The sequence below is a fragment of the Triturus cristatus genome, chromosome 4_2, assembly GCF_964204655.1.
Source record: "Triturus cristatus chromosome 4_2, aTriCri1.1, whole genome shotgun sequence".
NCBI classification, from domain to species: Eukaryota; Metazoa; Chordata; class Amphibia; order Caudata; family Salamandridae; genus Triturus; species Triturus cristatus.
The window spans coordinates 344,389,551-344,461,639 of NC_140586.1; positions in this window are offsets into that span (position 1 = coordinate 344,389,551).

Consider the following 72,089-nt stretch of genomic DNA (forward strand, 5'->3'; position numbering starts at 1 on the left):
TTGTCTAATACAGGCTGGGTGTTGTTTATTAACAATCATGAAGTTATCTGTTTCCAAGAAACATGAATGACTGACCAATATTTTATTGAGGGCTTTTTTTCTTTCCACCAACAGGCTATATGCTCTTCCTCATGCAGGGTGAAAGAAGGCCTGGCCACTGTCATTTCTATGAAATTGCTATCCGATCATGCAGAGAAAATTTGAAGATCACCGTATTTTTTAGTTGTACTGTTATCTCTTGCGGGTCCTTATGATATTTTACTTATAAATTTCAACCCTAACTTTTTTAATCAGAGGTCTTTCGAAGCTATTGAACGATTTGATATTTTAACTTTTGCTCGAGTTCCAAATGCAATATTTATTTAATTTAGGCTAGTAATTTTAATATCTCATCCGGTGATTATAGTGGCTTATCTCTATGTGACTTTGTAGACTAAAGTCTAGATGACGCACTCACTCTATGGGGAGACATTGAACAGCCTAATATCGAAATATCATTTAACATTTACCGGTGATGTAGGACATGTGGGGATTCCACCTATTCCAACTTTATCAGTAATGGTACAGGAAGTATTACCAACTTTATTTTAGTCTCCCCTAAACTCCATGTTCTGCTCACTGACTTGCTGGTCATCAGCAACTGCATTAGTGACCATAATCCTTTTGTCATCTCCTTGAATATAAACTTGAATAATAAATGTCTTCTACAAAAGACTGGGCCACTGAGATCCACAGCAAACAAGTGTGCAAGGATAAAATGGGACAATGTTAACCCGAAGAGTTTTTTATATGAATAATTTACAAAAAATTATGCAGCTTTTCTGTTCTATTTCGATTTTGAGACTCACACTGATTCCATCTTGGAAGGTTATGTCTCCATTTGTTCCTCAATTCCCTCCATGTTGAATTGCCAAATCAACGCAAATCAAACATTGATGGGTCAACTCAGTCTGCTTTGCAGCACATAGGCTCCTTAAAGCGGCCTTACAACCATGCCCCAGATATGCATTAGAAGTTGAATTGAAATAAGGGAAGAATATAACAATGAGATAACGAATGCGGACGTCGGATGGTCTTTTGGAGGCAGGGAAAGCCATCGGCACCTCGAAGTTCTGGGAAGTAGTAAAGAGTGCTTATTTCAGTAAATTTGGTGCTCTCCTGCTCTCTCCTTCTTACGCGACACAGCGCAGCATTTGTGGCTGCTGCACGGCTGGAGAATTTGTTAAATCTGGTCTCTAGTGTTTTCCATGTTTGCCCTCCTTTTCAGGTACTCCCAGCTATAACCCTGTCATCTCCTAGAAAATGGTATCTTGTGGCAGGTCAAGTGTCAGTGGAGGCTACGGGACAGCACTTTGGGACTGCAGGGCTATGTATCTAGGAGAACAATGTTGCCTGGAAGGCTGGGACGGCTTTTCATAAACGACAGCCCTAGACTCATAGGAGAGAAGCAGATTTGCATTTTGCACAACATTTTTTTAAAAGAAGGGACCGTTAGAAATCTTTAATCCCTCCACTTTGCACTCACACTTGCTTGAATCTCTTACAGAACTTGCAACCATTCGAGGAGGCCAAAATGTTCCTGCTTTTGCGTATGTTTGTTAAAACTTGGCCAAAGTTGTGCTTTGTGAAGCTGGAGAAGTTAAAAAATCATGGAGTTACGAGGTCCTGGACATTAGAACTGGAGTCGTAGCTAAGGGTGTGCGAAATTCGCATAATTTCTTTTTACATAATTACATAACATTTTGGAAAAATTAATTAAACCTACAAAAAATGGAGGGGGAGATTTACGAAAAAGTCACGCAATGCAGCACAGCCACCCAAGATGCTGCGCGACAGGGAGGGAGCAGGAGAGCGCCATATCTTCAAAGATATGGCTATCTCCACCCCGTTCCCTTGCGCCGACACTGATTACAGCTGCAGTGCGCCATACACACAGCTTCGCACCCCAGAGATAGGGTGTGTGCATGAGTCTAGCATAGGTTTTATACAGGAAGGATACCCTTCCTTTACAAAATACTATGCTAGACACAAGGGAAAGCTTTACTCATTTTGTGTGCGTGATGCACAGTGCCAGCACGGGAAACATCGTTTACAACGCGGGGATTACATCGCGATGCCATTACATCGCGGCTTTTACAACGCAAGTCGTTACAACGACTTGCACTAGATGGCGCTCTAGGACAAGAAATCGTATAATTTACTATCCAACACCTTCCCTACTGTACGTAGACTGGAGTTGGAATAGTAAATTATACTACTCCTAAGTCCAGCGCCCTCCAACGCAAGTCGTTGTAACGACTTGCGTTGTAAAAACCGCGATGTAATGTACAGCGATGTAAATGTATGCGTTGTAACATCATACATCCGTGCAGCACGCATGGAAAGTCAGAAAAGGAAAGAGACATGAAAGCATTCCTCCTTCCTTGCACCTAGTTGAAAAGGGCGCAGTTTTCTCACGCTAAAACCGAAACTACTGTTTTTAGTAAATTGGGTTTAGCGTGCGAAACCTTGGGTGGTTGCATGGGAACGCTCATGCACCACCCTCGGTACGCCCCCATGGCACAAAGTACCGCAAAGCAGCGCAATGCGCTGCTTCGCATTACTTTTAAGTTACGTCCAGCACTAAACAAGTTTAGCACTGGAAAGTAAATAACAAAAAAATGATTTTGAGTCGTTTTGCGTCACAACACGGCACAAAAGCTTAGGAAATCTCCCCCGGAGTTCCATCATTTAGTGCCATATTTTACTAAGAAATGCACCCATGTAAGAACGCATTTTGTGCAAACAAATTGTGCAAAAAAAACGCAAGTGCCGCAAACAACATCCACTCGTGTTGTGGTACTTGATGGTGTTCCTGTGCTCCACCAATTGTCTTTACCCCAAAACAACTGTAATTAAGTCAAGAGGCATCAAGGCACACATACTGGAATGTAATGTAAGAGCATAACACGAAATTCTGGAAATTTTGTGAGATTATCCCTTTGTAACCAACATTCAGCCCAGCCCTAATCATAACTTGCACTATGCCATGCGGTAAACTGGGTAAATGATTACACCGCGATGTACAACTTGTCTTCTGGAACGTGGCCCTCACAGGCACAGCAAATAAGGCTCTTCTGTATGTCACAGGTCTCATTCCTATGGTTCCCCAGGGTTTGTTTGAAACTTGGCTTTTGCTGCTCAGACTTTTTGGTAGTGCCAGATTACCAAATAGGCAATTTAGGCACCGACCTTTGGGCCCCAATCCTTTTAGGGGCCCCATGACAACATATAAAAATAATATTTATTTGATCTTGAAAGAAAATTAAAATCAAGCTTTCTTAAAAATGGTTTCTAAAAGATAGAAAAAAATTAATCAACTCAAAGAAACGAAAACTGTACATTACTCTATAGCAAAAAACTGTATTAATGTAACGCACTCATTAACAACTTAGAGTACATAAACCAGAGACATCAGATTCATATAGCAGTAAGGGGCATATTTACAAGCTCCTATCGCCACTACAGCGTAACTCTCAGTGACGTTGTGGCGATAGGGGCTTCACCTTATTTACAAGGCAGCGTTAGGCCACTTAATGTGGCTTAACGCTGCTTTGTAAATAAGGCATCCTTTCACGCTGTACTTAGCGTGAAAGGGGAGGGCAATGGGTGTTGCTGTGGGCGTTACACCACAACACCCATTGATTTTGACTCAGCCCCCCATTTACAAGGGCAGAGTAAATAGGAGGCAGCGCCAAAATCAAGATCAGAGAAAACCTGGTCTTACCCTTGCGCAACAAGGAGAAATGCATTATTTCACCTCGTTTTTGCTGTTTGCAGCACACTTAGAAACAGCATAACGCCATTGATTGTTTATGTGCAGGAAGGTGTCCCTTCCTGCACATAAACAATCTTTTAAAATAATAATATTGTGGAACTTTTCTATGTGTGCAGCTCTGGTCGTAAGCCACATCCTGGGTAGAGTGAGGCTGGCAGAAGCTACATAAAAGCTCGGCTCGTTATGGGCTCGAGGTTCCAACCAAACGTCGAACTGAGCCAGAGCCAGGCTTCAGGCTCGAGTCTGGCTCGAGCTTTCCTTGGCTCGCCACCTCTGTCTGTTACCCTCACTTGCACAACATCTGGTAAGGAAGCTCGGTGAGTTAGGGAGTGAAAATACCCATTGGAGGAAGCACCATTATCGAAAACGAATTATATTGTTATTATTAATATTATTGTTAGCCTCGGCTCCACTGCTGTAGGTAATTAAATCGGCAGCTGCACATTTACATTCAAATTCTTTTGAATGCACCATACTGTACACTGTGTCAGTAAATGCTCAAGCGCGGGGGGTGGGGGGGGTGTCAGCAAGGGAAGGGGGCGAGAGGACAGAACGCACTAATGCCAGCAGCAGTAGAGAAGTCACTAAGACGAATGTGTACAGATGACCTTTTGTATCTTGAAATGTTAAGGTCATTAGTCAGTCAATAGTGAGACAGGAGTGCAGCTCATTTGCATCAGTGCTTCCGTTGCTCTGATACTCATCACCTCCCCTGGCGAGTGACTCAGCGAAGCCCAAGAAGGGATGAGCCGGGGTCATCACATGTCAGAGCGTTTACTGTCCTGCCTTTCCCCACCAGAGTTACCGGAGGCTTCTGTAACTCTGGGGACTGCACAAATACTCCTGGGTACTGGAATTTGGGAAATAACATGTTTCTGAACCAACTCAGGCCCGGACAGCCCTTTGATCCCACCGGGCATTTCCCCGGGGGGCTGAAGTCCTTGGAGGCCGGTTTTGAAGGACCAAGGCCTGGTGCCTGTGTAATTTCCCCAGCTCTGAAGGTTAACTGCAGCAGGCACTTCGAGGCTTCAAGAAGGAGAGAAAGAGGGGTAGAGAGGAAGGGAAGGAGATGGCAGAGAGAAAGCGACTAGCGAGCTAGAAGAGAGAGGAGAGAAAGAGAATGGATGGATGGAAAGGGAGAGATAGTGTGAGAAGATGAAGGGAGTGGCTGGACTGAGCTTTTTGCCAGAGGCTGTTTTTGGTGTCCCAGTCCAACCCTGCACCAACTCCTGATGGCGTTTATCCCTGAGGTTCGCCAAGTGAAATGCCCCTTAAATAAGGAGCTACTGTGGATCTCAGAATGCCCCATGGATCCAGAAACATGTGTAGCCGGACCCATCGGGATTGCAGGGCTGCAAGAGGCCGTGATGCCATTATATGAAGGGGAGGGTTTTCAGTGTTTCCTTTAAGCCCCTTTTTGACGTTCACATGCCAATTAGAAAGACACAAAAATACCAAAAATATGAACCAAGACATCAAGGAATTTCTCAACTAGAATTGTATTAAAAAACAAGTTCCATTTATCATTGGGGCACTGGGCATGTTCAAGATGTCTTGTTGCTGATTTTTTTCCCTTGGTGAGACCCCCCTTCAATGACCCTCCCTCAATTCCCTCAGCGTAGGTTGTGACTCCTACACATCTCATTAGCTACTCTGTCTCTTCTGCCAGGAGTGAGCATGTGAGCCAGGGTGATATTGACTGGAACTTCACTTAACTATCCACTTCAACTGCAAACAAGCAAACAACTGATTAGAGTAATACTAATCTATGAACTGAAAGCTTAAATGCAAAAGCACAACAAGCATTGGCATAGCCAATAGGTCTCGCCTTTGGGACCTTATAAGTATTTAGTTATGCAGCACAATATCCTTACTGCAACAACATTAACTGTTGCATGGCTAAACAATTATAAGTTCCAAAAGGCGAGACCTATTGGCTATGCCAATGCTTGTTGCCATTTTATAACAGGAGTAATCTTTTTCCACGTGAACCTAAAATCGAGATATATTTCACATTGATTGAGTAAGTTGTTTAAAATAGCAACTCATTGTAATTTAAAGGCGTCCTGCACATTATTTAAACTTCACATTGAAGGCATTAACAATTGTTGTGCCTGTGATGCTGTGATTTGATACTACACGAACTCCCTGGTATGAATCGAAATTCCAGTTAAAGATGGCTACAAAAGTCTTTATGAACTGGTTACAGAGGCAGACCTAGAACGCTAACTTACAAATTTCGAATAGAAAATAGCGAACGACAAGCTCTCGGAAAATCAGCTCTAGAAAGAAGGTTGATCAATTTTGAAAGTAACATTTATAAACAAAAAGAGTTCTTTTTTAAGCTGGTACCTATTGCAGAAGAGTCCGCAAAACATACTGTTCTATCTTTTAGTTATTTTATTTTTGTGACTTTATATAGCGTAGATTGCCCCAAAGGCACTAGAGCAATTCACAAGACAGAGCAGAAAGTACATAGTTGCCATGCTTTCACATTCCATATGTGTGCACTGCATTTCCATGGTTTCAGTGTTTAGGTAAAAGTGACATTCTACTACCAAATTTGACACTTTTAGGGGGGGGGAGAAGAAGGAGAAGAAGGAGAGAGAGAGAGGGAGATGGAGATAGAGAGAGAGAGAATTTCTGTGTGCGCAATCCGCTCATTTTCAAAGGTTGGTGACATATTTTAAAGCTGCCTTCCAAGTGTCCCTGATTTAAATCTTACCCCCCTTATATTTTTATTTAAATCACAGTCTCACTATCTAAGAAGAAAGTCTGTAAGTAGTGCTATTTTAACACATTTAAAAAAAAAAATGCAAAATATTGCTTAACAAAATTTGTGCTGCTCCAAAAATCCAGAATGCAAAGTCCATTTATCATAATATTTTAATCCACTCACAAGTTTATGAAGCAAGCTGTTAAATTACCTGTTACTGTCAAAACTGTACTGCACATAAGAACAAAACCACTTCACTTTGAAAAGCTGATACTTGTTTAAATTTAAATTAGCAGCTTGCAATCCCGATACTTTTACTCTAGGCAATAATGGAATCAGCGTGTAACACTGATTACCAAACATTAATCACACAGAGGTAATTTGTAAGTTTTCTAAAACGTAGAAAGGATTACTTCTTAAGTGTATTCATTCCATACTTATAGAGGGGTGGGTGCAGAGAACACTGGCACAATAGCAGAATTGCAGGGCCGACATCTAACAATTATGATTAAATTATTTTGAATTATTATTCTCATATTTAAGGTAACTACTTGCAAATTGGCACTCACTACACTCTTAGTCACAAAAAAAAAAGGTACATTGTATCCATATTTTTAGAACCGGAAAACAATGAAAGACTTGCATTACTGTCGAATTACCTCTAAAATATTAGCAACCACTAATCAAATGAAGGTCTGAGCAGTAACTTAGAGGCATTGCCACTTGAGTACAGTAAGTCCCCAGACATAAAATAGAGGACACAGAAGGCTGCCACAAGAGCCAGTAAAACTGCAAGGGTTACATCTAAGGGCTATGGTGGTTTTATTTTGAATGCATACAAGTACTAGGTACTACTAAGGTTAGTGGAAATACACGGACTGACTTAGGTTAGGAGTGGAACTAATGAGATTGGGCAGAGCATACCAACCTTTTCCAAATGAGCCAACTCGACTTATAATCCCAATTAAATCTAGAATTGTAAGAGCATTTCCCCAATTTGGCCACCTGTACGGGGGTAATCGACCTTCTCAGTGGGACAGGGAAAAAATGATCATAGCTGGAAAAAAATACAAGGAGTGGACCAAAAGTGGACGCGAATGTTGCGCGCTTGCACCCGATGAGAAAAGTGAAAGTAGGCTGCATGCGTGAAAGTGAAAGTGATCGCTGCTGTACATATTGCAAAGCTGCCGGCTGCGCGCGTGCACGCTCGCGTGAAAGCAAGCTTGTCGCCAGCCAGCAGCACTTTGAAAACTCACCTACTTGGGGGCCGATTCCGATCCTGTACTTTTTTTTTCCCGTATGACTCGTATCCGTATTTTTTTCCGTACGAATCGTACAAGTCACGTCCGACCCGTGAAGTACGATCCATACGGGAAAAAGTACATACGGATCTGCCCGATCCGTACGAATCGTAGCTGGAAAATTTGTACGAGACGGACCTGGACACTTCTCCGTACAAATCGTAGAAATGAAGTCCGACCGTACTAGTACGATCCGGACCGGCTTTACAAATTACGATTCGTACGGAAAACGTCCCGTACACGGGGAATGACTTTGCCCGCTATGAAGCGAAGTTTGTACGCACCGTACCCCCAGCGTGAATGTATGGTGTGTACCCCCAGTACGTAGGTACGCACCGTACCCCCAGCGCATAGGTATGGACCATACCCCCAGCGTGTAGGTACGCACCGTACCCCCAGTGTGAATATGCGGTGCGTACTCACAGCGTTTAGGTACGCACCGTACCCACAGCGCGTAGGTACGCACCGTACCCCCAGCACGTAGGTTTGCACCGTACTCCCAGCGCGTAGGTACGCACCCTACCCCAGTGCATAGGTACGCACCGTACCCCCAGTGCGAATGTACGGTGCGTACCCCCAGCGTGTATGTACAGTGCGTACCCCCAGCGCGTATGTACGCACCGTACGCCCATTGCGAATGTACGGTGCGTACCCCCAACATCACGTATGTACGGCAGATGTTGCGGGTACGCACCGTACATACACGATGGCGGTCTACACACCCTCACCGTACATAAGCAATGGGGTGTACGCACCGTACATAGCAATGTCCGTGTATGCACCTTACATCCACTACACATGGGGGTGTGTGGCAGTACGACTCGTACCCCTGTACCGTACTGAACCACGGACACTGTAAAACAGAACAAGGAGGGCCTATTCGACTCGCACAACACCACAAAACATGTCTACACTGCACAAAAAATGGAAAGGACTGACCTGGACACATCCAAACAGGCAAACAGAGGGGCAAACTCACAACCACCCCTTATAACACACCCATCAAAAATTCAAACTGAGCCCCACCCACAAATGGACCAATAAAAAGGGACCACACACACAAACCATGAGCCTTTGCAACAGACTCACTACTGCTACAGAGCACACACAAACTACTGCACCAATCCACCTTAACATATACACCTTCACACACACCCCTTCACACATACCCCCTCTCCACATTCAGACACACACCGTCACATTCAGACTCACATACCCACAACCATCCACACACTCACCCCACACCATGCCCACTGACAAGAATCCAAAGTTCACAAGGGAGGAACTGGAGATCCTTGTCAATTAAGTCATCAGAGTCGAGCCACAGCTGTTTGGAACATTGGTCAGACAGACCAGCATAGCTGAAAAATCACGCCTGTGGCAAAGGATCGTCGATAGGGTGAATGCTGTTGCACCCATCAGAAGGACCAGGACCGAATGCCAAGCCAGGTGGTACGATCTGCGGAGGGCGGTCATGAGAAAAATGAATGAAGAACACGCCCAGAGCAACATCACTGGAGGTGGTGCGCCCCGCAGACCAGTACATTACCATCCCTGGGAGGAGAAGGTGATGGCCATGCTTCCGCCGGTGGGAGTACATGGACTCCAAGGGCTTCCAGAGCCTGGTGAGTACACAAACAACTTACGTAACATGGGGGTAATGGCATCAACACCCCAACTACACCAAATGCACGCAACTACCCCCAAGCCTTCACCCGCCAGAACCACAGTCAAAAACAACGTGAATGCCAATAACGTGTATGCCCCATTGAGAAAGCAAGGCCATGCTATGTCCCATGCTACACGAAGCACCAACCCAAGAATGGATGTCCGGTATGCTGGGAGGGTGGGTGCCCCAAAACGCATATTTTAATTCCAAATCAGACACAATTGCCCTCATCCCATATGGCCCAGCTACATACCCATGCACCATGCGCAATGCACAGGGATTGGAAAAGTACTGACAAGATAGCTCACACTTGGCCCTGGTGTAGGCAGCACAAGGCCCTCCTGTGACCAGTGCAAACACAAACACCAACACAACAAGGTCAGATATCTAGGACAGGAACTCGCACTCACTGTCATGGCAGCATGCGCCATGGGGGGACAGCCACATCACCTGGGAGCCCCAGTGCCAAATCACACTACACCCACCAGCAGGCCCTGCCACACACACCCCTTACACAAGCAGACACCACCAGGACAGCCAATGGATTTACCCACTGTCACAATGGACATGTAACACAACAAGACCAATACATAGCCGAAGAAGCACCCAAGCCACAAATCGACATGTCAAAGACTCAGGAGAACATATCAAGCTGTCCCCCGCAACATACCCAAACACAAGTGAACATTGAGGAGAATGCTAGGCACATACAACTACCTGGAGGAACAGTTCCAACTTGAATGTGTATGAAACATGCATGTTGCATCAAACAGCATTAACATTGTCTGTCTCTCACACACAGGGCAACGTGATGAACATCCCCCCAACAATGGGGTGAAGAATCACAGTCACAGGCTCGGGAGGAACCGGATCCCACCAGCAGCGACGCATCTCAACACTCCGCGGATGACCCCGACCGACCTGGACCCTCTGGTGTCCAAGCCCCTGCAGAACCTGGTTCAGGAACATCTGTGCCAACCACCACCCCCATTCCTGCCACATCCCGGGAGACACCCAGGAGCCCTGCCCGCAGTGAACAACAGAGCCAGTCTGACCAGGAGGGACAAGGTGCGGCGGGCACCCAGGAGGAGGCAGACAACACCGCCACTGCCATCCCTCAGGTGTCCCGTCGACCCGATGTGCCCACAATGGCAGGCCAGGCTCGTGTGGGCAGGGGTGGTAGGAGTGGAGGCAGGCGGAGGCGAGAACCTGACCAGCCAGCTGAAGTGACCGGTATGTCACACATCCACACCATCATGGAGGCATACCAGCGTGACACCAGGGAGATCAGCCAAGTAGTGGTGACCCTCACAGAGATAAAAAACCAGCAGGCCGAGCAACATGCCAGTCAACAAGAACAGCAAGGACGGATGGAGGCAAGGCTGGCTGAGCACCTGGCGGTGCAAAGGGACATAAGCCATTCACTCCGTCGGATCGCCGACAACATGGGCAACCCTCCCTGTGCCACCAGGCGCAGACCAGCACCAGCCACAGGGAGCGAGGAGGAGGAGGATTCGTCCGACGGAGCATCCCAAGCATCGTCAAGGCCTGCATCTGAGGGTCCCCCCCGGAAGGTTGGTCGTCCACGGAAAAGACCGTGAGAGGCAGCGGGCCATCCACATCTCCCAGGTCACCTGGCCTGGCACCTGGCCTTCATGTGCGACAGCATCACCTCATTGACTGACATCATCTGCCACCTGGACTTGCTGGTCACAGTCTGACCAATGATGCCAAACACTGTGGGCTGGACTCTGATGACTCCAAATGCCAAGGATCCCATCTCCCCCTGTGAACTTTGGATTCTATGGTCCCTGCATTTCCCCTTTTTCTGTGCACAAATTACACCCCAGAGCTAGAAAATAAAAAAATAATAATTAAAATTTCATGTTGCAGTCATTTAGCATGAGTCCATAACATACGTGTGGGGATATGTCGAAGTATGCCTGAGTGTGGAACTAACTCCACCCATCCATACACTTGAATCTGAGTCCAGTCGAGGACACACATGGCTCACAATGTATCACAAAATACAGACATGGAGCACAATACTCACCCGTGAGGGCCTCAAGCTGCTGAGGGGGGGCTTGCTATATTGCTCAGACAGACCAATTTGGAAGAGTTACATGAAGGTGTAGAGGTCATGGGTCATGTTGATGTGCCCGGGGAGGGAGTACCAGGTCTGTTTTGCGAGGTGGGAGAACTATCTCCTGCATGCAGATTTTATGTGGATGTGATGAATGGTGGCCAGGGCAAGGTGGGCTGCATGGAGTTGGGCCAACGGGGTGTTGGATGACACACGTCCAAGGTCGGTTTGGGTCTGGGGTTGTGGACTGCCTCCTGAGTGTGGTTGAGGAGTCTGAAGGTGATCCTACAGCACACAGTGAGCCATTGTACCTCTCTCAGGTGGACGGTGATGTGGCTGGGGCGGGGGATGTTGCAGATGAGGTGTGCGGATGCACCCTGGATGTGGATAAGTTCTCCTGCATTTTTGTTGTTGTCCTCCGTGGAGGCCGGTGCTGTAGTTGAGCTGGCTGGTGTCCTGGACCAGGGGGACTGTCTGTCTTACCTTGGAGTGGATCTATCTGGGGGTCATTAGCAGCATGTGGAGGGTGTTGCAGCATGAGGTACAGATGTTGGTGAGTTGCATGTTAATTGTGAGCGATGGGTCCATGATGAACACCAGCTTGCGTGCGTGGCCACTGGGTGCTGGGGCGGTGCACAGACCAGTGGGACGCAGGGAGTTGACCCAGCCGTAAGGGGACAATCCTCAGATGATGACCTCTGTCCTGTCCAAATCCAGCCTCAGATGGCTGATGTTCAGCCATTCATCAACGGATCTCATGCCTTCTTGAAGTTTGGATCTGGCAATGGCTGGCTCTTTGGTGAGTTTGAGGAGCAGCTGGGTGTCAATGGCATACCAGATGATGATGAGGTTGTGTGCGCATGTGATGGTGGAGAGGGGGGTCATGGAGACATTGAAGATCGTCACGCTGAGAGAAGAGCCATGTGGCATGGGCCAGATGACCCCAGTGTACCACATGTTGCAGGGTGGAGGCAGACTCCCTGGGCCTTGCTGATGAGCTACTTTCTGATTTAATCCTGGGCCCTCCTCTGGATACCAGTGTTGGAGATGTGTGAGCTGACAGGGATGTATGACGTTACAACGCACACTTTTACAACGCATGCACTTACAACGCATTTTTTACAACGCATAATCCATTACAACGCATGACATTACAACGCATGACACTACAACGCATTTTTAAAAAATACCTTTACAACGCATTTCCATTACAACGCATACTACCTTTACAACGCATACCATTACAACGCATAATATTAAATTACATTTAAGGTAAGTATTAGATAGTGTAGGGGTAAAAGTTACTTTTCTAACTCCAGGGGGTGCAACAGTAGGGTAAGTGTTGGATAGTATAGGGGTAAAAATTACTATTCTAACTCCAGGGGGTGCAACAGTGGGGTAAGTGTTGGATAGTATAGGGGTAAAAATTACTATTCTAACTCCAGGGGGTGCAACAGTAGGGTAAGTGTTGGATAGTATAGGGGTAAAAATTACTATTCTAACTCCAGGGGGTGCAACAGTAGGGTAAGTGTTGGATAGTATAGGGGTAAAAATTACTATTCTAACTCCAGGGGGTGCAACAGTAGGGTAAGTGTTGGATAGTATAGGGGTAAAAATTACTATTCTAACTCCAGGGGGTGCAACAGTAGGGTAAGTGTTGGATAGTATAGGGGTAAAAATTACTATTCTAACTCCAGGGGGTGCAACAGTAAGGTAAGTGTTGGATAGTATAGGGGTAAAAATTACTATTCTAACTCCAGGGGGTGCATCAGTAGGGTAAGTGTTGGATAGTATAGGGGTAAAAATTACTATTCTAACTCCAGGGGGTGCAACAGTAAGGTAAGTGTTGGATAGTATAGGGGTAAAAATTACTATTCTAACTCCAGGGGGTGCATCAGTAGGGTAAGTGTTGGATAGTATAGGGGTAAAAATTACTATTCTAACTCCAGGGGGTGCAACAGTAGGGTAAGTGTTGGATAGTGTAGTGTAATATTATGCGTTGTAATGGTATGCGTTGTAATGGTAGTATGCGTTGTAATGGAATGCGTTGTAAAGGTAGTTTTTAAAAATGCGTTGTAGTGTCATGCGTTGTAATGTCATGCGTTGTAATGGATTATGCGTTGTAAAAAATGCGTTGTAAAGGTAGTGCGTTGTAAAAGTTGCGTTGTAAAGGTTGTTCCCCGCTGACAGTGTGGTAGCACATGATGTAGAATGCCGTTGAGAGGTCAAGGGTGGTGGCCTCACCATTGGTGAGCAGGGCAAAGTAGTCGTTGGTGGTGGCAATGATGACGGTTGTAGTGGTGTGATTACTGTTGAAAACGGTCTGGTGCCGGTTGGCTGCAGCTGGTTGCATGGAGGAAATTGGTCAGTTGCTTGTTGAGTGTCTTCCTGAGGACATTTGCTGGGTAGGGAAGCAGGGTGATGTACCAGGAGATCCTGCGGTACTGCCGTCCGTTGTTTAAGAAGGGCCTGGGGCTCTGCATGCCTCCTGCAGCCATGGAATGTGGCTAACTCAAAGGAGACATTCATGATGCGCTGGACGTGGGCTTCAAGGATGGGGAATGATGTGGTTGAGATGTTGTGTGGGAAGGGGCCTGATGGAGAGCCAGAGTGGATGGTGCACATGATCCCGGTTGTGTACTTGCTGCTGACGGGAGTCCAGGACCTGAGGGTTTTTTTTCCAGCGGATAATAGTGCTGTCTGCCTCTGTGTGCCAAGGCTGTTGTGTATGGCCATGAGCTGGCAGTGGTACAAAGTTGCAAGGGATGAGATCTGCCTTGCAAGGGTGGGGTGTCTTGGATGGAGATCGGCTGTCAGTTCACTCACAATGCTGATGAGCTCCTTGATGTCGTGTGTTTGGGTGTCTCGGGACTATCTGAAGGATCTCCACTTGTCCTTGCTGATGATATGGTGATGGCTGTGTGTGGTGTGTTCCAGGGCTGTAAGGAAAATGATGTCTCTTTGTGTTGCAAGGTTTGCACAAGAGTCCGGCTAGGTCTGTAGGAGTCCAGTAGGTCTGCCTTGTCCCAGGTGCCTTAACTGTTGTTGTGCTTCACAGGAAAGTCCGTCAATGTACCAAGATTGTTGGATCAGTTGCTGATCTAGTGCGTGAGTCTGCAGGGTGTGGCGGTGGTGTTGTTTTGAGTGTCCCACACAGCTTGTCTGTGGCGACTTACATCAAGCATCTTTGGGGGATCTGTAGCGCGGTGTGTGGCACTGTGTTGCTTGTTGGAGACGTGGATTCAAATGTTGATGGACCAATGATGGATGGTGGTGTGTTTCCCCTCCAGCAAGAAGTTACAGGCCCCCAGCCACATGTAGCCTGTGGAGGTGAGGGCTTGCGTGCAGATGTACGTGTTGATGGCTTAGCAGAATTGTGGATGTAGGCCTGCAGATCTGGAGATGAGTGTTACTCCGAGGGTTGCCAGGGAGTTGCTGTGAACCTGGATTTGTGACTCTGAGGGTGTCTTTGTTAAGAAATAGCAATTCAGCCGCTGGGATTGGTGTTGGCGTCCCTGCGGGTGATCTTAGATCCGTCTGAGATGGCAATGAAGACGTCATGTGCTGAGGATGCTTTTGTCCAGGTTACTGTCATGAAGGTGATGTGTGGGGCTGTAGTGTTGAGGAGGTAACAGAGTCCAATGGCGTGCTGGTGGATGGAGCGGGTGTGGAGAGGGAGGCCCATTACCTGGTTGTTCTGACAGGGTCGGGTAGGCTGGGCAGCGCTGTGTAGGCAGTTGGAGTAGCACACTCAGCATGCGAAGGTGTTGTGTGTGTGCTTAGGGGTTGCCTGATGGCAGGCGGATGATTGTCACGAGGACATTGCTTGGAGAGTGGCTGCAGCATGAGCCTGTTGTGTGACGTGGGTCATGCAAAGACTAGAGGGTCGTGCACTGTGCATGTTGCAGACGCAGACGGTCCTGCCTTTGGCACAGCGCTGGGGCCACAGTGCCACAGAAAAGCTGCTGGCTGCATTTCGAATGGGTGGAGGGGGAAGGGCTGAGCATTTTTGAGGCATGGGGTTTGCACAATCAGGGCACTCGGAGTGGCAGGCCGCAGGTGAAGCAACAGCAGGCGGAAGGGGTTAGATATTATGCAAAAATCAACACACAATCAATCAATCAATCATGAAATTTGTATTGCGCACTACTCACCCGGAAGGGTCTCAAGGCGAGGGAGGGGGTCAGCTACTGCTCGAACAGCCAGGTCTTGAGCTGTCTCCTGAAGGCGAGGTGGTCCGGGGTCAGTCGCAGGTGGACGGGCAGGGAGTTCCATGTCTTAGCCGCCAGGTAGGAGAAGGATCTTCCTCCGGCGGTGGTTCTCTGGATGCGAGGGACGACGGCGAGGGCGAGGTTTGCGGACCGTAGCTGGCGGGTGGGCGTGTAGAAGGTCAGGCGGTCGTTGAGGTATCTTGGGCCAAGGTCGTGGAGGGATTTGTGTGCGTGGGTGAGGAGTCTGAACGTGATCCTCTTGTTGACGGGGAGCCAGTGCAGGTCTCTCAGATGGCTCGAGATGTGGCTGCGTCGGGGGACGTCCAGGATGAGTCGGGCGGAGGCGTTCTGGATACGTTGAAGTCTTTTCTGAAGCTTGGCTGTTGTACCGGCGTAGAGGGTGTTTCCGTAGTCTAGTCTGCTGGTGACGAGGGCCTGGGTGACCGTCTTCCTGGTCTCGGTCGGGATCCAGCGGAAGATCTTACAGAGCATGCGAAGGTTGTGGAAGCAGGCTGAGGATACGGCGTTGACTTGTCTGGTCATAGATAGGGAGGAGTCCAGGATGACGCCCAAGTTGCGTGCGTGGTCCGTAGGCTTGGGTGCGGTGCCTAGGGCCGGGGGCCACCAGGAGTCGTCCCATGCAGAGGGCGACGGTCCCAGGATGAGGACTTCTGTCTTGTCCGTGTTCAATTTCAGGCGGCTGATGTCCATCCATTTGGCGACGTCTTTCATCCCTTCGTGTAGGCTGGTTTTGGCGGTGTCGGGGTCTCTGGTGAGGGAGAGAATCAGCTGGGTGTCATCGGCGTAGGAGATGATGTTGAGGTTGTATTGGCGTGCGATGGCAGCGAGGGGTTTCATGTAGATATTGAAGAGAGTGGGGCTGAGCGATGATCCTTGCGGGACGCCGCAGATGACTCCGGTGGCCTCAGAGAGGAACGGAGGGAGGCGTACTCTCTGTGTTCTGCCGGAGAGGTATGAGATGATCCATTCCAGGGCCGTCCCTTGGATGCCGGTGTCGTTGAGGCGTTGACAAAGACAAGGAGGTCTGCAAGGCACAGTGCAACAGGTGTATGTCAAGGAAGGAGTGTCAGGTCACTCATGGGTCACTCCCAGAAAGTGTATGATCAATCAACATAAATTACAGCCACTGTATCAGTCAGCAAAATGCGGAGATGCGCAAAGGAGACACCCTCAGCAGGCATTCACGTCCCGTTGTGGGGAGCAACCTGCACAAATACATACACAACCAGGTACTTCATGCACAATAGAGATCATTAGCCATAAAGCACTGCATGCATGTTGCCAAAGTACACATACACTCATATGCACAATCTTTGTAAATTATGCCATAGATGACGCATGCAAATTGGTAAGAGATCTGCAGTGACCGAGATGAGGCACTTTGGATTGTGCTGAACACCTTTATTCCACATACACACACAAAGGGATATGCATCCATATTAACAGACTCACAGGTCAGTTGACAGAACATGTGGGACATACGCTGGACACCCCCTTCACAACACGGATGATGTCAATCCCAATGAGCTGCCACACAAGGTAAGGGGATGAGCAAAACACATCCTGCTGCACACGGAGAGGCTGCAATTCCCCATAGAGCATGTTGTTGTTATGTCCCCCACTATGTCCACCCGTAGCATCTGGAATGTTTCAGAGGCAAGGTTTACACACATTGATGCCTTCATCATACGCCATATTCCACTACAGATGACTGTCAAGAAGGCTGACTATCATGTCATGGGAGTGATGCTACATGTTATATGCACCATGGTGAGAAGACATGTATGAATGGTACCACAACATGCACAGAAGCTGTCACCACACATTCCCAACCTGTACCACCACCAAAAAGCCTTGCTGCAATCCTTACCCAAACTGACATTTCCACATGTCCGTGCATGGAACGCTGATTCAGCACACGTTGCAATCCTCACGAGGAATAGCAGGAGGACAACGATGACACGAGCAGACAACAGGTGCAAAATAACTGGGAATGCCAGACACACGAGAAGTCACCTAAAACAATTCTCAACGCACACATGGAAGTGTACAAAACATGAACAATGTTGGACACATGTAAATTGCAAATCAAGTCTCTCCGCAAAACTGTGTTGCATGACATCATCACTCGAGTGACACATCAGAACACACATCCAAGTCACTTTGCATTCAGTCAGCTGGACACACACATTGCAACACATGACAATCAATGCTACAAGCTTGCACACTCATACCCGGTGACTCACCATTATGAGAAGAAGTTGCGTATGAGCTGACTCCGGATATCATCCCCCTCCTCCTCCCCATCACTAGCCTCGTGACCAAGCCCTTGATCCTCCACGGGTGGATGCTCCTGCTCATCTGGATCCAGGATGAGTGGCACTGCCTTCTCAACTGCCATGTTGTGCAGCATGCAGCACACAGTGAAGATTTTGCAGACCTTCTCCGGGGCATAAGGGAGGGACCCGCCTGTCTTGTCCAGGCACCGGAATCGGCTCTTGAGGAGTCCAAACATCCTCTCAATCACTCGCCTGGTCTGCCCGTGTGCATCATTGTACCGGTGATCTGCAGTTGTTCTTGGGTTGCGGAGAGGTGTCATCAGCCATGGCATGTTGGGATAGCCAGAGTCCCCTACATGGAAACATCATGTAAATAAGTGAGTCAGGAGATGCCGTAAGAGACAAAGATACCGCAACACATAGGACAAAAAGACTATACCCACCAACAAGACATGCTCGTTCGTTGTGCAGCCGCTGCATCATTTGTGGCACCCTGCTACGCCTCATGATGTAGGCATCGTGTGCTGATCCTGGAAAACGTGCACAGACATGGGAAATCAGCATGTTAGCAAGACACACCACAAGGGCATTTATCGAGTGGTAATGTTTGCGGTTGTGATAGGCTTGTTCCTGTGCCTGTGGTGGTACAAAAGCCACATGTGTACCATCAATGGACCCAATTACATGGGGCATCCCACCCAGGGCATAGAAATCCTCCTTGACATCCCTCAACCCCTCTGGAGTCGGAAATTTGATGAATTCATCAAGGTGCTCCAATATGGCTGCTAAAACATCACGCAGGACACGGCTGAACATAGTCTGGGACATCCCACCCACATCAGCTATGGTCAATTGAAACGTACCTGTGGCAAAAAAATGTAAGGCTGAAATCACCTTCATCTTGGGGGGTCAGCGCAGTAGGATACCTGTGTTGCGGTTGGAGGTGTGGTGCCAGCTTGTTTGCCAGGTCCTCAATCAACTGTTGAGTGAATCTGTAACGGCGGATGCAGGCACGTTCCCTCATGGCAGCCAAGTCTGGCATTAGTCTTGGGACAGGTGGTGCCCTGCAAAACATAGTTTTGAAGAATGAAGATTGAGAGTCGCCAACATCAATGTCAATGAACACAGCACATGCTACACTGCTAATACACATCAGGTAACTATGGAGTCGGGTGTGTGCAATACATCCAGGACACAGATGCCAGCTTGCTGGCACTCCTACAAAAAGCCTGATACACCTGTTGATTGTCAAGTCTACATGACATGCCCTAAAATGATTTGGGGGCCAGTCTGAGTGAAGAGCCACGGATATCACCGGAGTGACACACAACCACATAGCTGCATTTGAAGGATGTCATCTCATCCAGACAGCTGACTGCAAGGCACACGCACAGGTCACATGGAATGTCAAATGTACATATCAAACACAGTGCGATGAAGGGGTACACATGACAAACCAAAGACACAGCCATTGAGACAATAAACACATGTATGACAGAAAATATATGATGTCCGATGCACACAAACCCTACAGCCTTCGGAATCCACATGTGGCATGGTGTGCGTAGATGTGTTACATGCCCATCTCCACACAGACCCCTGTTGGATGCACCAACAGCAGATGCTGTTGACAGGACACTGACATCAAGCTCATGGGAACACATGACACACACCTGACATAGTACCAAAGGGGCACGCTGATCGTGACAGGTCAGTTGATAAAGTGACCCTGTCCCTGGCATCAGGAGACATGTGCGGGTGTTGATGACTGTGCCACCCATTGCTGCTATGCATGACACAGTTGGACTACAGACACACATGTGGCAAGTGTCAAGGTGATGTGTGCCACATCGTGCCCTATCACACATGACATGTGTCTACTGGTCAGAACACATCAATTGTGCAACTAGATGAGATGACCTGTGCAATATCACAGGCTAACACACCTAGGGCCTGCACATGACAGTATGTAATGATAAGTACTTGATGGACATCCATGCGCGACTCGTAGCCCTCCATTACTGGCATGTGTATGGCTGTATTACCATTGTAAGCTTGTGAAATGCGTACCCGTGCGTGTACCCACTGGTAGTACACGTACGTGTACTACCTTAGTACACGTACGTGTACAAGTATGTGTACGCACTAGTTGTACAAGTACGTGTACGCACTAGTTGTACACGTACATGTACTACCTTAGTAAACGTATGTGTACAAGTACGTGTATGCACTAGTTGTACACGTACGTGTTTTAAGGTAGTACATGTACGTGTACAACTAGTGCGTACACGTACTTGTACACGTACATGTACTAAGGTAGTACACGTACGTGTACTACCTTAGTACACGTACGTGTACAACTAGTGCGTACACATACTTGTACATGTACGTGTACAACTAGTGCGTACACGTACTTGTGTACACATACTTGTACACGTACGTGTACTACCTTAGTACACGTATGTGTACAACTAGTGCATACACGTACTTGTACACGTACGTGTACTACCTTAGTACATATACGTGTACAACTAGTCCGTACACGTACTTGTACACATACATGTACAACTAGTGCGTACACATAGGTAGTACACGTACGTGTACTACCTTAGTACACGTACGTGTACAACCAGTGCATACACGTACTTGTACATGTACGTGTACTACCTTAGTACACGTACGTGTACAAGTACGTGTATGCACTAGTTGTACACATACGTGTACAAGTACGTGTAGGCACTAGTTGTACACGTACATGTACTAAGGTAGTACACGTACGTGTACAACCAGTGCGTACACATACTTGTACACGTACGTGTACTACCTTAGTACACATACGTGTACAAGTACGTGTACACACTAGTTGTATACGTACGTGTACAAGTACTTGTAGGCACTAGTTGTACACGTACGTGTACTAAGGTAGGACACGTACGTGTACAACTAGTGCGTACATGTACTTGTACACGTACGTGTACTGTACAACTAGTGCGTACACATACTTGTACAAGTACGTGTACTGAGGTAGTACACGTACGTGTACAACTAGTGCGTACATGTACTTATGTACGTACTTGTACAAGGTAGTACACGTACGTGTACTACCTTAGTACACGTACGTGTACAACCAGTGCGTACACATACTTGTACACGTACTTGTACACGTATGTGAACTACCTTAGTACACATACGTGTACAAGTACGTGTACGCACTAGTTGTACAAGTACATGTACAAGTACGTGTAGGCACTAGTTGTACACGTACATGTACTAAGGTAGTACACGTACGTGTACAAGTATGTGTACAACGTGTAGGCACTAGTTGTACACGTACGTGTACTAAGGTAGTACACGTACGTGTACAAGTACGTGTACGCACTAGTTTTACACGTACGTGTTCTAAGGTAGTACACGTACGTGTACAACTAGTGCGTACACGTGCGTGTCAAACGCACTGTGCAACTGGTGCCGTAGGGGTACGTGTGAAACGCACCGTACCTGTGTGTGGAATTCAAAATTACATAGGGGACACATAAGGGACAAGTATTATGCCCTAAATGCATGCTGGTTGTCATGGATACCAAGTTTTCAGTTCAGATTTTTCCATCAGGTGTCCTGGAAAAGTCAGTTGGCCACAAAATACAATGTTGCAAAGTGGTTGTTGACTTGACATGATGCTCAAAATTTGAACAATGCAAATGCTGTCACTGGTGTATGTTTAAAGGGATTGGAGTAAACGTAGGATGCGAATGATTCTGACCAATCACTATGTTCTCCTCAAAATGAATGCCCCTCAGCAAGACAGATATAAGGCAGCCAAAACCCATGAGAGGGCACTTGCCTGCACAACTTTCCTGTCGACAAAATTGCTGCTGTCTCTGCTTCCCTGGAACATGTCTCGTGCTGTGGAGAGGGCCCAGCCATTCACCCAGGAGGAGAATGATGCCATGCTGGACGCCATCCTCCCAAAGTACACCAGCCTGTATGGGAGATCATGGGAGCAAGTGAGTGCTGAGTCCACTACCTTTGCCTATGCACCTGTTGTGTGACTGTCAATATTGTGTCCAGGCGGGACTGACATGCAATGTTGTTTAGAGTGTGTCCCGGGTGGGGGGTCATGCTTATGGCTCTCATGCAGAGCATCATGTAGTTCCTGTGTGCACTCCTCACTTGCATAGTCCTTACAGTGACTTTCAATGCATAGTGCATGACACATTCAGCCTGGCAAATCCTTGGGGGCTTTTTTTCCTGTTGTCCTGAGGTGATTCAGTGTTCTCCCCGTTGTGACAGGTGACTGTACCCACAGATGTGTATGAGTTGAGTGGACCTGTGGTGAGAGTGTCCAAACGATGTGTACGACCTCATGGACATTGATGTATGTGAATGTTCCTTGTCATGTGGCTGAGTGTCCATGTGAATTGTTGCACCACAGCTGCATGTTTGAGGCTACAGATCTACCCAACTGATGTGACAAGTGAGCCGTGCTTCGTGTCTGACTAGCTAGCACCACACCTGTGACTCCCCACTGGCAAATGGCACATGTGCTGAGTGAGGGTTTTATCCGCTGTTGTCAATGACAGGCCAGTGATCTGTGGCTGGGTGTGTCTGTCTAGTCTGCTGAGGGTGCGTCAGTGGAGTGGGACATGTGACTGCATGGCACGTGCTGGCCATCAGCCTGCTGTTGCATGTGCTGCACAGTGTGTGGCATGTTCATTGAGTGTGTTGCACCCCTCATGCCACTTGTAGACTTTCAATGCCATGTACTGCATTGGCGCTTGCACGCAGGCCAATTTAATGTTGTGAATGAGGCTATTCATGTCAGCATCCTATGCCTTGTTCAGCATTTCAAAGATGTTCTAATGTGTGTCTCTGGGACATGGAGCAGGTGTATTGATGTTGTGTCAATTTGTCATCCTGACGGGGCGTGGCCGAGCCGAGCTGCAAGATGGCCGCCGTGTAACGGGGCTCTGCCGGCCGGACAACTAATCCGTAAGCCCATCTGTTCTCTGCCTTGATATTGGCGCAGGGAAGATACGGCGGGAGGTGCCCAGACGAAGAGGAGTCTGGCGGTGCTGCTGTGGTCGAAATCGGCAGCGGGGATCTGGAGCTACGCACACGAGCTGATCCGGCGGCTGGGAGGCGCCGCGCTGAGCGGCGTCCTCTGCTACGCGAGGCCCTGGTCGCGGGCCGTGGCCCGTCGGACGCGAGGAGGCTGTCGAGGACGCTGGTGGAGCGTGAGGCGCCCCGCGGTTGGCGCCCAGGTGGCGGTGGCGGGCCCCTGCTGTACGGCTGACGGTCTTCGCTGTGGGGCTGGTGCGTGCCGTCTGCGGAGCTGATGTGCGGGCTGCTTGGGCCCTGCCGGCGTCGCCGGGCTCCGCGCTGCTGCCGGGCGCCGTTGCTACTGCTGACGTGAGACGGCGAGGGAAAGGGGCTGCGGCGCCTTGTGAGTGCGGCCCGATCCCTACCTGCAACGAAAGACATCCGGCTATCTGGCCTTTGGAATCCATGCCCTAAACTCCGCAGGTCTGCCAGCTAGGGAGTTGATGAGGTGGTGGTGAGGAGGACACGAGCGGCCGGCCGGGTTGCCCTCCGGGCTGCTGCCCGAACGCTGAGAAACCGCCGTTGGTACCTGATTGACACAGGCCCGCGACCTGAGTGCGCCGAGAGCTGGCTGGACCTTGCCTGTTTGGCGGTGCTCTACGCGGGGCATGGGCGGAGAGTGGGGCCGCCTGGTGTTGTGACCATCTGGCCTGCGTGATCCCTGCGCTTGGTGAGGCCTGTGACCAGCGGTGGGCCTGCTGCCTCCCTCAATCGGTGCCGGTGTGTGGTGGCCCCTCAGAGACGCCATGGGGAAGTCGGACACCAAGCAGCGGAAGCTCCACTTTGAGAAGCAGGCTTCACGCGGCACCGAGGCGGTGCCCACGTCGCAGACTGTGGTCCCCGAAACGCAGTTGGACTCAACGCCGGAGGATGATGTTAAGAGCATGTTCCGCGACCTTAAGGGCTGCCTCAAGGAAATCGACGGCAAACTCGACTCCATGGCCCAGCGGCTTAATGGCATATCACATAAGGTCGACCAGCACGAGGAGCGTCTCGCTGCGGTGGAGGCGAGGATAGCCGACTGCGAAGAGGGCCACGGGGACACACAGGAGAAATTACTTCGCATGGACAGGGTCCTGGAGGTGATACGAGGGCGCAATGAAGATTTGGAAGCCTGCTCCCGCAGAAACAACGTACGAATTATTGGCATTGCGGAATCCACAAACATTGGCAACATGGAACAATTCGTTGAGGGGATGTTCCGAGACCTGTTTGGGGAGGATCTGTCGGCCATGTTCTTGATCGAGCGTGCACACCGCACGCTGGGACCGCGACCTGTGCCGGGATCTCCACCACGTCCGATCCTGGCCCGAGTTCTAAATTACCGAGACAGGGATACTATCCTACGGTTGGCACGTGAAAAAGGTGAGCTCACTTTCCAAAATATGGCCATCTCCTTGTTTCCAGATTTTACGCAGGCTGTGCAGGCTGCGAGGCGAGAATTCGTGCCGGCGAAAAAAATCTTCCAGAAGGTGGGGACTAAGTATGCCATGCTGTACCCGACCAAGTTGCGGATACACCATAAAGGGAAGCCAATGGTCTTCACAGCGGCGGCGGATGCGCTCAAATTTGCGAGACAGGCGGAACGGTCGCAGCGAGAGCGGCAAGATAAGCAAGATTCTCCACCGATTGGCCAGTTAAGTGACACTGAATAACGCAGCACAGTAACACATTGTGACGCCGGACACCGTTACTGTCGGCTGCACGACCTGTAACCACCTACGGGGGTCCCGAGGGCCTGTGGGAACGGTAGCCCTATCCCGGAGCTGTGGGAATGGTCAGCTTTAGCACGGTTAACTTTGCTGATACCCTGTGGAACACTGTAAGGGGAGAAATGCAGGGCCTCCCTAACTGTAAGTTGATGTACTGCGTGAGTAGAAGGCAGAACAGTTCGGCCACCCTGTCGATTTTAGACGGGGGAGTTAGCTGGTGACCCCACGCCCCTGTGGGATGATTCCCGAGATACAATTGCAGGACAGTTACTGTTGGGTGGGGTGGCGGGGGGGGAAGGTATCTCAACCTGATTGGGGGTTGGAGTGGGTGTAGGGGGGTTGTGGTTATTGTTGGTTGGTTTTATTACACTGCTTTTTTTTACTACACCACTAAATGATGATGCGGCCTTGCCACGGGCCGAATTTTTATGGTTGTGGAACCGGGGGAATGTGAAGCGGGGGATCCCCCTGGGGGCCCTGGAACGGGGGCCATTGGGGACTTCGCCATTACATAGGACACACGCATATAAGCCTCCCTAACCGCGCTGCGCTGCCTTACATGGAATATCCGTGGTCCTAACGATCACCGCAAGATACGCCTGACCCATGCGTATTTGACAAGACACCAAATCGACATATGTTTCCTACAGGAAACGCATTTGACTCGCAACGCCGGGGACAAACTTAGATGTGCTCGATGGGGCGAGATACACTCCTCCGGCTGCTCCAATTACTCTCGGGGAGTGGCTATTCTTCTCCGTAAAGGCCTTCCCTGGCAGACATTTAAGGTACACGTGGATTCTGAGGGGCACTACATAATACTGCTAGGGCAGCTATTTCACATGCTGATCACATTAGTTAATACCTATGGCCCCAACTCGGATGACCCTGGGTTTTTTCGTCACGTCTGGCACCTGGCACAATCACTGGGCGGAGGGGCATGCATGTGGGAAGGAGATTTCAATGCCGTGCTGTCACCGGAGCTAGATAGGGAAGGGGCGGCTCGCGCGCATCACCCGCAAGCTGCAGATCTTATACGCGGCCTAATGGCTGATTATAATCTACAGGACTCGTGGCGCGTATTACATCCCGCGGTTAGGGAAGGCACCTGCTTCACCCCGCACAGAGGAGCCTGGTCCCGCTTGGACTTCTGGCTCTTGACCCCACAGGTCCATGCCTGGGTGTCTGCAGTCACCCACAAGGCGCGCACCCTCTCAGACCACTCGCCTGTTGAACTGACTCTGACTGTCCCCCAGCCATACATTACACCCTTCACGTGGCGATTGCCTGCGCAGGCCCTATCAGATCAGGTGTTTCGTGAGGATATCCATCAGCACATACTCGACTACTTTGAGCACAATGCGGGTTCCGTGTTACCGTTGGGCACCTTATGGGACGCGTTTAAGGTGGTGATCAGGGTCCACTGCATTGCGGGACAGGCCAAAGTCCTAAAGACTATCAGGGGTGCGCTAGGTAAATTGGAGGATCGCCTGCATTCTCTGGAGGTGAAGTACTGTTCTGACCCCTCGACTGCCACGTTGGCGGAAACTCGCACCACGCTAACTGAATATCAGACAGAAGCTGATAGGGAGCTTAAGTTCCTGACTAAGCATGCTGTGGCCCGCAGATATGGGGAGGGGGATCGCCCTGGCAGAACGCTCACCCTCCTGCTGCGTTCACAACGACCCTCTCCCTTCGTCTCCTCAGTGATGACAGAGGGAGGTGATGCCGTGTATACACCTCCGGAAATACTGGATACCTTTCGGACCTTTTACAGGGACTTGTACAAGGCTCGGGCAGCCCACCCACAGGAGGAGCTGTCTGACTATTTTGACACGATACAACTTATATGGTTCAATGCGCACCAAAAAGGTTACTTCGATCGGCCATTTGCGGTAGAAGATGTGCGGGAGGCAATAGGATCATTGGCAGCCGGCAAGGCACCGGGACCAGATGGCCTCCCGGCACAGTTTTACAAGGAATATGCAGATCTCCTGGCCCCCCGGCTGTTGGCAGTGTATGCAGAGGCGGTCGAGACGGGTATACTCCCAGAATCCATGAGAGAGGCTGTCATCTTTACCCTCCTAAAACCGGACAAGGATGTCCAGCAATGCGACTCCTACAGGCCATTATCTTTAATTAATACTGACGCAAAGATCTTTGCAAAAATGCTCGCGACTCGGCTACAGCCGGTGTTGCCCCTCATTATCCGCCCGGATCAGTCGGGCTTTGTGCCGGGCCGCTTGACATCCCACAACCTCCGCACCCTCTTCGGGGTGCTGCACTATTTGGCCCCACATGTTAAGGCTGCGGCAGTACTATTAGACGCCACCAAGGCGTTCGACTCCCTGGAGTGGGGGTTCCTGTTTCCTCTGCTGCAGCGCATGGGAGTGAGTGAGGCCTTTATCAGATACATTAGACTGCTCTATACCGGCATCACTGCTAGGGTGAGGGTGAACGGGCTCGTCTCTGCACCATTTGCCGTTCGTAGGGGTACGAGACAGGGCTGCCCCCTATCGCCCCTGCTCTTTGCCATCGCCACAGAGCCTTTGGCTGCCCGCATCAGACAGCATCATGCGGCCAGGGGCGTTGGCTTCTCGTCGAGGGCGCTGACCATATCGCTGTACGCGGATGATATTACGCTATATGTGTCTGATCCTCAGGTAAACCTCTCCCCTCTGACGAGAGAACTGATGGAGTATGGTCGGCTGTCGGGAGTGAATATCAATTGGGAGAAATCGGTCATTTTACCCCTGACGTCCGGGACTCCCCGCTTTACCCCGGACTGCCCGCTGAAATGGGCAACTGGGCCGGTGCGGTACCTGGGGATTTGGATAAGCACGGATATGCCGCAGATATGGATGGAAAATTACGGGAGGGTGATGGGTTGGGTGGACGAGAGGGTCGGCCGCTGGAAGCATCTGCCCCTTTCGCTGGCTGGAAGAATCGCTGTGGCTAAAATGGTGATCCTGCCTAAACTCCTATATTTATTCGTGAATATTCCACTGCCCCTAACTGCACATTTTTTGAGACAGTTACGCTCACGTATGGTGGAGCTGGCCTGGGGAGGTAAACAGCCGAGGGTGGCATGGGAGACCCTCACTCTTCCACAGCGCCAGGGAGGCCTGGCCGCACCAGACTTCTCCTTATATGCCTACTGTGCACAGGCACAGTTCCTGCACTACTGGGCGCACCCCGCACCGTTCCAACCGCACGTGGCAATAGAGACTGATAGAGCGGCCCCGCTGCCGCTAACTGTGGCACTCTATGCGCCACACATCCGGAGATGCACGGAAATCGACCCGGTGCACGCACTCAGGTGGGCTTGGGATGGGCTGAGACGGAGGGCCGGGTTGGACCTTCTTTACACCCGATCCGTGCCTCTGCGCGGGAACCCGATGTGGCCACAGCTGCGAAATATGCAGACCGGGGAGCGTGCCGCGGTGCTGGGCCTTCACACTGGGAGCGATTTGTTTCCGGGGGACACCTTCCTCACGCTTGAGCAGATGTGTGGTGCGGAAGCTCCGACACTACTGGACACGCTTCTTTATTATCAGCTCCGCCACTCGTGCCGGAAGCTGTTCCCCACGTTCCCGGCGCCGCCGCCGGACCTGCTTGCCCTGGAAAATGTGTTGTCCGTGGAGTCAGGGCGCAAGCTTGTATCCCGATTGTATGTGCGAATGCAAGCTAATCACCCCGTGGTTCTTCCGGCGGCGCGGGGCCTATGGGCGGCGGAATTGGGAGCAGAAATTTCTGATGTGCACTGGGACTTGTGTTGTAAGCTTCTTGAGATACTGTCCCCCAACTACAGGCTACGCCTGATCTACTTCAAATACATACACATGACGTATCGCACCCCTAGCCGATTACACCGCATGGGCTTACGAGACACAGATGAGTGCTGGCGCTGTTACACTCGTGGAGCCACCTTTCTGCATATGGTGTGGGACTGTCCCACATTGGCGACCTTCTGGACAAGGGTAGTGACGATAGTATGCGAAATCACGGGCCTACAGATACCATGCACACCACAGGTTACGCTGCTGGGAATTTTACATATGGTTGAGCCCAAACACCGTAAGCTGCCAGCGATGCTATTGTTACTGGCCAAACGACAAGTTGCTATGCATTGGGGAGTTGGTACGTCGCCTAGCGTTAGGGAATGGGTCAGAAGCGCTGTCTACTGTCGGACGCAGCTCGCCTTGTACTGGGAGCTTATGCCGATGCGATCGAGGCCTAAGGATATATGGGGGCCCTTCACGCACTGGTTGGAGAGCGCTCTGCTGCAGGCGCTGTAGCTCGCTGCTATCTCCTAGGGCGGAAGGGAGATGGTGAGCATTGCATTTGCCCGTGGGGAATATTGGCAGAAGCTGGGTTGGGTGGGTGCGTACTGGAGGAGGAGGAAGATGGACAGCTGGGTGAAGAGCAGACTGTCGTATAACACTAGTGGGTGTCCTTGCAACCTCGTATTTGGTGCTATGTTGGTGGGGAGACGCATCGTCATCGCTGAAAATATGTACACAGCAGTGAGTTGTATTGTTTTAAGTTTGTTATTGAAAAATGCAAATAAAAAGAATTTAAAAAAAAAAAAAAAAAAATGTGTCATCCTGACAGGTAACTGCCTACGAGAAGGGGGAGATCTGGACCAGCGTCGTCAGGGCCGTGAGGACTGCAGGGGGCGTGATCGCCAGCTGGACCAGGTCCGCAAGAGGTGGCAGGACATCCGGTGCTGGACCCGGCGGCTCGCCCTGGTCCAGCTCAAGCTCTCTCCTCGCCCCCACGGCGGCCGCCGACACCTCACCACCCAGATGAAACGTGTCCTGGCGGTGGTCTTCCCTGACCTCGATAGACAGTTACAGGAGAGACTGCAGCAAGGAGGGGGTAGGTACATGGCTTTTTGTCGTGTTATGTGTTGCCAGCTTTAGGAGGTGCTATTTTGCATGAATACACTCACGGAGTTCATATGTGCAGTGCATTTTCTGTTCCCAAATGTCACCTGGGGCTCTTTTTCATCCCTTCCTCTCCTTGACATGTGTCCCCTGGTGTGTGTACTCACATTTGCACATGGTCATCCAGGGTGCCAGTACATCTAAGTGCACATTGCTTTTTGCATCATGTGGGAGGGTGGTCTGTGACTTGTGTTGATACCTTGCCTGTGCCATGACCTGTTCACTATGTTGGGGGTCCATAGTTGTTGTCACTGATGCTGATTCTCAACATAGGAGTGTGAGCTTTCAACTGGACACCCTTGCAGCATGCATGACCAATGTTGTGGCCACAGACATGATGTGCATGAGTGTGAGATATGCATAGTGCCATGACGGTCGAACATGGTACAGTCAGCTCATTCCAGGACCATGGAGCAGTGAGCCCGTGCCCACTACAGTCCCCTGAGACCCCCTGGCCTCCTAATCATGTGTGTCATCCAACACTGTGCACATTCTCTGCGTGTTCTGCATAGGTCTGCCTCTGTGGGATTGTTCCCTGGCCTAGTTTGTATTTTACTAATGTGTGCTACATGTGTCCACTGGACAGGGATACACCATTTTGCTTGTGCATACTCACACTGGGCAGTGCCTGTGTGGCTATTCACAACAATCTGTTGATGGTTGTTTGTCACAAATATGTGTTGCCAGCCCCACAAGGTGATGTGGTGTAAATGAAGCAATTGTTCAGGCACAGTTGTTGTAACCCTGAATAAGAGGTGTAACTTCTTGACCTGTATCAATCACATTGACTCAGGTATTGGGGGGGTGCAGGAGAGGCATACATGTGCAACCCTGATTTTTCAATGCCAGGTCTGACTTGTGTGTGAGAATAGCCTGGACTAAAGTACACTGTGCTGTGCCCCTGTGATGCTGGCCAGTGCTTAATGTAGGTGCTTTGAAGCCTGTGTCATTTTTTTACCAAAAAGAATCCTGCTCATTCATTTTTTGCACGTGTGTGGTTCTGATGCAACGCGGTTTTGACTTTGTGTGCTGACATCTGTGTGTACATTCTGGCTTGCCATGAGGGTGTCCCCACAGTACAGATGGTCTTTTTTACCACCCAATTGCAGGCCCATTAGCTTATGCATTGTCCTGGGTGTGGACATGTGTGCCACTCCAGATGACAGGCAGTAGGTCATATGTGTAGCCAACTGTGTAATCAGGTGACGGATGGCCTGGTGACAACTGACATGATTCAAGTTGTTACTCTTCATAAATTGTACCTTGGCACTCACAGCACTTGTCAACAGTTGTTCATGTTTAACATGTGGAAATTTGATGATTTGTGTTAAGAACACTGATGTGCCTGCATGCAATATGTTGCACAAGGTAGTGCACACAAAAGTACATTAACACTGTCATTGAATAAGCTGGCACCTTTTCAAAGAAGCCACTGTTCTAAATAAATGGTGTTGCAGATTCTCCATATACATGTTCCCACAGTGGTCTTGATTTTGTGTGACTGCTTAGTTGTCGGTGATACAAACTAACGAGTGTCAAGACATCAAGACCTCCGTGGGCCCATGTATATGTACTTTCTGCAACACCATCTATTTCTAACAGTGGCTCTTCAGAAAAGGTGCCAGCTTCTTCAATGACAGTGTCAATGTACTTTTGTGTGCACTGCCTTGTGCGACATATTGCATGCAGGCATATGAGTGTTTTTTTCACGGAATGGACAATTGGCACATTCCAAACATGTAGATTGGGTAAAGTATTGTGAGTCCCAAGGTACCAACATTTGTTCGTTTGGTGTTCCAAAGGACTTACAGGTCTCTGAGTGTGGTGACACCTTGAGTATTGAGGTGTGTTAGTTTACCTTGAGTGCACCACTACTGTTTCTTTCAGGGTAAACAAGAGGTGTCATGACTTCATTGTATTGCTGTGCTCACCAGTTCACAGACACTAGCTTCTCAGTGTATTTCTCATTCAAGTTGTGGCCTTTTGTGTATTTATTTTCCTGGTGTCCAAGTGGTAAGGTGGGTCTACCAACTGGGCAGTACAGGGCTTACATATGTGCGGAGTAATCTAGATGTTACTCATGATGCATTGCCTGATATGCACTGTGACCAATTGTTCTTGTGCTCATGTGTCAGATGTATACAGGTGACTGATGCTTTTTTGTTTCTTCTCCTTGCCCACATCATCATCATCCACTAGCGAGGGAGACACCTGCATGGACCTTGAGAGGGACCCAGCGACAGTGCCACCAGTGCTGTGGAGTCAGCAGGAGCCAGTGGCACGGAGGGCGAGGGGAGTCAGTCAGAGGACCTGTCCGGAGGCGAGAGCATGTACAACACCGACGGGTCCCAGGCTGACATCCTTGAGGAGGCGGAGGATGCAACAACATCTGGCAGCATCCCACCATCTGTACCCGCCTCCTCCATTGCCATCTCCGCCCTCCCAGTAGCTCCCGTCACTTCTGTCCATGCAGGGTCCCACCGTGTCTCCTTCGGACCAGGCACCGCAGCCCCTGCCCCTGTCACCCCTGCTGCCAACAGTGAAGAGTCTGTGGACACACTGCGGCAGTTGCAGGTTGGTCAGGCATCGATGCTGCATGTCCTCCATGAACACACTAGACTGCTCACACAGTTGGTGTCGTTCGTGGAGGGCATGTCATCAACGATGACTGATCAACGCAGGTCTCTGCGGTCCATGGACACTTCACTGACGGAAGCAATGTCTCTCCTGCGGCGCTCCGTCCCCCCCTACCCCGGACCCATCCACACTGCCCTCTCCCATGCCTGACCAAAGCACACACAGACAGTCACAGGCACCCACCCCAACAGACACATCCAGCACTCCCCCAAGTAAGGCACAGCGCACACCTCCTGGCACGCACACTCAGGGGGATGTAGTCACACCCACAGGGTCTGGGCGCAAACGGCAGACACGCAGCCACAGTCAGAGTCCGCAGTCCTCACGACCCACTTCCTCCAAATCCACTTCCCTTAGCTCCCCTGCCAAACTGTCAACCAAAGAGACCTACATGGCTAGTATGTCCCTCAGCCCCACTGTGACTCCACCCCGCAAGCGGTTGAGGAAGTCTCCGGCCAGGGGAGTTGAGTCCCCCCCATGTCCACCACCTCCCCCAAGAGCGCTGCACCCCATCCCTCGGACACCCCCCCCCCTCCGTTGGCCCTGGTGTTTCTTCCGGTGCAGGGGTTCCTCTGGACGCCCTGGCAGCAGTGTGAAGCGAGCTGCTCACCACCACCTTTTGCGCTGCCCCACCCCCTGTGGTGGATACGTCCAGCCCTGCACCCACCACACCTACCCAACCCACTCCTGTCCCTGCGGTGCCTGGTACTCCCACTGATGATGCCCCCCCCGTCGACAAACCTTGAGGTGACTTTGTGCAGGCAAGGTAGGGGTGGACACAGTCGCATACGTCCACCCTTGGACTCGAACTATGGACTGGCCATTGGCCTTTGTAAATAGTGTCTTCTTAAAAAAAAAACTTTTGTGTGCTGAATAAAGCCTTTTCATTTAGTTTCCACACTATTGCATTTCAGGTACTTGATGTTGGTGATGAGGCCCATGAAGTTGGTGTTCTGGTAATGTGTTAGGGTTCTGAGAAATGTTTTAGTATGATGGTCATGAGGTGGACCATGGAATCTGTGTGACATCACAATGTCTGTGAAAATATTAATTGGTAGTGTGTGTTCCTTTGGATTGTGAGACATTGTCCCAAGGAGTATTCCTTCCTCTGTGGCACCTGACATGTTCCCTGCAAACAGTTGCACAATTGTTGTGCTGACCTGTGTCAACATATCCTTTGTTGGTGACGGATCCCTTCAACAATGGCCATGCATGCTCACCGATGTCTCCTGTTGAATCGTCTGTGCCATCCTTGCCAGTCACTGTACTTGTGTTTTGTGTATGTAGGAATGGCATCAGGGACCAATTGCCCCTTTTCAGCACTATGCATGTGTGTAATCACGGCCTAACACACAAATGGCACATGTAATGCAGGGTATTTGGGCACCTGACTCACAATTGTGGGCATTGTATCTAGTTGCAGTGAACCCTATTCCTTACATGAGAGACAACATCTGGGTGGCTGGACCAGCACCTGGACATTCCTATCACTCCTGTGATGTGTGTGACAGTGTGTGTTCCCTTTGGCTAACTTATTTTAGTATGCATTTCCATGACTATACAGTCTGTTGGCATGAAATCAGGGTGTGTATTGTGGGGCATCTGCATGTGTTGTATGTCCTCACACCCACATGTGTTGTGTCATGCAGTGTGTGAATGACATCCATCCTCCTGGGAGTGGGGCAATGTTGGGAGTCCTCTGCACCCACCCCCATATCTCTGTCCACTGCTGGGAGTACTCTGCACCCACCCCTCATATCTCTGTCCACTGCTGGTAGTGATATGCACCCACCCCTCATATGTCTGTCCACTGCTGGTAGTGATATGCACCCACCCCCCATATCTCTGTCCACTGCTGGGAGTCCTTTGCACCCACCCCTCATATGTCTGTCCACTGCTGGTAGTGATCTGCACCCACCCCACATATGTCTGTCCACTGCTGGGAGTCCTCTGCACCCACCCCTCATATTTCTGGACACTGCTGGTGGTGATATGCACCCACCCCTCATATGTCTGTCCACTGCTGGTAGTGATATGCACCCACCCCTCATATGTCTGTCCACTGCTTGGAGTCCTCTGCACCCACCCCTCATATCTCTGTCCACTGCGGGTAGTGATCTGCACCCACCCCTCATATGTCTGTCCACTGCTGGGAGTCCTCTGCACCCACCCCTCCTATGTCTGGGCACTACTGGGAGTCCTCTGCACCCACGCCCACATCTCTGTCCACTGCTGGTAGTGATCTGCACCCACCCCTCATATGCCTGGACACTGCTGGGAGTCCTATGCACCCACCCCTCATATGTCTGTCCACTGCTGGGAGTCCTCTGCACCCACCCCTCATATGTCTGTCCACTGCTGGGAGTCCTCTGCACCCACCCCTCATATGTCTGTCCACAGCTGGTAGTGATATGCACCCACCCCTCATATTTCTGTCCACTGCTGGGAGTTCTCTGCACCCAACCCTCATATGTCTGTCCACTGCTGGGAGTCCTCTGCACCCACCCACATATCTCTGTTCACTGCTGGGAGTCCTCTGCACCCACCCCTCATGTGTCTGTCCATTGCTGGTAGTGATGTGCACCCACCCCTCATATGTCTGTCCACTGCTGGGAGTCCTCTGCACCCACCCCTCATATGCCTGGACACTGCTGGTAGTGATATGCACCCACCCCTCATATGTCTGTCCACTGCTGGGAGTCCTCTGCTCCCACCCCCATATGTCTGTCCACTGCTGGGAGTCCTCTGCACCCACCCCTCATATGTCTGTCCACTGCTGGTAGTGATCTGCACCCACCCCGCATATGTCTGTCCACTGCTGGGAGTCCTCTGCACCCACCCCTCATATTTCTGGACACTGCTGGTAGTGATATGCACCCACCCCTCATATGTCTGTCCACTGCTAGTAGTGATATGCACCCACCCCTCATATGTCTGTCCACTGCTGGGAGTCCTCTGCACCCACCCCTCATATCTCTGTCCACTGCTGGTAGTGATCTGCACCCACCCCTCATATGTCTGTCCACTGCTGGGAGTCCTCTGCACCCACCCCTCCTATGTCTGGGCACTGCTGAGAGTCCTCTGCACCCACCCCTCATATGTCTGTCCACTGCTGGTAGTGATATGTACCCACCCCTCATATGTCTGTCCACTGCTGGGAGTCCTCTGCACCCACCCTTCATATATCTGTCCACTGCTGGTAGTGATCTGCACCCACCCCTCATATGTCTGTCCACTGCTGGGAGTCCTCTGCACCCACCCCTCATATGTCTGTCCACTGCTGGTAGTGATATGTACCCACCCCTCATATGTCTGTCCACTGCTGGGAGTCCTCTGCACCCACCCCTCATATCTCTGTCCACTGCTGGTAGTCATCTGCACCCACCCTTCATATGTCTGTCCACTGCTGGGAGTACTCTGCACCCACCCCTCATATGTCTGGACACTGCTGGTAGTGATATGCACCCACCCCTCATGTGTCCGTCCACTGCTGGGAGTCCTCTGCGCCCACCCCCATATCTCTGTCCACTGCTGGGAGTCCTCTGCACCCAACCCTCATATGTCTGTCCACTGCTGGTAGTGATCTGCACCCACCCCTCATATGTCTGTCCACTGCTGGGAGTCCTCTGCACCCACCCCTCATATGCCTGGACACTGCTGGTAGTGATATGCACCCACCCCTCATATGACAGTCCACTGCTGGGAGTCCTCTGCACCCACCCCATATCTCTGTCCACTGCTGGGAGTCCTCTGCACCCACCCCTCATATCTCTGTCCACTGCTGGTAGTGATCTGCACCCACCCCTCATATGTCTGTCCACTGCTGGGAGTCCTCTGCACCCACCCCTCATATGTCTGGGCACTGCTGGGAGTCCTCTGCACCCACCCCCATATCTCTGTCCACTGCTGGTAGTGATATGCACCCACCCCTCATATGTCTGTCCACTGCTGGGAGTCCTCTGCACCCACCCCTCATATGTCTGTCCACTGCTGGGAGTCTTCTGCACCCACCCCCATATCTCTGTCCACTGCTGGGAGTCCTCTGCACCCACCCCTCATATCTCTGTCCACTGCTGGGAGTCCTCTGCACCCACCCCTCATATCTCTGTCCACTGCTGGTAGTCATCTGCACCCACCCCTCATATGTCTGTCCACTGCTGGGAGTCCTCTGCACCCACCCCTCATATGTCTGGGCACTGCTGGTAGTGATATGCACCCACCCCTCATATGTCTGTCCACTGCTGGGAGTCCTCTGCACCCACCCCCATATCTCTGTCCACTGCTGGGAGTCCTCTGCACCCAACCCTCATATGTCTGTCCACTGCTGGAAGTGATCTGCACCCACCCCTCATATGTCTGTCCACTGCTGGGAGTCCTCTGCACCCACCCCTCAAATGTCTGGACACTGCTGGTAGTGATATGCACCCACCCCTCAGATGTCTGTCCACTGCTGGGAGTCCTCTGCGCCCACCCCCATATCTCTGTCCACTGCTGGGAGTCCTCTGCACCCAACCCTCATATGTCTGTCCACTGCTGGTAGTGATCTGCACCCACCCCTCATATGTCTGTCCACTGCTGGGAGTCCTCTGCACCCACCCCTCATATGTCTGGACACTGCTGGTAGTGATATGCACCCACCCCTCATATGTCTGTCCACTGCTGGGAGTCCTATGCACCCACCCCATATCTCTGTCCACTGCTGGGAGTCCTCTGCACCCACCCCTCATATCTCTGTCCACTGCTGGTAGTGATATGCACCCACCCCTCATATGTCTGTCCACTGCTGGGAGTCCTCTGCACCCACCCCATATCTCTGTCCACTGCTGGGAGTCCTCTGCACCCACCCCTCATATCTCTGTCCACTGCTGGTAGTGATCTGCACCCACCCCTCATATGTCTGTCCACTGCTGGGAGTCCTCTGCACCCACCCCTCATATGTCTGGGCACTGCTGGGAGTCCTCTGCACCCACCCCCATATCTCTGTCCACTGCTGGTAGTGATATGCACCCACCCCTCATATGTCTGTCCACTGCTGGGAGTCCTCTGCACCCACCCCTCATATGTCTGTCCACTTCTGGGAGTCTTCTGCACCCACCCCCATATCTCTGTCCACTGCTGGGAGTCCTCTGCACCCACCCCTCATATCTCTGTCCACTGCTGGGCGTCCTCTGCACCCACCCCTCATATCTCTGTCCACTGCTGGTAGTCATCTGCACCCACCCCTCATATGTCTGTCCACTGCTGGGAGTCCTCTGCACCCACCCCTCATATGTCTGGACACTGCTGGTAGTGATATGCACCCACCCCTCATATGTCTGTCCACTGCTGGGAGTCCTCTGCACCCACCCCCATATCTCTGTCCACTGCTGGGAGTCCTCTGCACCCAACCCTCATATGTCTGTCCACTGCTGGAAGTGATCTGCACCCACCCCTCATATGTCTGTCCACTGCTGGGAGTCCTCTGCACCCACCCCTCATATGTCTGGACACTGCTGGTAGTGATATGCACCCACCCCTCATATGTCTGTCCACTGCTGGGAGTCCTCTGCACCCACCCCTCATATGTCTGTCCACTGCTGGGAGTCCTCTGCACCCACCCCTCATATCTCTGTCCACTGCTGGTAGTGATCTACACCCACCCCTCATATGTCTGTCCACTGCTGGGAGTCCTCTGCACCCACCCCTCATATGTCTGGGCACTGCTGGGAGTCCTCTGCACCCACCCCCATATCTCTGTCCACTGCTGGTAGTGATATGCACCCACCCCACATATGTCTGTCCACTGCTGGGAGTCCTCTGCACCCACCCCTCATATGTCTGTCCACTGCTGGGAGTCTTCTGCACCCACCCCCATATCTCTGTCCACTGCTGGGAGTCCTCTGCACCCACCCCTCATATCTCTGTCCACTGCTGGGAGTCCTCTGCACCCACCCCTCATATCTCTGTCCACTGCTGGTAGTCATCTGCACCCACCCCTCATATGTCTGTCCACTGCTGGGAGTCCTCTGCACCCACCCCTCATATGTCTGGACACTGCTGGTAGTGATATGCACCCACCCCTCATATGTCTGTCCACTGCTGGGAGTCCTCTGCACCCACCCCTCATATCTCTGTCCACTGCTGGTAGTGAACTGCACCCACCCCTCATATGTCTGTCCACTGCTGGGAATCCTCTGCACCCACCCCTCATATGTCTGCCCACTGCTGGGAGTCCTCTGCACCCACCCCTCATATGTCTGTCCACTGCTGGTAGTGATATGTACCCACCCCTCATATGTCTGTCCACTGCTGGGAGTCCTCGGCACCCACCCCTCATATGTCTAGGCACAGCTGGGAGTCCTCTGCACCCACCCCCATATCTCTGCCCACTGCTGGTAGTGATATGCTCCCACCCCTCATATGTCTGTCCACTGCTGGGAGTCCTCTGCACCCACCCCATATATGTCTGTCCACTGCTGGGAGTCCTCTGCACCCACCTCTCATATCTCTGTCCACTGCTGGGAGTCCTCTGCACCCCCCCTCATATGTCTGTCCACTGCTGGTAGTGATATGCACCCGCCCCTCATATGTCTGGCCACTGCTGGGAGGCTTCTGCACCCACCCGCGCACCCCCTTGGAGCTGTACACTGCTTGCCAGGACCTACACACACAACAATATGAAGGTAACATGCTGGGCCAGTCCTCTATGCCCACATTCCTGGCGTGTGTACGCATCGTATTCAAATTTTCCTGCTGCCGTAACGGGATACGTGTGGTATGGACCGTACCCACGCATGTATGCGTGGGTACGGTCCGTACCTGAGTACTCATGGGGCCGTAGGGGTACGCACCATACCCACGCATGTATGCGCGGGTACGGCCCGTACCTGAGTACTCATGGGGCCGTAGGGGTACGCACCGTACCCACGTATTCATGCGTGGGTACGGTCCGTACCACTGTTGTAATGGTGCCATAGGGGTGCGTGTGGTACGCACCGTACCCACGCATTCATGCGTGGGTACGGTCCGTACCACTGTTGTCATGGTGCCATAGGGGTACGTGTGGTACGCACCGTACCCACGCATTCATGCGTGGGTACGGTCTGTACCACTGTTGTCATGGTGCCGTAGTGGTATGTGTGGTACGCACCGTACACGTCCACTTCCGTTGTTGCGGTATGCAAGGGTTACTGGCCACGCCCCCCCCAAGTGACCAGACCCTGGTGGTAATGTATGGCCTCCATATTATAGGTTGGTGTTTGCGTATGGGGTATGATTCCTGGCCCTCACCCCCCCATCCTGGCCCCTGGGTGTTGTTCTCACCTTCTGCGGCGTGTGCGTCGGGTGCGGTGCACCAGGTCGTAGGCCAAGAGGACCGGGATGACACGTACGATGGGGTTCATGGCTGTACGTCGCGTACCGGGGCTCCGTGACGTAGGGTTCTGCTTTGCCAGCAGTTTTTCGCTCCCGTAGTCACAGCGAGGTACGTAGTGACGCCGGTACGAATCGTACTTTCTGGGCTGGAAAACGCTGCTGAAATACGTGCGGACATCGCGTACAAGCAGCTTCGGATCGGAATCGTGGGTATTTTTTTGCTGTATGGTCTTTTGTATGATTCGTACAGAAAAAGGCTTTCTGTATGAATCGTACTTCCTAGGTTGTAGAATGAGTTTACCTGGTACGAGTCGTACGGAGAAAACACTCCGTACGACTATTCGTACAGCCTTTTTCCATGATTGGAATTGGCCCCTAAATGTCTCTCCGAGCAGTGCATGCGCGCTGACTCAGCGAGACCTAAAAAAGGTCCTTGTAATTTCAGCCGCTTACCATTTCCTACATAAGAACACCACACTTTGTCATAAGGAGTTCACATGGGCTGTTGACAGCAGCATTCTGCAAAGTTCAGCTAACAATGACCAAATAATTACCTTAAATGTCAATGCTTTGTGCTTCCTGAACATCTTGGGGAGATTCACAACAGTATTTATGAGTACAGGGGGAGCACGTGAGTACACCCTTGGTGGCAAAGACTTCATCGCCCACGATCCTGTGGGGTCTTATCTGTGCCTGGAGGCTGAACTTCCTTTAGGGTGCCATATTAGGCGCTGCAGCCACCGCTGCGTGGAATGCGTAAATACTTACTTGGGGTCAAGGACTTCATTACCCAGAATCCTGTAGGGGCTCATTTGTATCTGGAGGCTGGACTTCCTTTTGGGCACTATTTAAGGTGCTATAGCCACCGCTGCGTGGGGCGGGCTAATACATTCTTGGTGGCAAGGACTTCCTTACCCACAATCTTGTGGGGTCCCATCTCTGTCTGGAGGCTGGACTTTCTGTTTGGCCCCATATCGGCGCTACAGCCACCACTGTCCTAGTACTGGATGTAGGGACATGTAAATAAATACATGGTGGCAAGGACTTAATTGCTGACAATCCTGTGGGGTCTCATCTGCATCTGTGCCTGGAGGCTGGACTTTAGTTGGGCGATATATGAGGAGCCGCAGCAACCAGTGAACCAGACACGTAAACACAACCTTGATGGCAAGGACTTCCTTGACCACATTTCTGTGGGATCTCATCTGTGCCTGGAGGCTGGACATAGCTGCGGCAACCGCTGCCCGGGCATTGGAAGTAGGGATGCGGGGGTGCTGCAGCACCCGCAACATAGTCATGCTGAAGTTCAGAAGGTGAATCAGCAATAAAGATGCATTTGATTTTTGTGTATATTCGCTGTGCGTTTAAAGACAGAGGTCAAATGTCAGGCTACATCTTCTGACAATTGCTGCTTATTATTTTAACATGGATACTGGTGTTAACTTTTCTTTTTCTGATGGCAAATTGAGAGAATTTGGTAAACTGAACTATCTGACTATTTTGTTGGAGTACAGAGAGCATCGATCAATCAGGTTTTTTGTTAAAGCGCGCTACTCACCCGTGAGGGTCTCAAGGCGCTGGCGGGGGGGGGGGGGGGGGTGCAGCTCCGGATCAGTTGAAGAGCCAGGTCTTGAGGCTCTTCCTGAAGGTGTGCAGAGTGGGGGAGTGTCTGATGTTGACTGGGAGCATGGTCGAGGCCCTTGCTGCGATGTAGGAGAAGGCTCTCCCACATGCTCTGGTTCTGCAGATGCATGGGGTCTCTGCCACGGCGAGGTTAGCGGACCGGAGGTTCCTTTTTGGTACGTGGAAGGAGACTCTTTCGTTGAGGTATTTGGGTCCGATGTTGTGGAGGGATTTGTAGACGTGGGTGAGAAGCTTGAAGGTTACTCTCTTCTCGATGGGGAGCCAGTGGAGGTCTCGTAGGTGGTGGGTCATGTGCTCATGTCGTTGGGTTCTGAGGACGAGTCTGGCTGCGGTGTTCTGGATGGTTTGGAGCTTGTGTAGCAGGGTTTAGTTGATTCCGGCGTAGAGGGCATTACCATAGTCCAGTCTGCTGGTTATGAGTGCATGGGTGACAGTCTTTCTGCATTTGGGGGGGATCCACTTGAAGGTCTTGCGGAGGGAGTTGAAGCAGGTGGAGACGACGGCGTTGATCTGGCTGGTCATGGATGAAAGGATAAGCTGAAAGATGTCTATTTTTGTTTTAACACACAACCAAATTTAAATACCTATAAATGACCTGTACAGATATTTCAGAATACATCACCAATTTAGAAAACACAAATGTAGCACCATTTTGTAATTCCGAAGTGTGATGGAAAAACACATTTTCAAATAATAAAGACACTTTACTTGCTGATGTGCAAATAACAAATGTTCACCGAAGCTCCACACATCATCTATCATTTGTGCCCTATGTATTGTGATCAGCAAAACTACCTGCCTGTGCAAATTTAGTGGGTATATCAATGGAAAATGTGCTGTCTGTAAATGTCAGTGCACTCCACTGCATGCTTGAGTGAAATATTTGTGACAGTGTGCTCCAGAAGGCACCATTGGCTACATATCATACCCTTGCCATGCTCCTACTGAATTAGTGCTGCTCATTTGCTACACTTATTCTTTGTAAGACACTGTGATTTTGCACAATCCCAATGACTTAAGCTATTTAACATTAACAGCAGCATCCCCCTTTCTGAAAATTGTTACAGCATAAAGGAGACCGGGCCAAGAGCGGGTTAATCTGCGCCCGTCCGAGCCCGGAGGAGGCCCATCTTTTTGACCCTTGATGACCTGTATTAGGAGGTGGTAGGTGTCTAGTACCTCTCACTATGGGGAAAAGAAAGGCCACTCCACCTAAAGGGAGCGAGAAGGACTTCCATAAACCTATGTCACCTATTACCAACTACTTCGCACCAGTTATGTCACCAGTTATGAGGACAATTAGGTCTGAGATGGAAAATGTTGAAGAAAGGATAGACACTTCGCAGCGCCAATCTCTGCAAATTACTTGGGATGCTCATGGCAGGCGCGTCATGGGCCACTTCTGCCTGTAACTAGGCAGACAAAAGCTCATAATAGATATACAGCTACAATACAAGAGCAAGTGGTAGCAAGGAAGAACGAAAGACGGAATGATAGAAAATGGAAAGATGAAAGGAATATTGAACAGAATGAAAGGTGAATGGAAGGATGGATGAGTGGGTGGATGAATGAGTGGGTGGGGGAATGAGTGGGTGGTTGAATGAGTGATAGATGGATGAGTGAATGGTTAGGTGAACTGATGGATGGACTTGTGAATGGATGGCAGAGTGAAGGGAGGGATGGATGAGTGAGTGAGTGAGTGAATGGATAACCTGGTGGACACGTGAAAGGATGGCAGAGTGAAGAGATGGATAGGTGGGTACACAGGTGAAAGGGATTGATAGGTGGATGGACAGGTGAAAAGATAGCATATTAAAAGCGTGGATGAATGAATGGATGAAAGGATGAGTGAATGGATGGGCGAGTGGATGGATGGCTGGATGGATGGGTGGATGGCTAGGTGAAGGGCAGAATGGATGGAGGTGTGATGGATGGTTGGGGATGGATGAATCGCAGAGTGGATGAATGGATGGCAGAGTGAATGGATAAATGAAAGAGTGAATGAATGGAGGCAGAGTGAGTGGATGGATGGATGGCAGAGTAGATGGATGGCAGAAAGGATTGATGGATAGCAGAGTGGATAGATGGAAGGACGGATGGTAGAGTGGATGTATGCATGATACTGTGGATTGAAGGCAGATGGATGGATGGCAGAGCGGATGGATGGGTGAACTAAGGAAAGATTGAACGATGGATGAAACAATAAAAGAATGACAAAATGGAAAGGTGAAACAGTGGATATCGGGAAGATGTAAGGCTAAAACGATGAATGTATATATGTGTCGGTGGAAGACTCTCCTAGGGAACATTGGGCTCACTTGCTTCGCTTGCTGGGTGCCGTGAGAGCTTTAGTTTTAAGTAGGGGGTGTTTTAATGTTCTAGCTACTCTCCTGGCTCATGCTATCATAAACCAAGAACCCCATTATGGGGAGTGTGTTGGAGGTTGCTTGCAAATTATTAAGGCAAGTTACCCACATTGGCGGCTGGCATCTACTGAGGCCGCAAACAAAATAAAAACATTAAAAAAAGAGAAAACACTTACCGATTGTGAGAGACGAGGCCCTCTTCACTCAGACATCTTTTGCCAGGACTGCAATCCAGGTCCCAGCAAACTCCCTTGACCAATCCAGGCCTGCTCATGTGCTGTTAACCAGCATGTGATCAGTGCCCTGATTGGTGGGAGCAGCCTCTGTCGCCGCTCCTGAGGGTACAGTGTGCCTGCACTTGCTCTCAACCTAGCTGTCTTAAGACAGCTGGGTTGAGATGTTTAAAGTTCGCATGTGTGGCTGCCCGTCTCAAAAGAGACATGCACACTTTAAACAAATGCAAAGGCAGCCCTCTGCACACCACTTCTCCCTGCTCACTCAGCAGGCCCCACCCCATTCTGAGGCTCGGTTCAGGACGGGACAGTCAAAAATAAAATGGTAATCAATAACCATTTTATTTTTTATCTCTGGGGATTTGGGGCGCATCTAAGGCCGATGCTCTGATGCTCCTGCTTACCCATAAAAGTCAGCTGAAAGTACTTAGCAAAGTAGTTCTGAATGTAGCTCAGCTGCGAACGAGGTCCTTGAACTTCTAGATGGGGATTTACCCCACCCCACCCTAAACAAAAAAAGAGAAGGGAGGGAGTAAAGAGTGCTGTAAGAAACTGATGGCATTGCACCAGTATGCCACTATTCCCCTTGGAATGCAAAATAGTAATATTCAACAATCTGCAATGGTGTGACAGCCAGGAGTGATGAGATGATGTCCCTGAATAATAAATTGATGAAGCATTGCAACCATCTTTTCAAGAAATGAGAAGACCTCTTGCAAGTTTTCCATACTAACTAGGAAAATGAATGTTACCTCTTGGAAGATAGGATTCCAGCACAGTTTCATCCAGGTTTCTTGCTGGCTACTCATTCTCTCCCTGATGATCAGACGAGCTGTCCTCAGCCAATTCCGGCAGTCACAGCACAAACATGTCCATTAGCTCTTCCCATGGAAAATAGGGCTCCACTCAAGCCTCCTCTGACATCAATGCCAAAGAGACAGAAACTGATTTAGTTCTACCTAATCCACATAGGAACAATGAGGTCTAGTCGAAGCGCCCATCCTGAAATGACACTTTCCATTTACTGCCAGAATGTGCCCTTTACTTTTTTGCTCTTGAGGACGTTCCACCATGAGGTCAGGGATAGAACACCTCAGGGTGGTGGGGAGATATTAATGAAGGTCTTTTGCATGTAGAGTGGGGTGGGTGAGATCACACCCTAAAAAATACAACTGGTTTGTGTGATGATCAGTTTCTAGAATCCTCACATTGTCAGACATATTTTTTCTCAATTAAGACATGTCTAATAATCTAAATGGACTCCATGTCAATCATCTGAACTTTTTATATAGGCCCCACTCTGAGCTTACAAATCAATGTCCTAATCAAATATTGCATTATGGGCAGGAGAAAGGGCATCAAGTCAGTTACAATGTGCTGGCCAGTAATCATTTTGACCCCTTAGTCTCTCACAATGATATTGACGGACTGCCAGACAGGGCAATTATTACTGTTGATCTTCTATCAACTACCTTAGCTGAGAAAGTCTTGCCCATGGCTCCTCCAATTTTGGCAGGTTGTCAAGATGTTTTACAAATTGATAGTTTTCTCACTAACGTTGGAGGTTTGAAGTTAATTTCATGAAATAAAGCAGGAGTCCAATCAAAATTGTCCAATACAGGCTGGGTGTTGTTTATTAACAATTATGAAAGTATCTGTATCCAAGAAACATGAATTACTGACCAGTTCTTTATTCAATGGCTTTTCTTCTTTCCACCATTGGGTTATACGCTCTTCCTCATGCAGGGTGAAGGGGGCCTGGCCCCTCTTGTTTCTATCAAATTCATCTCCCTTCATGCAGAGTAAATTTGAAGATCACCTTATTTTTTAGTTGAACTGTTATGTCTTCTGGGTCCTTTTGATATTTTACTTATAAATTTCAACTATAACTTTTTTAATCAGAGGTCTCTCGAAGCAATTGAACAATTTGATATTTTATTAGAGAACTTTTGCTCGAGTTCCAAACGCAATGTTTACTTCACTTAGGCTAGGGATTTTAATATCCCAGCCTGTGATTATAGTGGCAACCCTCTATGTGGCTTTGTAGACTAAAGTCTAGATGACGCGACTCACTCTATGGGGAGACATTGAACAGCCTAATATCGAAATATCATTTATCATTTACTAGTGATATAGGAAATGTGGAGATTCCCCCTATTCCAATTTTTATCGATAATGGTACGGGAAGTATTATCAACTTAATCTAAGTCTCCCCTGAACTCCGTGTTCTGCTCACTGACTTGCTGGGCTTCAGCAACTGCATTAGTGACCATAATCCTTTCGTCATCACCTTGAATATAAACTTGAAGAATAAATGTCTTCTACAAAAGACTGGACCACTGAGATACACAACACACAAGTGTGCAAGGGTAAAATGGGACAACATCGACCCGAAGAGATTTTTTAATATAAATTAATTACAAAAAATGATGCAGTTTTTCTCCTCTATTTCGATTTTGAGGGTCACACCGATTCCATCTTTTAAGGTTATGTCTCTATTTGTTCCTCACTTCCCTCCATGTGAACTGCCAAATCAACGCAAATCAAACATTGATGGTTCAACTCAGTCTGCTTTGCAGCACATAGGCTCCTTGAAGTGGCATTGCAATCATGCCCCAAATATGCATTAGAAGTTAAATTGACGTAAGGGAAGGATAAAACAATGAGATAATGAGTGCAGACGTCGGATGGTCTTTTGGAGGCAGGGAAAGCCAAAAGCACCTTGAAGTTCCAGAAAGTAGTAAATCGTCCCTTTTTGACTGGCTCTTCAGGTCCAAATGTTGAGGCTTCAATTCCCATGGAGGCGTGGGTAACGCATTATTCTAAAACCAAAATTTCTGATGTGTAAAAAGGCATTCCTGCGAATCGGATGTGAATGCTCCCAGGGATAACAAAGCACAGCAGGAGTTTCACAACTCTATTTCCATCAACGAGGTAATTTTGGCAACCCTACGGAGCCCCTGGGAAGGTCCCTGACCTCTATGGTGTCCCCACTGATATTTTTAAAGAGTATGTTCCTTCATGGGCCCTCTCGTTACGCATGCTCTGAGAACAGCCGTGGTTGGGCCCATCGTAACTGCCTATTTTTTAAAAGGTGATCAGAACCAATCTAGCTGCTACCACCCAATTTCTTTGATGGACTCTACCACTAAGATTTTGGGGTGAGCCCTATTATCTCAGTTGGAACAGTGGGCAGCAGAACATAACACTGTGTCAGAAGTTCAGTTTGGGTTCCGTCCAGGAATAGGTTATGGTTGAGCAGCGTTTTAATCTTTATTTGTTAACAGGTAAATATGACAAGGCCAGGGGAGAAGCTCTACAGTTAGCCTTTATGGATCCATCCTGTGACTTTGACCTGGTCAACCATTCCAAACTGTGGTTGTTAATTGAAAATAGGGGGTGGAAAAGGAACTTTTAACTTTAATTAAATGTCTACACTGGGACACCTGAGTGAGGGTTGTTTCGGACCACAGAAGGAGGCTATCTCAAAATAGCTCAAATCCCCCTCTGAGACGGGGCTGTATTTAGGACCCATTTTTGTTTTTATTATACAACAAAGGGGTGGAGCATTTTTTTTATCACATAAAGGAAAGAAACTATCTCTAATGGAGAAGCATATCATACCTATTTTCTCTATGCTGACGATGTTGCCCTTATCACAAGAACAGCAAACAGCTTTCTGTTGCTGCTCAACGTATTGTTGTCATTCATGGAAGATTTGAACGTAAAGGTAACTTTTACTAAATCTTTCCTCATGACCTGAGGGGGTGGGTACTTGGAGATTATAGCAATCCAGCAACCTTACAAACGTTTGAGAAAGATTTTTTCTGCAGACTTTGATCAGTATTTTGTAGCACTGTCATTTATATTAGGCTCACAGAGTTAGGCCTATCCTTCTTGGAAGATGCTATTGGCCTAGTTCCTTTATTGCTATGGATTAATAGTTGGTTTAAACCAGAAGCTGGATTGGTACGGTTGTTTTTAAAGGATGGTTTAAAACTTGATATTACCTGGATAGCCTACATGAGGCAAGCATTTTTTAAGTTGGGTATGCCTCTGCTGTTTCTGAACCCTACTTACATAGATTCCAGCTCAAGAACTTGTTAAATCATTTTATTTCAGACCGTGCTCTAATGAGTGAAATAAGAAGGCAAAGCTTATTGAAGTCAGTAATAAATTGTACAGCTGTCTCTAGTACTCTGGGGCTGGAACTTCCTTTGGACCTCTTGCCTAATCCCATTTTTAGATATTATCTCACCCATCTATGGCTGAGCACTTTGAAATTGCATTTCCAGTGCAGAGATCTGCATAGCACTTTGTGAGGATCTGGGTGTACTATATGATATGGCTGTGGAACCACTTACAGATACCTTCTTGGATCCCATCAGTATTGTTTACTTAGCATTAACTTAACCCTGGGTAGCTGTGTCTGGGAACAGTAAGGCTTAGCAAAGGAACTTAGTGTGAAGCATTTAACAGCACCAAACAACAAAATAAGAAAGTCACACAACAAGAAAGAGACACAGCGATAATTTATAAAACTAGAACATATATTTATGAATATTTAGAGTCCTTGATCAACAAAATAGGCCTGAGGGTTCTGGAGATACAGATTTTAAAGCAAGAAATAGATTTAAATGGAACCGCAAACAAACATTGGTCAATAAAAGTTTGAAACTGTTAGTTTTGTAACTTCAACTTGGGTTGGGTGACCAATTCCGGCTCTTCAGAGGTCCAGGAATCTAGTATGGATACTGTGGACAGTTACATGGACAGCAGAGCATTTTAAGCAAGTTTTCAACTTTACAGGATGACTACCACAGACTTCAATTGAGTGGTTCTAAAGCTTGTGGATGTAGGCAAATGATGCTCAAAAGAAGCTCCTGTGCATGGGGGTGAAGTGTGGTTGATCCCTTGGTCCACGGGTGGTTTGAAGTGACTTTAACCATGGCGTTTGGGGTCCCAGAGCATCTTTGCGACATCAGAAGGTCAGCTGCATCTGGGCACTTCTTCTTATGACACAGCGGTCACAGCAAATATATTTGGTGAGGCTAGCGTCCCTTCAGTGCGACAAATCTGGTCATAGATAGCCCTCTCAGGTACGGCAGACACGGATACAACTTTTGGTTATCTCAGATTTGCCACTCGGTTTGCCCGGTGACTGGTAGCGGCAAGGCAAATGTGGAGGCAACCACTTTGATGATTTGGTCACTTTCAGCTCTTGTGTCCCTGGAACTAGTTCCAGGGGATCGGGCGAGTGATCCTTGAAGTCACTGCAGTTGTTGAAGGCAGAGAATCAACTTTTATCCTGGTCAGAAGCCACAGGCATAGTCCCACTCTTGCTAGCCCAAAAGTGCAGGAGGTGCAGTCCTCTCGACGTTGAAGCCTCTCTCTATGTGTGAACTAATGGCAGCATGAAAATCCTTCTTCGGTCCTTTCTTCTTCTCCAGAGTGAACCAAGGAGCAGGGTGCCAAGGGTGCCTTACTTATCCCAGAAAAGTGTACCTAGGGGACCACGGTGTCACTAGCCAATGGGCTACTGGGTCCCTTCCTCTCTAGTGATGAGGTTCCTGTGATGTGTGGCATCTGCCTATCCTAGAGTGCCCCATTCTTGCCCCCTTCAAGACGGCACAACCCTTCCTTGGTCTTCGAGAGCAGAGTAGCCCACCCTAGAGGGGTGGCGACCAGTGGACTCCACACCCATGGGAAACCGGTTCGGTCACTGGTTTCCCTTTCCTTAACTCTGTCTCCTAAGTGTCTGCAGAAAACAAAAGGCATCCTGCTCATGAATGTTGTTACAACGGCCCTTCAAAGGCAGCTTCACTTTTGAAGCCTGGCTTTTGGGCCAACACCCTGCATGACCATCCTGGGGGAGGAGGTGACACCCATCTCCACAGCAACTGCCTTTGTTCCTGGACCTGGGAGCCATTCACACATCCCCTCAGGCAGTCAGAAACCTGTCTATGTGTCAGTGCATTTGTGAGGCCACTGGAATAGCTGGAGTGCAGTGGCAACTTTCTAAAAGTTGCTTAACTTTAATAGTGACTCTAAATCTGACCTAGGCATCAGGTCGGATATAATGTTCCAATTAATTTGATAACTTACATGACTTGGTTAGGTGGTCCCATTCAGAAGTTAGCTAGACTGGGGTGCCTAGCCGGTAACCCTGTGTTAGCCAATGGGGCTCCTAACCCTTCCACAGTAAAAACGACAATTTGGAACGGTTGTTCTTAAGACATAATAATATAGCTCCCTGTCATAGGGCTCCATAGGCCTTCCTTAGGGCAGACTTACAAATATCCTTAAGGAAAGTGGTGGCTTTGCCATTAGGTGTAATGGCAGAGTCGAACTAGCAGTGTCTCAGTCTAAAGTGGCAGACTGGAGTCCTTTTTTGTCTCTGTTACATGCAGGGTGGCACAAACAGTGTTGCAGCGCTCTGGATGAACATTCTTCATTACATGCCCTTGGTACCCTGGGTACCATATACTAGGGACTTATATGTAAGTCAGTCCTTGTCAATTGGCTGTAACTAGTTAAATATACCTTTTGCGGTATATTTAAAAACACTGGTCAAAACGCTGGCACTGAGATCTGGACAACAGGCCTCAGTGTACTCTAAAAGAAGAAAACCTAGCAGCTAATAGTCCAAATGGGGCAAAAAGTCAGGGGCAACCTGCAAAAAACCTGTTTCCTTACACACTTTATATTCCCCTTCATGGAAGACGTTTTTAGTTTCTCTTTTACGGAAGTGAATATTGGGCATTATCATGTATGGATGACTTTTCCACGACATCTAAGTCAGCCACATATTGTTATGCATTCATTAATTTTATAGAATTGCCAGTAGGATCAGAAAGTGATTTGGAGGACCATAAAAGGTACTGTATTGTGAATAACTTTTTACAATGGTTGTCAAACTTGTTCCAAGACGTTTGTAACACCAAAGGCTTAATAATCAATACAACAAAACTAAATTTATGGCCCTGAACCCCCACAAACCTTTTCAGGGTTGTCCGAGGTTCGGAGGCTTTCAGCTTGAAAGGGTTATTGCTTTTGACTATCTAGGCTTAGAGCTAACAGAAAATCTGTCTTGGAAACTGCATGTTAATAAGATGGTACTGAAGCACAAACAGTTGTCTGGGGTTCTAGGGAGGGAACACTGATTGTCTCATACCAAACCGATTGGGCCAACACTGCAGGTATATGAGGCCAAAGTGATGAGCTCTGTGATGTATGGTGCAGCATTATGGGGCGCGAAACATGTAGAAGAGCTTAGTAGTCTAGATTTTACATTTCTAAGAAGTCTAGGGATGCTACTCCAAAGCACTCCCCTTCTTCCGCTCATGATAGGCATGGGCAGATACTGACTTGCCTCCAAAGTAAGATTGCACCCATTGCTATACTGGTTTAGGATTAAGACGACTCCGGAACTATTACTGTACGCACGTGCTCTGGAGTATGTAAAATGCAAGGATACAGCCAAAGAAATTAATTGGGTGAAAGGGGTTAAGAATCTGCTTATAGCTATTGGGATGGGGGAGGCATGGGAAGTCAACGATTTCACCTTGCCCCCCTGGAAATGCGATGTGAAGAATGCCTACTGGGGGTGGGTGATTCAGGATGAAATAAGTAACAGGGCTCGGGAGAAGCTCACTCTGGATTTCATGGCGCATAAACTAGATCGTTCCATGGAAGGCTACCTTGATTTTATAGAACACCAGGTGGATAGGAAACTAGATATCCAGTTCAGGTTTGGTACCCTACCCCTGAATGATTTTATTAGCAATTGGCTTTGCAGGAATGAAGCTATTCTTATTTGCCTTGGCTGCAAACACCTTCAAGAAACCCTGGCCCACACGTATTGTTTGCATGTCCATTATATGCAACGCTGAGGAAAAACTGGCTTACCCCAATTTGTAAGCTATTAGGAACAGATAATTATCGAATCACACTGAGGATCTTGAAGTTTGATGCCAGGCCACTATTTACTTGTGCGGTGGCAAACCTTTTGGGTCACATGTGGGGCATTAGAGGTAGGGCTCAGAGGGTGAATAACAAGTGAAGTTTTAACCAAATTTTTCAGGCTAAAGTAATGTTTTTTAAGAAGGCGTACTTTTATGGTTGAATATGAAGTATTTTATACATTGGTACTATGATGTTCCTATTACTGTTCTTTTACTGTTTTATTGCATCTGATGAATTTTATATTTTGAAGCACTTTATTATGGTCTTGCTGTTTGTTATAGTGCTTATTATGTGCGTTTTCATACAGTATAATACCGAATGATATTGGAAAAAAGGAACTATTGTGGATATTTACTGATTTTATTTAATTGCATCACTGATTATATTCAATTGTAAATAATTGTATCTTACGATTGTGAACTTTATACATAGATATTAACTTAGCCTTGCTGCAATCCATTTAATTAGTTTTATAAGGTCGACGCATGACATTTTATGGATTATATGATTGCTAGGAGATAACCTAGCAACTACAGAATTTGCCACATCACTGTTGCGCTTCTGTATGTATTAACTTGGCTTTTAATCAAGATCTGTACCTATTTTAATACCATTGACATACTGCAAGCAAACTTTTATGACTTGATGTCGAAATAAAGTAATTAGAAGAATATCCTTTTATTTTGATGTAATTAAAAAACTTTTTAGATAAATCATGTCAATAAATCTGTCGAAAACTTTTAACACAGTGTATTAATCTAATATACTTTCTACCATGCCCTCTTTTTGTATTTCTGTTACTGCCTGGTGTGGTGCAAATTTTATGTATCACCAGAATATTAAAATGTCGCTTTGTTCTCCTTATTCCATTTGTTTTTATTTGGATTTTAACTTCCGATTTTAATTTTGTAGTAAAATATTTGTGTGGTGTGTGTGTGTGTGTTTGTGTCTTGTGCTGAGACAGCACGTGTATTGATTCCTGCCTTATTTTCATGATATTGAGACCTAAAGTGAAATGATACGAATAAGCTCAATAGGACCAGCAGCTGGGCTAAACTATTACTGCTACCTGACTGACTCGTTCAGTACACATATCATTAGCTGCCAGCATGAGGTCACTCACCCTGTTTTAAAGCTAGAAACGATGCAAAGGATTCAAACATAAAGTGTAGAGAAATCTCGTAGGTCCACTAAAACCAGATGTATGATGTGGTGTTCCTATAGTGCGAAGCTAGTCAAAAGGCATCATAGCATGTATAAGGTTAAAGGTAAGCATAAAGTGAACCAGTGATGGGAGAGGTTACTGGTTTGTGAGCTGTTCATGCATTGTGATGTAGTTCTTTAAAGAAATGTGTATTTGCTTTACATATTTTGTTGTGGGGCATTTTGCTCTGTGAGTGATGTGTTGTTGTGAGGTGCCCTGCATTCTGGCTTAACTGTTTTATTATTGTGTCGTGGCCTGTTTTGTTTTAATTGTGCTGTTATGTTGCTTTGTGTTATGCTATTTCGTTATTTCCTGTTGTTCACTTTAGTGATGTCAACAGATGCTGGTACATTTCCATCCTAATGCTGCATTTGCTTTTAGAACGTTTCCCTGACAACAAACCATTTACTACTGTCAAAGGAGGTAAAATACTGCTGTTCGAACCCCTTAACTATTTCTGACACCAATCACCCCAAAAGAGTGGCAGAGAGTATGTCTTACATTAGCACCTTCGGCAGGACCGGCTTTAGGGCAGTGCGACTGGGGCGGCCGCACTGGGTGCTGACCTGGACAGGGGGGGCACCGACCTCAGGTGGGGGCGCTGTGTTTAGCAATAACTTATGATTTAAAAGCAGCTGATGCAGAGTTCCATGTGCGTACAGATTTCACGCAGCAATAGAAGTGTCAAGATAACTCTTGTGATTAATGTTCCTGCAAGAGAACAGCAGAGTTTTGGCTTGTGTTAATTTTGACTCACCATAAAGTAGCTCAGAGGGTTAATATACCTGCTGCAAATAATAGATCTGGATTTAAAGTGGACAGCTGAGTGGATTAGTACAGCCAGCCTTTACCAGTGCTTTAAAACAAATAAAATGTATGCAAGGGAGGGGCTATGGGGAGATGAGGGACCGTTTTGCTGGGTATAGTGAGGGAATCTGAGGAGGTCATGGGGGAGCGTTAAAAAGGATAGTTGAACCAGGCGCCACCAGTGCTAAAGCCAGCCCTGACCTTCAGTGCCCACTTTATGTGACACAGGCTATTATGTTTGCATGTTTGAAAAAGAGGGCAACAGCCTCAAATCTGCTTTAAACCTGGTCTAAACAATGCAGGTTTTGGTCAGTTTGAATGTGTCTTCCTTCCGCCCTCTCCTTCTTCCCATACTATCTTCCCATTTCCATTTATCTACACAAAGTACTAAAAAACCCACCCTATTCTAGGGTTCTAAATGTACTTGATCTGAACCAATAGATATCTTTGGTCGGAGTGGCTTATGGCAAACTCTACCAACTTTCAGTTGAATTGTGCACTTCAAAGCTGAAACGTCCTACGAGCCAGTGGCGTAGGGAGTGTGGTACGGACCCTAGTTCACGGAAGGAAATAACCACCAACGCCGACTGTTTGAGCTGTGAAGTACAACAATTTATCGGGGTTCAGTGGTCCCCAATTCTATTGTACCTACGACATCACCATGAGCTATACCCCTGCTTCGAGTCATGTTGGGAGTAGTGTGAGGGATCCAAACCTGTTCCACGCATTAATGTCAAGATATGAAGCAACACAAGTCAAGCACTATAAGGCGTGTGCTGAATGGTAAAAAATTAGAGTGGCAGCAAGCACTACTGCTCCTTGACAAAGGCCACCTTCTTGCAAATTTGAGTGTTCCTCCGTTTCCCTCCACTAGTAGCCACTGCTCTTGGTGGTATTTACGGTAGAAACTGAGTACCCAAGCTTACCCATTTCCAGTCATTCGATCAGAGGACATGGCCAGAGCAGCAATGGGGCAGTCGTTGGAAGCCAAGGCGTCTTACACCATTTGGGGCAACAAAACAAGAAAAACCTCATTCGCATTTTACCTCTCCTTCCAAAGCTCCTGGTGGCTTTCTATTCGGCCTCTCAGCACCTTTTCTAGGTCATTGGTAGCTACTGCAGTCTCCAAGGTAGTAGCTTCCAGGGTGGGGGCTGTGGGGGGAGGGGTTTGGGGACTCACACCCCCCTAATAAAAATGTATTGTGTAGTAAATAGTTGGGTAGAATTGCCTTCAGTAGGATCATGTGACACACTAACAGAAACACACTCTCTCGTCTATGTTTTAAACAATGTTGAACAGTTTGAAAAATATTGTGTTTTAAGTACCCCAAACAATCTGCACTCCTCTCTCTTTCCACTGTCCATTAAGTCCCCCTCATGTCCCGTGTCTCATATAATGTGTTTTAACAAAATGCCCCAGCAAGAAATCTGAGGCTCATTCCCTCCCCCTCCCCCTCCCCCAATGATACTGGCCAAGCTACACCCCAGGCAGTCACAAGCATTACATACATACCACTGGTCTCAGGGGATAATGCCTCAGGACCTTTGGCTCTCTTCATCCTGGAGATGACTGCTTTTGTCCTCATTAGGTGCCCGTTTTCGGGTGGCATACAATTATCTTATGATAATACCTCCAATAGCGTTTCCAAATGATGTAGTGTGTGCCTCCAACACAAACACTTCAACCATCATTCTAAGTTGCCTTTTAATTCCGATGGGGCTGGTAATTCTGTGGATCTCGCATCTTTCATCTCTAGACTTAAGCTGCTAAAAGCAGGCAGTGCCTTCAGGTGAAATACAGGTGAGAAATGAGGAATAACCAGGGTAAACAGGAACAGGATTTCCAGTTTTCACAGTAATTCCATGTTCTAATGTGACCTATAGAGTGCCACTTGTTCTCAGTCAGTAACCTGTACCCACTCACCCTGTAAACTATGTTTTGGATAATTGCCAGTCACATTACCAGGGCACTCACACAGTGGTGTAACATAGGCCCCGCAGCCCCCACGGTGCAGGTGGGGCTCTAAGCTCCAGGGGGCCGCCTCAGCAAAGTACCCTGGCCTGAGAACTCCTGACTGAGTCTAGATGGGGCCCCTTCCTCTAGTTTGTAGGGGGGGGGCTCAAATTTCGTTACACTAGTGCACTCACACTGAGGCCCTTCACTCTAACTTGACAAACTGGATTTTTGGTACTTCAAACCTTTCAATCAGAGATAGCTCACAATGTCCAGATTGCTCATGACATTTAATTGGAAACCACTGTATATCATCCTACTAGCTCAGGCAATCCATATAAAATCACACGCCCAGGGGTCATGGGACAAGGGAGGACATTTCTCCTCCAAAGTAATAATGCCCTGCTAAAACACACAATAATGTGCTAATTAAATTATGATTTGAATGCATTTAATGTTTGGACAGTGAGGTTTCTTCATGCTGTGTGTACCTTGGTGTTAAAGAGCCACGTGGCAGACATCCCTTAGGGGAACTTTATTGCTCGGTGACTCGACACATTGTGTAATCCTGGGCAATATGTAATTTAAACATTTCCGAAATAAAAAGATCCTAATCTGCCTTTCTCTGAAGTGAGGCACAAGCTGTCTCGGGAACACTGTCTCCCTGCACACAGAGGTGGACAGGCCTCTTGGGAAATCGAGTAATTGTGCAACACACGAAGGACACAGGAAGGCCAGTCAGGCAGGGACAGAGTCACCTAAGTAATACAGTGAGCCTTCGACGCGGGCCTTTAACGCTGGAACATGCCTTTAATGGCCGGTATAGAGAAAAGAACAAGGGGACCCGATCAGGTAGCCTAGGGACCTCGGGAAATAACTTATTTTAAAGAACAAAGGTCCTTGGCATAGGAGGGAATAGTATAAACATTTCAACATAGACTACAATGAGCACTATGGATAGTCTTACAATGTCCAGCCGGACAGAGGAATATTTATTCAAATAAGATAACAAGGGAATGAACAGAATACAGGGCACAACAGGGATAGCTAACGGCACAATCCTGTACCGAGCGTTGAAGTAAAGGGATAGGGAGTATAGACACAAGAAGGGAATAACAGGTAAGGAAATTGGTTGAAAGAAGAGCAAAAGGCGGCTTACATTTACATGGTAATACTACGTAAGCTCATACCAACAAACAGCACAATAGTTTTTGCACAATGGTTAAATTGTGGTGTTTGCTAAAAAGGTCGACGTTTCGATCCCTAGCTCTCAATACTACGGGATCATCATCAGGACTAGAGTATGAACTGTTGCCTGATAAGTAGTGTCAAGAAGCCTGGCGAGCAGCTCAATGGGTGCCTGGAGCTCGTGGGCAAGACCGCGAATGTCTCACGACGGGATCTTAGGCGTAGTCCGAAGATAGTCGGACTTGTAGCAGGGGTCGATGAAGGCGTTTTAGAAGGATTCAGCAGGCATTGTGGAGTGCTGGAGCTGGGAGGCAGAAAAAGGAGTGCAGGAGGCCGGAACGAATGTTCTATGAGCCTGAATTGGTGAGTACGTGCAGCGGGTTGGGCTGCAAAAGGGCGCGGGACCGGAGCTCTCGAAGAGTCGTTGGGGGCCGGAGGAAGCAAGAATCTGCCGTTCCATGGGGCGTGATAGCCTATTTAATGGCCGGTATAGCCCTCTGTGGTGGGCTATAAGGCGATATTATAGAATTACATAAAAGTTGTAAATATAAACAATGAAATTGAAAATATATGTAAGGGGGAGTTATTTTACCTTCTTTCACAAGCACATTGCTGAATCTCATGAAGAAGTAGTCAAATACATTATCTTGCCATCCCTTGTCCTAGGTTATATCCCGGCTTTGGCACTTAACCCCAAAAATCACTGCATCTCCTTGCCATTTTTAATATAATGATATGATTATGCATGCTGTTTTCTATAGATGCTCCAGCTTTATTTTTCGAACCCCATCACATCCTGGTCTCATAATTTGGTTTTAAACATTCCACACACACAGTGGCAGCTCCTCTACTAAGGCGGAGGAGCATCGCCCCACTGCTTTTCGCAGTGAAAAAAAAGGGAAAATAAAATTATAATAACTCAACGTTGTTATCATTTTATTTGTTCCTGCCGCGGAGTCTTGGTGGAGCGGGAGGTTCTGCTCTCCTCTCAGAGATTAGAGTGGAGTGGTGGGCACTTCCCATATTTTCATGCTGGTGTTCTCACCATGAAAAGGTCGGCGGAGAGGCAGTTTGTAATCCTGAGGGCGGTGCCCATGCTGGCACTGCCACTATTGAATGCCTCTCTCTCCACGGCTGCCACTGCGGGAGCTCAGGTCTTGGCGATGGCAACGGTCCGGAGTCAGTCAGAAGGTAGTCTCACTGCCCGCATCGTAATCAGGTGGTCAGAATGCCAGGTATGCGGGCAGTCAGACCGCCAAAAAGCGACAGCAGTCCCAGGACCACCAAAGTATAAATTAGGCCCTAAGTCGTTATTTGCACGTCACAAATCCGGCAAGGTCGACTTGGACAAAGGCAAATTGAGTACCATGAGTGGATAGAACTAATATTTGTTATTTAAAGCACCTAGAAAGGGCAGAAGTACGGTACGTACCTCTGCATAAAAAATTATGAAGCAATACATGTTATATTATTTATCATATTACTTCTTGGGCTTAATTTTATTATACTATACAAGTATAACTCTTTTTAAATGTTGCTGCTGCTATGAGAATGTTTTCTCTATTCAGCTATGCTGCCCATGGTTGCACTTCAGAATATTGAATATAAATATATTGTGGCAGCAGTATTGACAACTAAAATATTGTGGGGGGGTGCCCATATTGGTCAGTATAGATCTACTATTCTTAACTCCACATTCACGTACCTTGAAGATATATATATCATCATGGTATATCTATATGTGTGTATGATGAAGCATCCTCTATATGAACAATCATGGGCCAGATGTACGACCATGTCATTATGCAAGTCGCAAATTGCGCTCAATTTGAGTCGCAATTTGGGACTCGCAAAATGACATGTTAGTGATTCTCAATGGGGTTGCAAATTGCATTCAAATATTCATGAGGCACTCGCAATTTGCGATCCCATTGAGAATGGCTGGCCCTCCCAGGTATGGTGGCCTGCTGGGCTCAGCAGACCTCCATGTCTGGGACTGCTTTTAAATAAAGCAGTATTTTTATTTTAATGCAGCCCATTTTCTTTAAAAGATAATGGGCTGCATTTAAAAAAAAAAAAAAATGAAACGTTTTTGTTTCTTTTTTTAAGGGCAGGTAGTGGTCCATGGGACCACTGCCTGCCCCTAAAAAATATTTTCCACTGCATTTGCAATGGGGAAAGTGTTCCCTGGGGACACCTTCCCATTTTCGAGTGCATTACCACTCTTTTGAAGAGGGCGGTAAATTGCCAGTGTTTTGCAACCACAATTGCGGTCGCAAAACATTCTTACATAGGGTAGCGAGCCGCAATTAGGAAGGGACGCTTCCAGAATGCCCCTTCCTAATTGCGAGTCGCAAATCCTATTTAGCGAGTCGCAAATAAATTGTGACTTGCTAAATAGGGTTTGTGCATGGCCCTGTAGGTTTTTGCATGCGCAAACGGATCACAAACCCATTTGCGCATGCAAAAACGGGTCGTACATCTGGCCCCATCTGTTCAAATTAGGCTATTTACAGGTTAATTTAAAAAAAAAAGTTGTAATCTATTATGCACAGCAACCCTTGTTTTATATAAAGAGATGGGTAGAACTATGGAGGGTATGTTAGGTTCAACTCAATAACTAAGGGCATAATTCCACTTAATCCCTTGAGTTACCCTTAAAAAAAGGATTTAAAATCGGAAAAAAGGAGACCCAAACTGAATGACCAAAAGCGAATACCCTCTGTCAACAAGCGTATCGGTTCTTCAAGCTCAAAAGCCTATAAGTCAAAAGAGATAAGTTAAGAAAATCAGCAAATCTTTGTTTAAACAGGCAGGCAACACTAATAACGCTGTAGGGAAGAAAATTTTTTCCTTCCTCTCAAAAGTTAACAAATAACTCCGGATCTTTTTCCGCAATAAAATGAAAATACATGTTTTCTTGTGGCAATTAAATCGGGGCACCTGTTAAATGCATTAATTGCCATGCATCCCCTTTCTGATACTGAAGAAGGAAGTTTTATCAACTGGCAGTGATACGTTTTTCTGCCAGAGTTGAATATGTTGTGATTCACATGACCTTGGTCTGTCAATTCTCTTATTTTGTGTTCTGATTAGCCACTGAAATTAGAGGTCGTGTTTTTTTTCACCCGATTTTGAAGTGTTTGCCAATAAATCTCTCTCTGAATGAATGATCACATCATATCTAAATGAACGTGTGATGACTGCTTTGTTGATGAAGCTATGACTGAACCTGACTTAGAATTTTACAGTGATGGGGTTGTCTGTTGTCAATTATTGGAAGCCATACAAACATTTAACTGGATTGCCCTCAATCTATCTATTTGCTGTCGTCCCTAGATGTGGCTGGGAACTTCTGGGCCAATGGCTACAGGCAGGGCATGGTGAAGATGATGGGATACTGTTGTGCGTTCGCCTGTATATTTTGATACCATTAACCACCCTGTAATTTTGGACAAGTTGTTCCAAGAAGGTAAGCCCCAAAGGTGCAACTCTGAAACTGACTATTTGACTGTAACGACTCAACCCATTAGCCACAATGTTATGCCACGCTGCAGAGGCAGAATGTATGTATGGCGCACGCGCACCACACCTTTTTCGCCTGTAATGTTCAGTAACTACATGAAATACCCAAACATTAACTAGTAGAGATCCTGACAGTCAAATTACAATCGTGTGAAGTCGGCAGGCACTTCTTTATGATGGTGTTTTACATTTGAGATTACTTCCAGACATCCGACGACTCCATAAAAATCACCTAGAGCTCGTGGCCTCCAGTCTTTTGAGCCAAAGGTCTTCAAAGGCAGAGGTAGTTGTCTTGGATGCAAAGGAAGGTAGCACATTTTAAAACTGGAGAGTCAAATCAAACTTTTCAGAGAGACTGTTCCAATAAAAGAAAAGATTAAGAACCTTGCACAAGAAGACAGAGTGATGGGATTCACGTCAAAGGCTGTGTGCCAGTGCACAGAGCAGAGACATATGATTGGCTGACAGATGAATGGATGGACATGCCCAAAATCTGCCTGGAGTACTTAGGATGGGGAGAGAGGATTATGTTGGGAGCCCAGAGAGGGAGAATTCCTACTACGAAGCAGGTGCCATGCACATCCGCCATTGTATCAATGGTTAGTTATCAGAAAATGCCATCTCTCTAAAAGTGGCATTTTCTGATTTGTAATTTAAATACCAACTTCACTAAAATATAGATATATTTTTAAATTGTAAGTCCAGAGACCCCAAACTCCAATTTTCTATCATCTCCCAATTGGCAGATACACCTGTAAGATTTTACGAGGCAGCTCAAATGCTAACCTATGGGAGAGATAGGCCTTGATACAGAGAAAAACTAAATGAGTAGTATTTCACTACCAGGACATGTAAAACACAACAGCACATGTCCTACCTTTTAAATAAACTGCACCCTGCCCAATGGGGCTACCTTGGGCCTACCTTAGGCCTGCCTTACATGTAATAAAAGGGAAGGTTTGGGCCTGTCAGGTGGGTGCACTTGTCAGGTCCAAATGACAGTTTAAAACTGCACACACAGACACTGCAGTGACAGGTCTGAGACACGTTTGCAAAGGTACTCATGTAGGTGGCACAATCAGTGAGGCTCACTAGTGGTATTTGACTTACAGGAACTGGGCACACATGGTGCACTGTACTAGGGGCTTACTACTAAATCAACCATGTCAATCATGGAGAAAACAAATTTCATTACATTTTAGACAGGAAGCACTTGCACTTTAGCACTGGTCAGCAGTGGTAATGTGCCGAGAGTCCTAACACCAGCAAAAACTAAATGCAGCACACAGTCAATAACAGGAGGACAGAGGCACAAAGACAGGGGAAACCACGCCAAAAGATGCCAGGTCTAACATATTTATTGTAAAACACGAATACATGTTAGTTAAAAAACACACATTTGACAATTGACAATAAAGGAATACATTGTTGAACAATTTTTGATTAAGCCAAATCACTCTGAAAGAGAAAATGCTGCACATCATGACCACAGAGACAAAATGTGTTATACTATGCAGCAGGTTCCCTCCTGTGAGTCCCCAGAGAAACACTGCTTCTTACAAACCATTTATCTGCAAGACAGTGATGCACTTTGTACCCTACAATCATCTGTCTGGTGTGTCATATCAAAGACATATTAAACCCTATGTTTGACACTGCATCACCTTACTCTGTGAATCAGTGGAGAGCACAAAAGCCTTTGAATCCTAACAAAGCACCATATTCACCTGCAATTCACCACATACTACAAATACTTCCTTGAATTGTGGTATACAGATGACATCCTGAATGTCAATTGGATTTGTAAATGGATGTGCAGACACTAGTACAGAGAGTGCACCCTGCTAGGTGAGTCACATTCTTATGCACACTCTATTCTAAAAGGACACAACACTCATGGCTCTTACTTCCCACCTAGAGATGACATTGGGTAGACATAATTGATGATGCCCTGCCAGAGCACAGCCAACAAAAGACAGAGCAGATACAATAAAGCCCAAATCTGTACTTAAAGCAAAACCAAGAGAATCACTGTGGTACTCAAACATTGCTTCCTGTATCTGCCTTAAGCAAATGTGATGGGGGGACAAAAGTTCTGAATAAGAGTTCACATCCTGAAAGCAGGAGTTATTCTGCAGGCTGGTCTCATTCTTCATAATATGCCTATTAACATCCAATTCACAATCCTCGCTGGCTACAAAGATGCCCAGCCCGCCTCAATGACACAAGTGCTCATGGAAGACCTGGTTCATCCACCACCACAGCACTCAGATACTGCGATTTCGAGCGACCTGAGGAGAGTACTTGCCCGTGGCAGGCATGGGAGAAACACAGAGAGATAAGGAGAGAACAGCGTTCTAATATTGGTAGTAGAAGTGTAGAGAGCAGTGGAACCCTGCAGAACTGAGGTCCAAGCTCCTCTGAACGGTGCAGACATAGATGTACAAAGTATGTACTCATCTATGTGGGTGTCAGAGTACAATAAAGGAAATGGATGCACACAGACTCTCTTTCTCTCTCTCTCTCTCTCTCTTTCTTGTCCTCCCTCTCTCTCTCTCAAAGTATCCTAGTGGCTGGCCCATAACTGCATACACTCAGAGGGCCCCTGGCCTCCATGTAGGTTTGTTATTACTTCCATCCATCCCCACTTTGACTTGCATATGGATAGAAGGGACATCATAGCAGCATAGCAGGATGACTGGACAGAGGGATGCTCACACTACTAACAGACACTTGCACTTGATGCATGATGTTGGAGATATAAGTACCTGGCTATGTCAAATATACATACACATTACTGGAGATCCTCATCAGAAGGATTGTGAACTTTGAGACTGTGTGCAAGGCATGACAGATGGGCTTACAACATGTGGCACACTTGCACTGTCACCATCCCTGTTCAAGAAGGTTGCCCAAGAACAAACACACTGTCACTGGGATACCTAGTGCCATTGCATCACACTGCTTCAGATGCTTAGCACTGCAGATTTTTTGCAAACCCACCAGAGCAGTGCTTCTCAAACCTTTTAGAACCATGGTCCAATTTTTGGAATGAATAAAATTTGCAACTCACCTAGCTGTACTACACATGAGGCGGGTGTCGTGTGGTAGCACACTGTCATTTAAAGACAGCACGATTTCCATTGAAATAGCCACTAAATTTCCAAAGTCATACAGTTTTACAGATAAAACTTAATTACAAACAAATTATGTGTGGAACTCGGGTTTCAGTGAATGTTAATCATTTGTGCATCATCAAGTGCCTTGATTCGTTTTGATCCTAATAAAATCTTTGTTTCCATCACACTTCAGAATTACAAAAAACATTTGTGTTACTTCTGCTTTCCTAACTGCTGAATGTGTACAGTCCATTTTCAGGTATTTGCATTTTATGGTTTGCTACAAAATATTTCATCCCACAGCCTTTCCTTGCACCCGGGCTCCCAGGCTCCCCATAGCCAAGCACACTGCTGGAGTGCATCATTATGATTGGTATGGGTGCCGTGGTTCGGCGCTCAGCCTGGGAATGGAAGCCTGGGCACGTTCTCCACCCAGGCTATAAAGCAGCCTGGGAGGAGAACATTCAAAGCGCTCATGAATGTCGGCCGGCCAAGCATTCATGCACACTTAGATAGTGCCCTCCACTCCTCCTCCTGCTCTGAGAGCAGATCGCTACTATCCGCCAAGACGCTGCAGCTGGAACAAATAAAATGATAATAACATTGAGTTATTATCATTTTATTTTTCCTTTTTTCACTGCAAAAAGCAGTGAGGGGACGCTTCTCCACCTTAGCATAGGAACCGCCACTGCTAGAGTCTAGCATGAATGTAGCGCGTTACAACGCGTGCTTTTACCACGCGGTAGATAACAACACGGTTGTTACAATGACTGCGTTGTTACCACGCGTGGCATTACATCGCAAGTTGTTTCAACAACTTGCACTATGTGGCGCGTTGGACTTAGGAATAGTATTAATTACTATTCCTACTCCAGTTAGCGCAACAGCAGGGAAGGAGTTGGATTTAAACTCCAACACATTCCTGGGTGTTGCACGCCACCTAGCGCAAGTCGTTGAAACGTCTTGTGATGTAAAGGCACGCGTGATAACAATGCGTGGTATTGACAGCATTGTAAACGCTGTTTCCCGTCTAGCATAGCACTTCCAACACTATGCCCATTAACCATTTGTGAGTCATCATTGCTTTGCACATCAGGCTGATCTATTTGTCAATGAGGCATGATTGCCAACTGGTGCCATGATTTCTTCTTATGTGCCACACTATATCTGTGTCATGTTTTCTTTCTTGCCCTGCCCTACCATCAGATTCTACTGCCACTTCCATAGGAGTATCTCCCCTCACATATGTCTGTTTATTCTTCATCTGCACTCCCTGAAAATTGACACTGCTCAGTGACAGTAGGAAATCCATTAGTCCTCCACTATGATTCTCTTCATTCATAACCTCCTGCTCTCTGGTGCATATATACCAAACTCTCCCAAATCTCTAAACTAATTTGCCAGCAGAAGGTGTCTTGGCCTTAAGAGTTCTGCTTTGTTCTTCATTGTACCACATCCTCCAGTGTTCTGACTGCCCCACTAAATGTCTTTTGTGATAGAGTCTGATACTTGCATTAAAATACTTTGCCCTCGGAATGATTCATCAAGGTCAAGCGTAGCAGCCATTGGTCTGTTGTACAAGTTGATTGAGGATGTGATTCTATTCCAATGAGTGACTATTCAGTCCATGTCTGTAAGGTGACACAGTCCCAACAGGACTGAGCTGATCCCTACTGCAGTGCCCTGTACAGCTATGCTACCATATCTGCTAAGAATTCAGATGTTACCTATACATTGGCCACTGCAGACCTGCCAACTAATAAATAAAACTTGCCATGTGAAGAGGGAGCAGAGGACTTGGAGGAGATGGGACCTTGTGCCTCGAAGTACCTGAGGCACTTCCCCCCCCAACCTCCCACCTCACCTAACCCCTTTTCCAAAAATTAAAAAACAAAGCTTGCTAAGGCTGGGCTTATGTCCTGGGGTGTTTTCACACGCCTTAATGGACACGAGCTGTTTAAATCCTCAAAAGACGAACAGGAAATCCATGGCCAAAATAATCAAGGTTTTGCGTCTCCCTTGCACCAGGCAAGGCGATGCAGGGTGACGCAAAACCTAGAACAAGATTTATCAAGTCACGTAAGGCCACCTTGCGTGACCCTGTGTGGCTTGGGGTGACTGGAGTAACCCATAGCAGCGCAAGTCACTGCCATGTGCTACTCTGCCGTGGGAAGGAGTTCCATGCGTGGAGAGTAGGTCTTCCCACGCATCCACCCATGGATTTTGGCACATTCTCAGAATTACCAAGACAGGTAAACCTGGGAATGTAACAAAATGCTACACCTTCCCCGGGAAGGCACAATGAGGAGAAATATTTTTATTTCTCCTCATTGTTTCATCGGAGGATTATTTTAGTGCTTGAAGGTGCCCCTTCCTACATAAAAACAATCCAGCCTAAAATGCATAGGCACAAGGCAGCATATTGTGCACAAGCAGAGGACAGGAATGCTCCATATAATATTAAATATTGAGTATTCTGGTCATTTCACGCAGAGCAGCAAGGTGTTTTGCTGCATTGCGTTGAGTGAAAGTATGATCAATCTTGCCCCACCTTTTTCAATGGTTTCCAGCTCGTTTTCTCTGCCACTGTATGATATAAGCACCTTGCTGGGGAGTGTCCGAAGGGAGCCGATATTGTGTGACACTCGGTGGCAAAGTGTGAGTTGACTTGCCTGCCACGGCGTCTTTCTCAACCTTTGCCCTAAGCCACATCACCACCTTTGCATTGTAATGAGCTAATTTTTCCCTTGTTTATCAGTGTAAGCTATTAAAAACCCTCCAGTTTAAAACTCTCACGAGTCTGTATGTCACCACTTTTGACATTTGGTAACTGTGATGTAGGTTGGTGTAAAACTGCAGCCGCTGACATTGAAGTCGATCCCAGGCCGAGGCTACTCTGTCCTGGAAGTAGCTTCTGTCTCTATTTGATCTTGACCAGTGGTTTGTCTGAATATGTTGATTGCAAATGACTCCCGTGGGAATTTTTGTGGCGCTATCTTGGTTTTGCCATAGTATTAGGGCAGCTCCACATGTAGCCATGCCTCGTTATCAAGAATGAGCAGTTTGGATTTGGTGAAATCAGTCCTCTTGACATCTCATTTCTTTCTGCCACCCTTCTCTGACACAGTTAGTTCTGGCTTGGTATTTGCAGGATAGTTTCTAAGGTCAACGCTGGATCCTTCTGCGGCCTCTGCCGCACTGTAATGTTTCTCAATTGTGGCAACATGTAGCGTCTTTGTGTATTGTGATGTGGGCCCCTGTCCTGCTGTTTATTGTGGTCGACTCAGGAGGTCTGCTGTTGCTTGTGCTGCCCATACACATTCCTTATTCTGTGTGCTCCTCTTGCTTCTCCCTGCCATAGGTATATTTGCAATCAGCTGTGCATTGAATATGTGGCTTGCCATGCAGTGCTCTATCTTTGTGCTTTTTGACCTCCCACGCATGTGTGCTTCGGTGGTATGTTTCCAGCACTTTTTCAGTACTTTTTGTGTATTATTTTGTATGAATAAATCTCAGTCCTCATTGCCATCCTTTTTGTGGGATGAGAAGCACAGATCACATCCTGTTTGTGTGGTTTGGCGTGTATGCATGCTCATGGTCTGTGAACAGTATGGGTTGTGTATGATGTCGCTTGCACCCCAATGATTCCTATTATGGGCATTGATTTATATTCTGTTATTGAAGTAGATAATATTTGTCCATTGTAGTTTGCTCATAATGGTGGTTTCTTTGCTATTAGATCATGGATGTCATTTTGGAGTTGCCACGGGTCACTGATGTGACCCCTGGCATGCCCCTTGTGACCCCTGGCACTGCCTTTGCTACCCATAGCGTCAGCAGTGGCAAAATCAGTGCCAGGAATGGAAGCAGTCGTCCTTATGGACGTCGGTGGGGGCTTCACTCTCCTTATTTTTTTGTCAATTATTTAATATACTAATACTGAATAATATTACATTATTCGCTATTAGTTTAATAAAAATGGAGTACAAATAGCTGGAATATGACATTCCCTGGCAGCTAATGTAAGTAAAAAAATGTTTTTAAATGTATGTATGTTGTGTGCATGCTTGCAGTTTTGAGTGTGTTTATGTAAAAGAGAATGTGTGTATGTGTGAATGTGTGTATATGTGTAGGAAGTGTTTGTGTGCATGTGTGAGTGTGTACGTGTAAGCGTGTGTATGTGTAAGCATATGTATGTATGAGTGAAAGTCAAAGTCAAAGGGCATGTGAAGTCACTTCCGCCACCCCTGGCATTTTGGTGAATTGATGTCCATGTATTAGATGTTGCGTGTGCCAATGCCTATATTTGGTTTTGTGTGGAGGAGCCTGCTTCTCAAGGGAAGAGCTGTTTGTGGGTGTGCTTTTCATCTGTAATCACAGGGTCTTTGTAATGCAAGTGATGTCTTTGTATGCATTGTACGCATAGTACTGTCAGGGTATTGGCTCGATAGAAAACTGATGATGCTTTGTGTGTTGGCGAAGATAATTTTGATGATTGTGCCTTCGTATGTGATGTAATTTCAGATTTTTCTTTGTCAGAACTGTGTGTTTTCCGTGATTTATCCGCAAACAAGGTAATACCGTATGAACCAAGATACCCGTAGGGTGGTGGTGCGCTATACAAATCTTTCTTCTTTTACATTACATTACATTACCAATTCAGACATTGAGATCGTAAGATCAATATATGTTGAATACTTAAAGATACATGTAAGTCCAAAGCTTTAGCTCTTTCTCAAATCAGGTTACAAATAACGTGACCAACTGACAAGGAGGCAAATTCTGGAAAGGACTGTAAAAACTTCAGGACAAAAACTCAGGACAAAGGGTCAATTTTACGGATACTTCAAAGGAGAGGCCATGCCCTACTATTTTATCAATGCATTTATATAGTATTTTCCACATAGCACTATATATTCACTATGGTCTTTATGTGATTGCCTATAGGTATGCTACCTTCAGCTGGCACATTATGTCCTTGTTCAATAGTGAACTAATGCCCTCGAGCACAGTGGCAAGTACATCACTCTTATCCAGATTTACCCAAACTTTTTTGGAGAGAAAGCAACAGTAAAATTGCAAATAGTGATTATTTTTCTAAACATTTTAAAACATATGGCCAACAATTTGGGAAACTTAAAAGGTAAGTGACCATCTGCTAGTTTAGACAAGTTGAACAAAAACATCTGGCTCACCTCAACCTCCAGCCAAAGTTAACGGACAACTTGTCTGTAGTCTCACAGCACCAGTGTGTACTTCCAGGACTCTACATTTAGCTCAGAAATGGGAGCACAGAATACCAGACAAACAGAATTAAAGAGCAGAAAACCATGATCAGACGGGAGATGAATGATTACAGTCTTATATAGCGCGTAGCTACCCGGAGGCATCCCAGCGCTTAACTCACTAGATCTTGAAGAAATCAGGCAAACAGGAAGGTTTTTAAACTCTTCCTGAACCTGAGATGGTTAGCTTCCATTCTGATGGAGTCGGGGAGTTTGTTCCAAAGGGTGGCGGCTTGGAGGGAGAAGCGCCTGCCTCCCATTCGCACTCCCCTGGTTCTAGGAATTGCAATCAGCTTCTTATTTTCAGACCTTAGAGCTCGTCCTGGTAGAAATAAATGGAACATAGATTGAATCAGGGAAGGTCCTATTTTATTAATAGCTTTATGGACCGTAGTCAGCGCTTTAAACTGTACTCTTTGCTGGACAGGCAGCCAATGTAGTTGACGCAGTGCTGGCTTAGCAGAAGTCCGACGAGGGATATTCAGCAGCATTCGGGCCGCACAGTTCTGTACTGTCTGCAAGGTTTTTATGGTAGCTTGTGTGGTGCCTAAATACAGCGCATTCGAATAGTCCAAGCGTGAGAGAATCAACGCCTGCACTAATATTCTCCTGGCCTCAAACGGAAGAAGTTTAATTATCTTCCGAAGAAGTCTAATGAAGGCATAGCAGGTTCCTGCCACCTTGCGAGCCTGAACACCAAAGTTCAGGGCAGGATCCAGCCAGACCCCCAGGCTCTTAATTTGTTCTTTAGGTGGCGGTGGAGGGCCCAAATTAGACGGCCACCAGTTCTCTACCGTATTGGATGGTTTATAACCTAGCAGCATCACCTCCGTTTTTGATCCATTCAGCTTTAAGAAGGATCGGTCCATCCATTCCTGAACTTTATTGAGGCACCGGGAGAGGTTCTCAAATGGGGCACCCTGAGAAGCCAGGGAGATGATAAGCTGCGTATCATCTGCATACGTTACCAGCTGTACTCCCCAGGGCAGCACCACCTCAGCCAATGGCCTCATATAAATGTTAAATAGGGTAGGGCTGAGGGATGAACCCTGGGGGACACCACATTGCAGACGCATTTGGGGGGAACAGGCATCATCCTCAAAGACCGCAAAAGTCCTATCGAACAGAAAAGAGCGCAGCCACTTTAGTGCGCCTCCTCCGACACCTACTTCCATCAATCTATGAATCAAGATGGAATGATTCACGGTGTCGAAGGCGGCGCTAAGATCTAATAACAAAATGGCTGCCCTATCTCCATTGTCCACAATCTTCCTAGCTTCCTCCACAACAGTGATTAGGGCTGTTTCGGTGCCCTGCTTAGCTCTAAATCCTGTTTGAGTGATATGGAGGGAATTGCTACTCTCAAGATAGGATCCTAACAACGAGTTCACATGCTTCTCCGCCAGCTTACTGATGGTTGGCAGTAAGGAGATAGGGCGATAATTAGCCCAATCTTCTGGGTAGAGATCCACAGCAACTGATTTAAAGGGTTATTGAAAGAACCGTATAAATAAAAAAGAGAAGAACAGGTGCGACCATTCCTAAAATCAGATAAGATGGGTCTGCCATGAGTATCAAAAAGTATTGTGTGCCTTGGGATTTGTCTCAGAAGAGAGGAGAGAAACAGAAGAGGCACTGTCAAGAGGTTGAACAAGCAGCACCCACCCACCCTGGCAAACTCTGCTGGTGCAATGAGCTGCTGACTGCACTCATACCCTTTGAAAGGTTGTATTGGGTGATTTCCCACTCTGTCCATGTCGTAAAATGGTTCTGCAGTTGAGTCAAGGCCGAAACAGTGATATGGCACATTGTTAAGTGCCAAAGTACATGCAGAATCTTCAAAATATTTGGGAGGTAAATTACACCAGCACATTTATGAACATGATAAATATTTTATATTATATGTTTCTTTAACACGTTAGTGTTTTCCCCTTTCTATACAATTAGACCCCAGATTGAACAGGGAATCAGTTACCTATCAATACCTAGACTAGTTAGCTTTTTGATCTTCTCTTCCACTTTCAGTAATGAGCCACATGGCACTAGTGAAGATGGTGGTTGTTGGAAAACCACTCCCACACTAGAAAGGGTGGTGGTGGTCTTCCGGACACACTGTGGTAGCTTGGCTCGAGTGGTCAGGAAACAGGCACAGTGCTAAGCATACAATATACCCATACAAGAACCATGCGTGCATCCGTTCCAAAAACGACTCTACACCGTAAAAATTATGAAAATATTCTTTCTTTATCTTTCTTCTCTTAGTTGCTGATTGGGAAAATAAATAGGTCAATCACAATATATACATTCTTAAATAGAGCAGGTCAAATAAATATTTGCTGTTTGATGAAATAAATAGGGGTGATCATAAATAACAGGGCATAAATACAAGTGCAATATATACAGACAATTAAATACTTTGAGGCAATAAATACTGTACCAATAAATATTGTACACCATCCAGTCCTGTGGACCTATAAATATAGTGCAGCAATAAATAGATAAAAATTCAATAAATACAGTATCCCCAATAAATAATTACAAGTATACAGCACCCCTCATATAATCAGATGACACTTCACTTCTTAAGGGCTGATTTGGCCCAGGCACAGCTTGTAGAGTTGTGGAAGGCTTGAGGGGGGAGGCTACTCCCTGGCTGGGACAAGGCTGAGGCCTAAACTGAGGTAGATCAAAGGGGGGAAATACCAATGCCCTGGCTTTCCTTCTCCACACAACCTCTCTAGGTTAGTCCCAGTTCACCCCAGGCACAGTCAGATGGGTTTCAGCACCTCCCTAGCCCCTTAGAGCAGTCTCTCAGGTCTCCACAGGGCCTTAGGCGCCCTCTACTCCACTTACTGCCCTTTTTCTGATGTTCCGACGCCGCTGGAGTCGTGTCGACGCCGTGAGGCGGTTCCGGTTCGGTCTCGGCGGCCTCGGCACAATGTCAGTTCTTT